The 72,089-nt window shown below is 35.9% G+C and overlaps 2 protein-coding genes across 4 annotated transcripts; both read left to right on the forward strand.

The window, feature by feature from the left end:
• The first annotated feature begins 18,000 nt into the window (after nt 1–18,000).
• On the forward strand, nt 18,001–20,925 carry LOC149844958 (CDT1-like protein a, chloroplastic). Its single transcript, XM_089986622.1, has 6 exons — nt 18,001–18,338; nt 18,707–18,826; nt 18,913–19,147; nt 19,677–20,474; nt 20,570–20,771; nt 20,843–20,925. Exons 1-6 carry the CDS (start codon nt 18,001–18,003, stop codon nt 20,923–20,925), a joined length of 1,776 nt encoding a protein of 591 aa, XP_089842748.1.
• A 12,233-nt stretch (nt 20,926–33,158) lies between these two features.
• Nucleotides 33,159–60,236, forward strand: LOC149844959 (autophagy-related protein 9-like). Of its 3 annotated transcripts, none has more exons than XM_089997399.1 (10): nt 33,159–33,379; nt 35,993–36,648; nt 36,731–37,051; nt 37,482–37,704; nt 39,429–39,608; nt 43,595–43,801; nt 58,089–58,166; nt 58,266–58,336; nt 58,443–58,553; nt 59,135–60,236. In XM_089997399.1, the coding sequence occupies exons 2-10, from the start codon at nt 36,071–36,073 to the stop codon at nt 59,979–59,981; spliced, it is 2,616 nt and encodes an 871-aa protein (XP_089853525.1). In that variant the 5' UTR covers nt 33,159–33,379; nt 35,993–36,070; the 3' UTR covers nt 59,982–60,236. The 3 variants fall into 3 exon arrangements, with proteins under 3 accessions (XP_089853525.1, XP_089853528.1, XP_089853527.1); XM_089997402.1 differs by having other exon boundaries at nt 33,159–33,376; XM_089997401.1 differs by having other exon boundaries at nt 33,159–33,372.
• Nucleotides 60,237–72,089: the final 11,853 nt, after the last annotated feature.

The following is a 72,089-nucleotide window of genomic DNA, read 5'->3' on the forward strand; positions in this document are numbered from 1 at the left end:
ATCTAAAGATTCAGAACCAGCTTCTGATGATATGACAAAATCCTATTGGTTGGAGATTTGAAGGACTCTTTTTGATAAGTTGAATCCTATTGGTTGGGGTTACCTAGCTTAGAGGCTAAGCAACCTAAAACTGACTAAGTTCAATGAATCTAAGGTAGAGCAAGCTGTAAGAGATTAAGAACACTTATCCCTAAGAGAAGGAGGGAAGCTTTTAGGTGTCTTATAGGATTTTTTAAGAAGATAAAAATCTAGGGCCATGGATGGGGATTTTAGAAGTTTCATATGGTTTGGATATACAAATTTAGAATCTTCAGTTTTAAATCAGGTCGTACTTTAGATCCATTATAATAGGTTAATTTGTTTTGGCCATAACTTCATATCTAGATGTCAGATCAAGGCAAAGTTTGGTACGTTAAAAATTTGACATCTTTTATTTTAATTCTTATTTAAAAAACAAATTTGATCATTTTTGTGATCAAAATTTTACTCAAAGTGGGCTCTATCTAAAAATTAAGATTTTTACTAAACAAGTCACTTTGTTTTGGTTATAATTTTCTCCTACAATGTTGTATTTACTTGATTTTTATTTTTTTTGAAAGCTAAGATCCCTTAAGGATGTCATTTTTAAAGCAAAAAATGAAGTTAAAATTAGAGTAACTCTGAAGTGAATTGAAAGTATTAGATTTTGGCATATGACTCCTAACATGAAATAGCTCAGTCAAATCTAGGGTGTATACAGATGCACCTCTTTATTGCCATATGTGAAAAGCTCAATCATAATAAAGAAGTAGACACATCAATTTTGAGAGACAAAATATTGACTCTGACACTAGGCTTTTCAAAAAAGTCTTGTGAAAAGGCAATGACATTATGGTAGATTGTGCGCTCTATAGCTTAAGGCATGTATATAGCTTCGCACAAGGGTTTCATTGTGATGTATGTTTATATAGGCAGAGATGTCTTACTGAGCAAAGTCGGACCAAAGACTAAGCTAGTACCTTATTTTATATGAGAGTTTTCCCTTGAACTCAGTATGATGAGCGGAAATTCTTTATTGAATGAGGTTAGGTGAAAGACAAAACAATTGTCTTGTTACATAAGGTTGCACAGAAGAGACTGATAAATGTTTTTTTTTAAGATAGAGACTTCTTTGAAAAGACAGACAAAGACAAACTTTTTGGAAAAAATATCAGAATATGACAAAGACATTGTCAAATGTGACAAACATATTTGGTCCAGACATTTTTGGAGTTAAATTGCTCCATCAATCTGTTAGACAACCTATGGACTTAATGTCCATCAATCTACATGATCCTAAGATAGGACTGGGTAAGTTTATCCAATGGAACAATTGGGTTCCTAAGAGCTATGTTAGCTGCAAGAAAATTGGTTAGTAACCTTTAGAAAAATGCATATGACATGACATGCTAATGCATGATGAAATGCTCTGATTTGACCCATTTTGATCAAGGTGATTAAGAAACAATTTCTTAGGATGAGTTTTTTAACTTATGAACTTGACCTTAACTTATTTAAAGTCATTTATGATAAAAAAAAGATTGCTAACAAAATGCATTGTCAAATGGTCATCACTCTTTAGCTTAATGAATAATCATTCAAGGTGAGAGGGTCTTGTTGATGACCAACCATTGGTCTCAAGATAAAGTAGAAACCTTGTTTCACACAAGGGTCTTTCCAACATAATAAGTAGTTGTGCAATTGCTAAAGCTATGACAATGATCTACTCATTACAAAAAACTCAATTTAGATAAAATCAACAAAAAATAACAAAAAAAATTTGTCAAAATTATTTTTGCTACAGAATCAACTTGTCGACCTCTGTAGGTCAAATGTGACAATATGAATTATTAGATGCAATATGAATACTACAGATAAGACAATCAAATTATGATGCTAAAGAACTCCATGACAAATAATGACAGGACAAATATGACATTTGTAACTGACAAGGGTGCATAACATAATGTTGAGTGCCACATTGGGACTTATGAAATGCAATGTAAGTGATGGTTTAAATATAAAAATGATGCTCCATTTTTTTTAAAGAAAAAAGAACTGCCCCTTGCTAAAAATTTCTAAAGTAAATGATGACCTAAGTATAAAAATAATGCTCTATTTTTTTTTAAAAGAAAAAGGAATTGCACCTTTCTAAAATTTTTGTAGGCCTTTACAGGTCAAATGAGACTACATGAATGATTCGATGCAATATGAATGCTGTACATGAGACAATCAAATCATAATGCTACAGAACATTATGACAAATAATGATAAAACAAAGATGACATTTATAACTGACAAGGGTGCTTGACATAATGTTGAGTTTCATAGTGGGACTTATGAAATGTAATGTAAATGATGACCTAAGTCTAAAAATGATGCTCCATTTTTTTTAAAGAAAAATGAACTACCCCTTGATAAAAAAATTGAAAGTGAATGTTGAGAATAAAAAATTTCATCACAGACTAGATGATTGCCTTAAAAAGTTTCACAAACATGAGAAGAATGACTGCAAAATGAGTGTGTGCAACTTGCATTACTCAACAATAATGTGATTCTTTGGCAATGTTGATTTGACTTCACTTTCTAGTTTTTTTCCTTAATTGAAGGCATCACAAAATAACAAATTAACTTTTTTTCACTAGAATGAATCCCTTGTTTGGCCTTTCAACTTTAAAACAACTAGTCATAAAAGTGCATGTATAAGTTCATGCTTAAATAGATGTCAATTTAATCTCATAAAAAATGAGAATTTAGAAACTTTCAAATGAGCAAGACTCATTGGTCATATAGGCCCAAAAATGAGAGCTCCAAGCACATAAAAGCCTAGGACTTTTCATTCTAATGCACTTTAACCTACTCACACAAAGGCTTGCATCAAACTTATCCATGTTGAATATTTCTAACTGACCAAGCATTTTTCAAAGACTTTGAAGAAAACAAATAAGACATGAGTTATTCAACTTTAGGAAATAAAGTGAATGGTAATGATGATGGTACCAGATGAGATGGTAATTTTTTTTTCTAAGGTAAAATAAATTTTTTCTTTCTTTAAACTTTTTGAATTTGTGGGTAACACGAGGCTTAAAATATGTAACAAAGAAGGTTGGACACAACATTTTTTAATGTAAAGCTCAAAGAAAAGCAGGCGGGTAAAGGATCCTAGGCATCTCTTGCGTGAAATCTTTAATTGTAGATGAAACATTAAAATTTTGGGAGCTTTCTCCCTTTTTCTTTCAATAATGCCTTTTTTATAATAATGTCTTTTTCTTTTTTTCTTTTGTCACCTCCACCATGACCTACGACCGGGTGATGACTTTTAGGAAAACCACCAAGTTTAAGGGATGAAATGACTCTTTTTCTTTTTTGGCACTTTTTTTTATTTTTTTTGCATTTTGACTTTTTTCACCTTTTTTCTTGTGAGAACTTTTTTTTATACTTCTCTTGTTAAAGTGAAAAGATGTTCCTCATGATAAGACTTGAATGGGTAGGTTTTTCTTTGTATAATGAGATGACCAACTTAATCCTTTTTAGGGATGTTGAGAACAAGACTTAAACCAGAAGGTACTAGAGCATAAGACATATAAGTCCACAATACTACAATGTCAAAGCGAAAGACAGTATTGTCATCTTTCAACTTTAAGAGTTTTCATCTAAATGGGTTATCATGGTCTTAAACCATAGAATATGAGACTATACATGCCCCTGCATGATTCATTATTTTCTATTTTCAATCTTCATAAAGAGATTTATCCTTTTATTTTATTGCAAGCTCATTCATTTTATTTTGACTTTTCATAAAGAGCTCTACTTTCAAGTTTCTTCTTTATAATAATGAAAAAGAAGTTGAGTATTGCTAATGATGCAAGAAGTGAACTTATTATGAAGGCAACAACTTCTTAGCAAAATCTATTTAAATGACAACACTCTTAAGAAAAAGGGAACCTTTTAACATTTTAAATTTTTATTTTAAAAAAAAATCTATTTTTTTATTTTTTTATTTTTTTTATTTTTTCATTTATTTTTTAGATTTTATAAATGATTATTTATAAAAGGTTATAAAAAAATCACTCACATTCTCAAAAGATGTGAGAATGATTAATGCACAACTTTGGACTATAAGATGAAAGTAAACCTGATATAAATGGTATAGTTTTGCTACTTGTGACTCAAACCCTATGTGAAGAACAAGATGTGTTTTATATTTTCCCTAGTAGTAAACTATTGATACTGTGAGGATAGGTCAATGATATTTTTCTCTTAAGGTTTAATGTGACTCATATTTTTTATTTTGTCATCTTCCTTTCTAACCCCGATCTTTTAAAATATTAGGATTTGAACTTTTGCTCTATTGTTGCCCCAAGTGTGGCTCTGTAAAATGGCATATGATGTTGATCTTCTCCATTATTATTATTATTTTGACCTTTTGACTCTCTTAACCCAACATAGATTTGCATTATATAGTATAAATTGCAGACTCCTTTACCATATTAAACAAAAGGCAAAAGCTTGGATTGAACTTGCGAATATGTTAGTTCTTCCTTAGATGCTCCCTATGGTCCAAGCTGGGATCACAAGATTGAAGACTACCAATAACATAAGCATGATGATGTTGCATCTTTCTTTGATAAATTTTGGGTTCTCCTAAGAAATCTCATCAGCAGAACTTTCTTCTTCCTCCAAAGAGTATGAGGAATTTCAACTTTTGAATTCTCTATTACATAATCTAGACAATTCATCTCTGTATCTGCCAAGTTGGATGAGTCAAGATCCTCTATTATGATAGCAAATTCAAGATTTTTCTCTTTAATGAGATTCTAAAACACCTATTCTTCTTTCAGAATGGGACCAACAGGGATTGACTCAAGTACAACAGAACCTTCTTTTTATGAAGTCTTGGTAGGATCATCCTTTTTTAGAGCCTTCATAAGGTCATCCTTTTTTTCCTTTATAATGATAGCCTCCGTGGATGACTCAAACACAATTTCTTTTTCTGAAACTTGGCTAAAAGCATTCTCTTCTTTCTCCTTGACTTAAGTCTTACATTGGTGGACCTAAGGGTGAGCTGACTATGATAATTCTAATTGTTGTGAGGCTTCTTTCTGATAAGAAAAGTCAATGTAAATTCTAAGAATTACTATAAATTTTTTAAATTGGTTCAACTTTGCTAATCATATGGACTTCCTCATTCTTAATGCAACTTGGTTTCTCCTAAGCTTCTTTATCTTTCATAAACAATTTACCTTTATTAGTGTGATCATGGATTATGTACCTAAGGGTAATGCACTCTTCAGTATCATGGCTAAGAGTCTAGTGATATCTACAAAACTATTGGGTCATTTCCTTTCATTTGGAGAGGAATTAACACTTTGGGCAATTCAAAATCCTCATTTTACAACAAAATATCAAGGACTTTAGATTGAGTCTATTGAATCTTAGTGAACTCTTTATCATTAGGTCATCTATGATTTTGAGTTTTCTAGATCTTTTTTAACTCTTTGTCATTAGGTCATCTATGATTTTGAGTTTGCCCCTAGTTTTGTCTGGAAGACTTAGATTTTTTTTTTGCTTTTCGAGAAGTATCCACATTGACTTGGATCTTGGGTGATTCTCCTTTCTCAAAATCATCTCTTTTAGCTCTATTACTAGTCAAGATTCCATTATATAGACCCCCTTTCAAGTTGGCCTCCATCCAAGTAGCAGTATCAATTAGATCCACAAAGGTCTCATATTTCTTAGTAGCTAAGGGGCCCTTAAGTGGTTGGTTAAAGTTGCCTAAGATCATGGTGAGTGCATAAGACTCACGTATTAGATCCTTCATCCTATGGTATACAACTCTTAATTTATTAATGGTCTTAAGCATCTTTATCTTTCTTTTGTTTGCGATCATACAATTGACTGATCATTGGCAGGGCATCGATCTTATGCTAAAACTACTCGATAAACAAATTCATTATGATATGAAACTCCCTGATCAGGTAAATATCCAAAGTAGAAAGCCAAGATAGGGCCTTCCCTTCTAAGCTAATGGGGAACCATTGAATCAAATCCCTATCATTTTCTAGCAATCTCCACAGACATATAAGAATACATGGGTTTTTGTATTCTCTATCCCATTAAACTTGACAAATTTTCTTAAAGTGAGATCCAAAGGTTCATTACTTTGGCCTAAAAAAAGCTTTAGATCTCATAGGGTCTTCTTTCACCCTTGGCAGTTCGCATATGTTGGCTCATATTTTTTATCTCCTCTTCCAAATTGCAAACGTGGTCTTCATATTCATTGGGTGAAAGAATTTGGATTTAGATTGTAGGAACCATGACCTCTGAAGGGTGGGCTACCTGGATCTGCCTGATAAGGATATTATGACTTCTTTGCCTTTGTAGTCGTTGCTCTTGTTGCTGCAAATTTTTGAACAAGATTTTATTTTTTGTGAACCTCTGTTGAATTTCTTTTATCATCAATTTCAAGGTGAAATTGGAGTTTTCTAACTCTTCGAGAGTAGATCTATCTGAAATTTCCTAGACTACTCCTTTTCCTCTATCTGTTACTTCATAATTGTACTAAACCCTATCTTTCTCATCTTCTGAATATGTTTCTTCCCCATCCATTTGTTCAAAAGGATTTTTTTGGTGTAGATGGGTCACGACAAATACCATATTAGAATTTTTCTTCAGTGGACTTTGTAGTTCTCTGGTATCTCTAGCTTTCTTACTGAGTTGTTTAAGTGGGTCTTGGGTTATGGACTCGGATTGACCACCAGTGATATACCTAAGATGATAACTTCTAGTACTAATGAGGGATTCAAAGATCCAAAAATATAGAACATAATGGGGGGTTTCAAAAATTCAAGCAAGAAAACATGTTCTCTATAATCAAAGTCCTAAGAAATGAGGATCAATCAAAATAGAAGCAAAGGTAATGCAAACAATGTCTCACACAAGATGAAAAGCTAACTTGTTGGATGTTGCTAATTTTTCCTATGAAATCTAAGTGTCAGGATTTTCTCCAACGAGTGCTTTTAATTAAACTTCATAATTTATAACTAGTGTTTCAACCTATGAAAGCAAGAAATAAACACCCAAAATATTTATTTTTAACCAAAAGTTTTGAAAAACTAAAAATTTGCTTTCACGAGGAGTGGCTTTCAGCAAAATCCAATTTATGGAAATATGAATCATGGGATCGAAAATTGGATCTAAAAAAACACTTACCTAAGGATTTATTTCAGGTCAAAATGCAACATAATAGCACCCAAATAACAATATTATAATGATATATTCTCATATGTGGTGGAATCACGTGATTTCATTACCTGAAAACAAAGTGTTACTAGAAAATTTTTGTAGTCCAAGATCCATACCAGACTTTGACATTGATTTTGGATACAGAAGATAGTGAATTTCACAAAATATCCAAAAACAATAGGAAAAGAGGACTTAGAGACCTTTCCAATGACACCTTAGTGGCTAAAAAATGATACGCGAGTGTTGAGATACAACCCCGACAACATGCCTATAATTGGAAAAAAATAGATTCTGAGACACCTATTCTGACTTTTTTAGGTACCAACACTAAAATCATGAAAAAATGAGGAAGTCAACTTTCTAACACCAATGAAATCACCCTAATCCAATGCACGGTTAGAGAGATATGGCTTCCAAAAGATAGACTGTCTGCCGACTACCGATTGTAGACCAGAATTTTGCCTTAGTTTTGCAACACTGAAATGATGACCCTAGAACGGTTTTGAGTTCTGACTCAAAATAGGGGAGTTTCAAACCGAGATCTCATCTTTCCAATAGCTATAAAAATATAGATTTTTTAGATTGAAGCATTGAGATACGGTTTGAAGAATAAAAGCAAGTTGGCAGAAAACAGTCAAATAACTTATTGTTTTCTCGATTTTTATGCATTTTCAGAGACCTTAGAAGTGGAATATGAATTCGTCCAAAAAATGAAAAATGTAGTTCTAGTCATCTATTTTTTAATGAATCCTATAACACTATAATACAACTTATGAACTATGACGATAATGGTCATGTTGGAACTTAGGCAACACTTCAGCTAAGTGCAGGGTCCAGGAGGCTAGGTGAGATAGGGGACCTTGATCTATAATAGGCTAGTGAGCTTATATGGGCTAGACTTAGGGGTGGCAAAATCTGACACGACCCGCCAACCCACTTCTTAGGCGGGTTCGGGTTTGGCTTAAATGGGTTTGTGTCATAAACGGGTCGACCCGCCTAACCCGTTTATTAAACGGGTCGGGTTCGTGTTAGGGGTATGCCAACCCTCCAACCCAGCTGACCCATTTAATAAACGGGTTAGGCGGGCGGGTCAACCCGTTTACCTGAACCCGTCAACCCGCAACCCGTTTATATATACGTTGCAAGGAAGATAACCCAGATGCGGTTTCCGAAAAGAATGTTTTTGCTTCTAAAGGTGCAGCAGAGCAACTCACCATCTGGTCTTGTCTATTTAATGGATAAGTTCTTGGCTCTCAGCTTTTAATGACATAATAACTTATGATATTTTGTGCATTGAATGGGTTTTCACATTTTCTTTCTTTTTCTCTGCATTAAGGGTACTTATGTAATTTAGTGAGTCTTGAAGGTTCAGACTTCTGAGTTTGGCACATAGGATCGACATCTTTTGACTGAAAGAACGTTTGACAGGGGATGAATGATGAATAGTTTGGGATTTAAATTTTGTTGGTCACAGTAATACCATTGTTTGATGCAAGAAAGACATAGGCTTTTTAGATTGGAAAGTTGGAGGCAAAAGACTGAATCACGAGGTTGTTCTTGTCATTGAGGTTGAGTGCAATGCCATCATTGCCTGAATCTCTGATTCTTTCTTGTCCTTCAGTCTCTAGCAGAAATAATAAACTCAAGCAGCTCTGAGCAGTTATGGCGACCATCTCTTGCATCATCAACCTATCTTGTTCACTATTTATTTTATTTTTTTATCTGAATGCTACTAACTTTTGCAGTGACAGAAAGGACCTACAATGTTTCATCATTACTAAAGCATTTTAACAGGCACCATTTCTTGAAAGAAGATAAAACAAAATACAGATGGAGGTGTAATCAGGTCGTGTCGACCCAACCCATTTATTAAACGGGTTAACCGTGTCGTGTCGGGTTACTCGTTTAATAAATGGGTCATGTTCGTGTTTGCCACATCCGACCCGTTTAATAAACGGGTCGTGTTCGTGTTGAGGTATGCTGACCCGCCAACCCGCTGACCCAACCTGCCAACCCGACCCGATTGCCACCCCTAGCTAGACTCATATGAGTAGAGTCTAGGTGTTGGACTCTAGGAAGCTAGGTTGGGTGGTAGGTGCGACCGAGTTCAGATACTTAGGTATTAGATGTTGAACTAGGGAGAGGGGTCTATTTATATATTTTGAGATGGGTATGGATCTTAATCCTATGAAACTGAGATCTAAAGATCTAGGCTTCTGATGATGCGGTGAGATCTTATTTGTTGGAGTTTTAAGGACTATTTCTGATTGGTTTTTGTTGCTAGCTTATATCCTATTTGTTGGAGTTACCTAGCGCAGGGGCTAAGCAACCTAAAATTGACCAAGTTTAATGAATCTAATATAAGAGCAACCCGTAAGAAATTTGGAACACTTATCTTTAAGAGACGGGGGAAAGCTTTTAGGTGGCTTATAAGATTTTTTAAGAAAATAGGAATCTAGGGGCATGGATGGGGATTCTAGAAGTTTCCTATGAATTGGATATAAGAATTTTAGATCTACAAGTTTCAAAATCAAGTCGTACTTCAAATCTATTATGATGGACTAACTTGTTATGGTCATAACTTCATAACTAGATGTCAGAACAATGCACGGTTTAGTGTGTCTGAATCTTCTACTCTAATTCATATTTTAAATGAAACACCAAATTTGATCATTTTTTTGGTAAAAAAAACACTCAAATTGGGTTATACCTGAAACACAGAATTTTTACTGAACAAGTTACCTTGTTTTCTGTCATAACTTTTGACTTTGATGTCGTATTGACTCGATTTTTTTTTCTTAAGCTAAGATCACCTGTTTTAATTCATTGTCTGAACTGAAACCTTGAAGATGTTATTTTGAAGGCTAAAAATGAAGTTGAAATCAAAATAATTCTAAAGTGAGCTAAAATACTAGATTTTTGCATATGACTCCTAACATAAAATAACTCTATCAAAATTGAGGTGTCTACAATATGGCAAAGGAAACATGGTACTTTCCTTCAAATGGCTACACAAACCTCAAAGTGAAAGAATGCAATGGCTGACCTCAACAACCTAGGGTTTGCGTGGTCTATGCACCTTCAAAATGGCTGCAATTCACCTTCAAATGGATGTAATGTGAAAGGGAAAGGAGGATGCGGTGGCCGTCTACTCTAGGGTTTGTGGGGTTCACATAAGAGGGAGTTAAGAGGCTAGCTAAGGAGTTTAACATGGTATGTGGGGAGGGAGTCAAAAAAGGAAAAAGCATCGTCTAGAGGGGATTTGACATGGGATTTGCCAATTAACACCTTTTGATGGTGGTAGCTGGATCTTGGAAGTGGCGTCAGCAACTGCCACGCCAGTCCCCTCATTTCCTATTTCTCCCTCCGTCCCAAGTAGTAGTGGGAGCTGGGGATTTTGTGTATCCTCTTTAACACCCTCGAACGTTGAGTTTCCAAACAAGGCCTCAAGTCCACCATGTTGACCACTTTCCTATGGACATATTTGTTTCACGTGCAAATCCCACAAAAAAGGAGCCATTCTCTGTGAAACAAATGGGCCCGAAAGCAAGTCAGAGTTCTTTTTCTCAGCCCATGAGGGTTCTGCTTATGTGAAAAGGGTGACTCATAAACATCACAAAATTAACAGAATGTCGCAAGTTCAAAACCAACGGTTACATATCCTTTGCTGCATTGATGAAGCTAGGTGCACTCCTTGGTGGGTAAAGGGGGCCTAAGGTTTTAAGCTGATGAAAGCAATGAACAAGGTGGGGTTTTTTTTTTTTCTCAAAAGTATGCAATAAGACATACATAAAATATGACATTAAAATGAAAAGTAAAAAAAATTATGTTGTGACTTTGGAGAATGAGAGAAACATGAAATCTTTAGAGGGAGAGATCCATTGGTAGTCATTTGGGGCAATATTTATTTTGATAGTTAAAACTTTGTTCCATGGTTTTTGGTTTAGCGCATATAATTTGAACACTTTGAATAAAGGGCATCTTCTCGTTTACATCACAGATAAACGTTCTATCATTTATGCCAGTTTTTATTCAAGCTTTTCTATTCCTTAACAAGGAACTTGAAAATATTATATAGTATAATACACAATCATTTCATAACTTGTGGTGAACAAAATCAACACCAAACCCCATTGTATTTGATAAAGACAATGAACTTTGAAATTAACAATTAACCTTCAAATTGATAAGTTTGGGTAACAAATATATAGGAAAATTGGTAGCTGCGAAATGCTTAATGCTTAAATACTAAATGGGGCCGTCCATCATGCGCGTTGATGAACGGTCACGTGTGCAAAAAAATAATGTCAAAATGATGAGTTTTTTCTTCAAAGGGGCCAGCGACAAAATTACCGCCGCTAATGATCAAATGAGCATTAGCGACGATAAAAATTACCGCTAAAGGTCATTAGTGGTGATTTTTGTCGTTGCTAATGCTTATTTTTTTGCCCATAGCATTAGCGGCGACAAAATGCTCCTTTGGTAAAAAAACTCATCAAAAATGTGATTTTTTGTTTTGTTTTGTGCTGGCCGTCCATCAACGCACGCAATGGACGTCGTGCGTTTGACCATGAATTTATTTCCTATGGATTTCACAGCTACCAATCGCCCATATATATATATATATATATATATATGGAGAGAGAGAGAGAGAGAGAGAGAGAGAGAGAGAGAGAGAGAAATGGGTAGGTGCTTAATGATTCATGCTTAATGGGTTTTTCTTCAGATGTTTTTTCCTATTTGAACAGTTGATTTTTTGAACCTTATGTCTCAGAATCAAACACTTCAAAAGCTAATCCCTATGAAATCAAGTACATAGATCACATCTGTACAGTCAAAATTTAAAAACAAAACCAAAAAAACCTGAAAAACTCATTAAGCATGTTTCATTGAGCACCTACCCATTACTCTCTCTCTCTCTCTCTCTCTCTCTCTCTCTCTATATATATATATATATATATATATATATATATATATATATAACCATTTTAAACATTATGACGGACAAAATGAGGACCATACTGACGTGCAATTCTCTTTAAATCAACGAGTATTTCCTAAAGTTTGTGTTGCGTAGAAAAGTATTTTGATTACTTATGAAATGGTATATTCAACGTTTAGGGGTTGTAAGAAAGGTAGCGATATTTAAGATGAACATACCTAAGACAAAATAAAATAGTTTGAGAAATTTTGTTGCATTATTTATTTTTATTTGAGTTCTTCATAACTAGATGGACAAGTTCATAATTTGTGTTAAAATAATTGGTTTCCTGGAACAACCTAATCATAATTTTTGAAGTATTGTGTCTTGTTACTTTTACAAAGAGACTAGAGCCATTCTGGTAATTTGGTTAAAGTCATATTTTATTTACAAATGATCCACTTTGTAGAAAGCGCTCTATCATCACCTTTAGGAACATTGTGACAATTAAAAGGCATGCTCATTAGTAAGAAAAAATCAACTCTTGTTCTTTTTAGTGCATCAAGTCATCAAAAAAATCATAGTCAAGGTTTATTCCAATAACATGATAAGAAACTTCTTGTCAAGTATTTGGTGTTATCCAATTTTTATGGAAAATTAAAATCTCCTTTACATGAGCCATTGTTAATAAAGTTGTGAAGTAAAATGTTTTACCCAAGGGCAGATTATCTCATCTAGCTACTACATCAATGTACATATCCATTTTAGTTAGTGATTTTGCATTACCCTCAATTAACACTTAATTCTATGGAGGCTACAATGTGAGAAATCTTTTAAGGAGCATAATATCCCCCTCAATGTTGTAGAAATCTTCTAAATCATTCATATAGAGTTCAACTACCATGTATTTGTCTAGGCTTTATCAACAAAAAAAAAATGTTAGGCTCAATCATAAGCTGGTTAGTATCAATGTAACAGTAGTGGTGACACACCAATTATATGGCACAATTTATTGGTTCCTAGTAAAAAAACTAAGGCTCTGTTTGAGAGCCCGTGTTAGAGAGGAAATGAGAGGGGTGTGGTGGGAATGAAGAAAAAAATGGGTGATGAGATTGGAGTTGTCAACTGCATCATTGTGAGGATATAATTGGAAATGACTCATCTTCACTCTCAACACCATTTTTATCTTTCAAATCAATGTTTTCAAACACACATTGGGATTCATTTATCAACAGATTTTTATCTTCTATTCAAACTTGTTTCTATAATCCTTTGAGTTTCCATTGTGGGAACAATTGCTATGGCTAGCCAGGAATAGATTCCGAGAATTGAAAATAGCAAACCAAATAAAAGAAAGCAAATAAGGTCTTCCTCTTGTTGGACCTTAGGGTTCTGATAAAATAAAATTCTTGGATAATACATCATAGGTAAAACCCAAAAAACTTAAGCAATGATACATGCAATCTGTAACAAAATCAGAAATACAGAATTAAGGAAATTAGCATGTACCTGATGTCCCTACCATTGCTCGATGATGAAGCTTGGGTGTCTGAATGTGTGGAACGAGAGAGCCTTCTCCTCTAGATTCTTCTCCGCCTTAGGTGAGTCACATCACAAAATGAGAAGAACCCTCTGATTACCGATTCTTAAAAGCCTTTTGAAAATCGGATGAACAACCCTCAACCATGCATGTTCATTTATAAGATTTTTTTCCGTAACTAATTAACAGTTACAAATAAGTCCACGTTCAATTGAGGGCTTATCTCTAATTCAAAACGTCGCATATTTAAAAGTCCATAACTGTTAGTTATGAAAAATGGATCTGGATCCAATCCGGATCCAAAGTACTAACAATCTCCTACTTGGACAAAAATATGCTATTACCAAATGATTTGAATTACAACTTGAATAAATTGACCTTAATTCTATTCGGGTCCAATTTATATTGCTCAACAAAATTCTATACACATAGAGAAACTTTATGCAATATAAATAAAAGAATCAACCTTTACAATATGTAATCACATATACAAAATGTGTATTTCATTACAACAAAATGGACAAACCCATCATCTTTACATGTTCAGCATATAATCTCGAAGCCAAACCCTTAGTAAGAGGATTTGCAACCATTTCTTTGGTACCAATATTATCAATACATACATGTCGATTCTCAGTCCTTTCCTTGACAACAAAATACTCTAGTTCTATATACTTGCATGATGTAGTACTCTTGTTGTTGTTAGAAAAAGACACAGAGGCTTCATTGTCACAAAATACCCTAAGTGATTTCTCAATGGATTCAACCACTTTAAGTCCAGATATGAAGTTCCGCAACCAGATAGCCTATGACATCGTCTCAAATAGTACAATGAATTCAACTTTCATGGTGTGGGCAACAGTAATAGACTGCTTTCCACTCCTTCAAGAGATAGCACCACCAGCAAGAAAGAAGATATATCCTATTGTAGACTTTCTACTATCAGGACATCCTCCTAGATCAGCATCTGAATAGCCAATCACTTCAAGGTGCTCCGATCTCCTGTAGGTCAATATATAATCTTTTGTTCCTTGCAAATACCGCATGACCTTCTTTGTAGTTGTCCAGTGGGCATACCCTGGATTCGACTGAAATCTGCCAAGAACCCCAACTGCATAGGATATGTCAGGTCGGGTGCAGGTCTATGCATATTACAAGCTACCAATGACTGAAGCATATGGTATTTGGTTCATGAGTGCCTTGTCTTCTTCAGTTTGAGGACAATCCTTGAGGCTCATTTTATCTCATTTAAGTATGGGTGTCGTAGTAGGAGAACAATTCTTCATCCCATACCTTTTGAGAATTTTATTTATATAAGTTCTTTGAGAGAGGCCTAAAACGCATTTTGCTCTGTCTTGATGGATCTCTATGCCGAGAACAAAAGCAGCCTCTCATATGTCCTTCATCTCAAAATGAAGGGAAAGAAACTCCTTGGTTTGTGTGAGCATGACCTTATGGTTTGATGCAAGTAATATGTCATTTACATATAAAACCATGATTATGAACTTACTCTCATTTGTTTTAAGGTATACACATCGATCAACGATATTTTCTGTAAATCTTAAAGTCAGGACGACTTTGGTAAATTTGATGTACCATTGGCGGAAGGCTTGTTTAAGTCCATATAATGACTTATTTAACTTGCAAACCAAACGTTCAAACTCACCTTTAGAGAAACCTTGAGGTTGATCCATATAAACTTTCTCGTCAAGTTCACCATTTAGGAAAGTTGTTTTTACATCCATTTGGTGTAGCTCTAAATCTAAATGAGCTACTAGGGCAACTACAATCCGTATTGACTCTTTAGTTGAGATAGGCGAAAATGTCTCACTATAGTCAATGCCCTCCATTTTGGTAAATGCTTTTGCAACAAGCCTTGTTTTATACTTGTCAACATTAATTTTGGAGTCCCTTTTGGTCTTAAAGATTCATTTACACCCAACGGGTTTGACTTCTCTAGGTAATGTAACAAGGTCCCCATACTTTGTTTTTGGCCATAGAGTTTAGCTCTTCTTTCATGGCTTCAATCCAAAGTGAGGATTGCTTATTTTCAATAGCTTCCATAAATGTTGTGGGTTTGGGTCTAATCTGGGTCTAAATTTGTACACTGTTTTGATATGCACTATCGGGCATGGTGTATTGAGGGACAATGCTCTCTTCCTTCAGAAATTGAGCTAATAGTCCTTCTTGTTGTCCCATATCAGTAAATCGCCTATAGTATTCTCCACCTCTATCGGATCTAATAATTTTGATTATTCTCCCTGTTTGTTTTTCTACATCTTTCTTGAAGTCTTTGAAAACTTGATAGACCTCAAATTTTTCAAATAGAATATACAAATATATAAACCAGGAATAATCGTCAATAAAGGTGACAAAATACTTTTGGCCCATAAAATATGGGGTAAACGGTCCACATATATCAGTATGAATGGTTTTCAATAATTTATCACTTCCTTTGGCATTTTTCTTATATGTGTTTGTCTGCTTAACCTTGATGCGGTCCAAACATGGTTCATTGTCTATGAAATCTAAGGATCTCAAGATCCCTTCTTTCATAAGCCGTTGGACTCTCTCTTTCGAGATGTGTCCTAAACAACGATGCCAAAGAAGATAGGATTGATCATTTATTAGGTTACACTTATTGTCAATTACTTGATTAGTATTAAGAGTTTTTTGGATATGGATTTGGGTTTTCAAACGATACAATCCATCACACAATAATGCATAACCAATCAAGACATTATCTTTATTGATATATACTTTGGACTGATCAAACTTCATACAATATCCAAATTTATCAAGTCTTGATACAGAAATAAGGTTCCTGCTATAGGATGAAACATAAAAAGTATCTACCAAATCTAAAATGAAACCACTGTCTAATACTATTCTGCAGGTCCTAACAACCTTCACATGATACTGCATCTTATTTTCGAAGAAGTTGCTGCTTTCATGACTTGTTTGTTCCCTCTTATTCAGAAATGCCTGCAAAGAATTGGCAATGCGCACAGTGGCACCTGAGTCAATCCACCAACTATTAATTTGAACATCAATCAAATTATATTCATGAGAAACAAATGACAAGTTACTTTTTTTTGCTCAACCAAAATTGGTACTTTACACACTCTGCCTTCTTATGTCCCTTCTTTTTTTAGAAGAAACACTTTACTGCAGAAACATCAGACTTAGCAGGTGCTTGGTTGGGCTGGGAGGCTGACTTTTTCTTGAGCTTCTTCTTAAAAGATTTCTTTTTTGATCCACAAATTTTCAATATAAAAAGGATAAAAAATCTAAATTTAGTGAGTATGGTCTGGGTCTAGTTCATGTAATCCTTATAGGATCTATGTATGGTTTCTCTAATGGTGAGTCTAAATAGACCCGAATCCAAACCTTTTACCGACATCTCAAATTAGGTTTGGGTCTGATTTCATTTCACCTGGGTTTCAACCAAACCGGACGGTTGACACCCCTAATGCCAATGCACAAATATGAAAAAATCATTACCGGGCCACTTAATGGATCAGACCCCAGCAAGACAAACCCTGGGTGAGGCCCACAACCACCCTAGCTTAGGCGGCCCACCTTTGAAAGCTGCGAACACATCATGCACCAGCAGGGTTTGATCGGGAGCCTTTATTTCAACACCTTCACAACCACCCCACTGGCCACGCAGGCAACCCCCATAGTGTTATGGGTATCTTGGATACTTATAGTTGTAGAACTTACCAAGTCTTAGCTTGATTTTCAACTCTTATTTCCAACATGTAGTGGACGTCTAAAGGGTCACCAGAGTGCTTTTCTCTCTCAGATTGAGCATACGAACGGCCTTGACTGCTCCCAAAGAGGTGCGGGTCCAATCCTAGGGACTCAATTGCATCATAACCGCTTCTTTGGTCTGAGTCCAATCAAGTTTTGATGAGTCTAGTAGGCCCAGTGTGGGGTGCCTGGTCACGCTGGACGTGGGCCATGAAACGGCCCTTTGGACAGCCTTAAGGCTTTAACCTTTAGCCCAGATGCAGTGGGCTGGCTCTACTGTTGACCAAGGGCATTTTCGTCATACAGCACATGGCGGGAAGCCCCCGGCCTCACCCATCTCCCGCCAAAAGTCTCCCGCCAAATTCCTTCATCGCTCCTCCCCCCCTCTTTATGTCAGCCAGCCACCAACGATCCGAGATCCCCCGTTTCTCTCTTCCCCCACCACAAAAGAACCCAAACCCTACTCGCTCTCTCTCTCTCTCTCTCTCTCTCTCTCTCTCTCTCTCTCTCTCTCTCTGCAATGGAGCTTCGTTCTCGGAAGAGTTTTGTAGGATCGGAAAAGCCTGTGGAAGAGATGGCCAACGCGACATTGCCGTTCAGCTCCAAGAAGAAGCTTTCGTACCCAGAAACGGGCACCGGCTCTTCCTGCGAGAAATCGCAGCCGTCCGACCCCTCCTTCAGCTTGCAGACTCCGCAGAAACCTGCTGGCCGGCAGGCGAATCGGCGGTACGTGCGATCTGTGGATGAGGTGAAGCGTGTGGCCAAGGAAATGTGCGCGAAGAACAAAGGTTCCGATTCCAAATGCAAATCCTCTGCGAAAGCCGCGAAGAGTAAACCGATTGCCAAGCTTCCAACAAAGTAATTCTTTTTTTTGGGGTTTTTTTCAGCATTTTTGGTGAATAGATTCGATTTATTCATGCAATTGTGAATCTCAATAAGTAGCATTGTTTCCATCATTGGTAGCTTTTTTATCTTATTTTGGATGAGGGTTGATGGGGTTTCTTTGCAATTTCGAGTGCATCAGTTTATTCAGCCTCAAAAGCCTATTGTGTTTTGAAGCTGCGTTTCTTATACATTAAAACCACCCAGCTTTCATGTGATTTTGAACTCCTGATGCCAGTTTTTATACATGCCATTTTGTTGAAATTGTTAAGTTTTGATTCATAATAACGAATGTAGATTGTTGGTCTTGGTCTGAAATCTGGTCTCCTTGTTTTGATGTTCAGATATGAGAGCTTGTGTGATCAATTTGATTCGATGGTCAGTTCAATCAGATTGCTTAAGCTAAAAGGTTACGCATCAACATTTGTCAATATTTGTTCTTCTGTCCAGTCATTGACTAATAGGTGAGTTCGATTTTCTTCATATGTGAATTGGCCACTGTTTTGAAATCTTGTATCGTGAATTGACACTTATTTGGCAATGTTTTCAGGGGGTTCTCTCACAATCATCTGGCAAAGTTGAAATATTTAATGCCAGAGGTGATAGACCTTAGGACCACCCTTTTACAAGACGAGAAAACCAGCTGTATGAAGCCAGAGCTTCTTGTTACATTGAGACCAGAGGCACTAAAGGATGGCACACTGAAGGTGAATAGGGACAGCTATTTAGTCTTGAGCAAGGTGCTCCGGTTTCGGTTATTGTCATTCATAGAAACGAAGCCAGAGGTATCCTATTTTTTCTTTTACAGATGATTTTGTTTATAAATTCATTTTAAGAATACCTGATAATGTGAAAGAGAAAATGAACCATGTTGTAGCATTCGGAACTACATGTACTTCTATTTAATTCTCTACATTTTCATTTGCTATGAATTGCGGTTTAGCATGCGAATGGAAACTTTAACAATTCAGAAGTTCTTGGAAGAACTCAAATTTTTTGTTTTATAGGGACTTGACTGACCTTGATTTGAAAAAAACTGCCAGACATAATCAGAATAAAATGTCGGCATGCAGTTGGAGTCTTTCACTTATTTATTGTATGACTCTAGGAAGCATCTTTAGAAATTCTAGATTTATTTGGTTAATCTTCATCTACTGGTTGAAAGCATAAACTGCCATGTGAAAAATTACAGTTTGGAACCTCTTCTTAATCGTTGCTCTTTTGCCATTGCCTTTTTTCTTTCAAATTGTTGTTCATAGCCCATTGATTCTTACTCGTAGGATCTGGTTATTAAAAATCGTTTCTGCATTTCAGGGCACTGAAATACCAGGGGAAACTTTGCCAGAACCGTTCAGTCAAAGAACACAACCAACATCTATTGATGCATTATTGCCAGAACCAAAGTTTAATATTCAAACTGAAAATAGCTTCATACCCTCAAGGGTTGACGAGGGCTCAACAGCTGAAACTATTTCCATGCAACCTTTAGGGTGTTTTACGAGAGGTTTCCAAAAGCGCTTCTCCCAGAGAACTCGCATTCCAGAATCTGAGAAAACCCAGCTGCTGTCTCCCCCCACACAATACAAATTCAATGTCGATGATACCTCTAGTCCTGTAGCTTCAGCTCCTGCTGTCAATTCCAGAGTTGGGAACTCACCCACCAAACATGTGAAAGTGTCCTCTTTGAGACCCCTTAGCGATAAAAGACTGTCAAGATTTTCCATTTCAATGGATTCAACACCATCAAAAACCACTGTCTTCTGCCAGGACCTCGACTCAACCCCAGTTGCTCCTTCAAAGGTGGACACAATGATCAAGGGCAATCTAAATTGTCCAGCAAAAGAGCTTGCTGGATCTGAGGCTGCTCTGTCAGAACTCCACTCCACTCCAGCAAGACTTATGTCTAACACACCAGATCTGTTCACTCCTAAGAGAGCCAGAATGACTCCAGATGACAATTTGACACCATACGCTAAAGCTCCGAGGCATATGATTAAGAAGTCACTGAATTTTCTTTCACCTGTAAACTCAAACGAGAAAGAAAGTGAAACAAGAAGGCCATCTGTGGATGAAGAGATTATTAGATCTCTTCCTCCAACTCTCTTGCAATCGGTAAGAACAAACTATTTAAGCTATTAGAGGGCATTACATGACAATTTCTGCTGCTTTTTTTATTTGAAAAATTTGACAGCTTCATATTCTGACAGTTGGAAACAAAAGAGAGGAAGATGAGGGAGGAAAATGAGGCAGGGATTCCTGAAGCAAAATTACGTCAGAAAATGATCTGCAGCCTTCCCAAGTTGTTTGACATGATTTACCTCATTCTTCAGTCTGCTAAATGCTCTGTTATCACAAAGCAGGAGCTTGTGTACAAGATAATGGCGCATCACCTTGAAATAGTTGACAGAAGTACGCATTCCAGCAACCATAAAAGTTATTATTCTACATTAAAAAGTCTTGGATATAGCTGCTTTGGGCAGGCTTCCTTGTCATAGTCAAACCATTGAATTTCGTGACAAACAATATATCAGATTTCAGGAAGGAGTCTATGATGTCCAAATGAAAATTGGTTTCTAGAATTGAGAAAAAATAATTGAGTAGAATGGGCCTTTGTGTAAGGACCCCATTGGTTCAGGTTGAATTGCTTGAATCTAGACTCTGCTCATCAGTTCTCTTTTCTTCAGTCTGTTTTCTGTTCAGTCTAGAAACAAAATAATTTGTATACTGCTGCAGGAGAAATTGAAGAACGGTTGAAGCTACTAGAAGAGTTGATTCCGGATTGGATTTGTGGGAAAAAGGCATCAACTGGGGATTTCATTTTTTGGTGAGATTCCTACTGCATGCCACTAGTTTACTTAAATTTTTATACCGATCATCAGTTTTATTGTTAGGCTGAAAGAACGGGATTAATCTTTAGTAAAAATTGCTATAGTTTTCAAAGATCCATTAGCTACTCTAGCTCTTCTTGTTGGGCGCCAGTTTTTTCTCAAAAAAAAAAAAACTGATTTCCTCTTAAAATACCACATTTGCCATTTGGATTCTGATCTCCGGACTTGTAACAAAAGGAAACAGCTGTGGTATTGTAGTTTCCAAAAAGTTAGCCTCAAGTCAATTAATACCCTTTTATATTAAGCAGCTATTCTACTCCCTACAGGATAGCATCTTATACCGTTTTACTATGCCAGAGCATTCTTGTTATGTATGAAACATATTGTTATGTTTTTATAGATAGACAACATCTAGGTATGACCTATAAAATGTAATTTCTCCTTTTTAAGCAAAATTTCAATTTTTAGCTACTTTGGTTTGACAAGGATTTGAAATTAGATGTTTAGTTATATACACCTTTTTATAGTGTTCGAGACTTTTGTATATCAGACCTTGTGGATGTGAACTACAGGGTTTTGGTTAGTACAAAACTAGTTTTGAATCATGTGATTGTGACATGTAAGCAGGTCTTTAGAGGGCTTCAAAAATCAATGGCCCACAATCCACTAAAATTTTAGTGCTCAAAAATCATGTCTTTAAAATTAAAAAACATAATGAAATGTTTGAACCTTGGCAAACAAACCATGCCCAACACATCTATGTGGTCAGGTTCAGTCGATAAAGCTTGAACGTACTATTTCCAGCTTAATAGTTCCGCCTTCAATAGCACCAAATATTAACCCATATATAGTCTTGACACAGATAATTAAGATTCCATTTAAGTTATAACATCCATCTTTCTTATGCAACTGGTCGTTTTCTTTTGCCACTTGGGCTCAAACCTTTTGTATGGGTATGTCTTGTATCCTGGTTTTGATAGATATTTTTTGTTTGGGTTTAACCTGTTCCTGATGCATGGTTTGTTGTGTATTTTCAGCATTAGCAAGATTGCAGATCCTGAATCTTTGAGAGCCAGGCTTGTTGAAGCTGGGAGAATAGATACTTGATCAATTCATCAATTTGTATAAATGGTCTCTGAATAATGAAAATCTGCTCATACATGTCATGGTGAGAGAGCTTTCCAAGGAGAAAATGATTAAACTTTTTCCTTTATTTGTTCGTTTCCTCTGATCGGATGGTGAAAATCAAATGATAAAACTTTTTCCTCTGATCAGATGGTGAAAATCAGTCCAATTCTCACTTGGGAATGTAACATATTGAATAAAATTCACAGGGGAAATGATTGGTTTCATACTATGTTATGCTCTTTGTCAGTGATCTGAGGCTGGAGTTATTTTGTTGAAAGTGAAATGAGGTTGTTGGTTTTAACATGAAACTATGTTGTCAGAATCAGTTTCTGAACCAAATAGTAAAAAAAAATCAGAAAGTCTGCCTGAATTGGCTGAATCCGAATCAGTTTATTTAAAAAACTTGTTTTAAAACAAATTTAGAAACTAAAAAATCAGAAAATTAAGAAAAAATGAGGAAAATATAGAAATGATTTAAATGAAGACTTGTAGGGTTCAATTAAATTCTATAATACCATCCGCGAGTTAAACCCCAGGTGGGATCACCAGCACTCATAGAACCCACGAACCCACCAGTTAAAGGCTCTTACATTTGGTGGGAGTCGAACTTGGGACGAAGGGGCCGACACCTTCTCTTCAGGCCCACTGTGACAGCATACAACCAAGGAGGGTCTATGATGCGCATTTGAAACAGTACAATAATGAACCTGGGCGGGTCTATGATCCACATTTGAACCAGCATAGTAATGAACGAATATCATAATAACACATTTAAAATAAGGAAAACTGATTCATGCTGATTTGCAATTAAATCAATGAGGTGCGATTTGAACTGATTCTGGTAACGATGTCCTAAGTATGAAATATTGTGGGAGATAAGCAAACATGGACGTTGCTCTTAGGGGTTGTTTGGTCAAGAAATGACCGCATTGACCTTGCAAAATAGCACAATCTTCGAAATGCTCACATCCAAAATCTTTGATTTTCAACTTTTTTAAGATATTTTTGCCCTTATGCAAATATGGTACAACCTTCGGGCAACAATGTCATAAGAAATGTATGAACTTCCTTTAATTAAACATTCCTTGCATGTTTGCGAATATGGTATGACATTCGCAAATCATTTTTTTGAATGTCACCTAAAATGTATGAACCTCTTTTAACTAAATACTCTTGATGTCACAGACCTATTTATTCAATAAGCCAGTGTGGCACGATAGTCCCTTTTTATTGTTGCAAGCATTCTAATCGCTTGCTTGCCGCTTGCGGAAGCTTAGATAACTCAAAGTGCAAGAGAGCGAAAGAGAAGAAAGGGAGACAAATTGCAATCACTTGAAAGTAATCACAATGAGGGTGAACAAAAGAAATCTCAACGCAATTGCATTCATTCACAATTTTGCCCTCATGCTCATTACAATTCAGATCTACAGGCTAACCCTTTAGGGTATTGATCAACCTAAACCAAAGTGTAAGGGTAGACTGGAAGGCTTGCGGTGATGAAGGACCGTCGCACCATACTGACCTATTGAAGAAATAGGTATGTGACACTTGAAGTACTTTCGCAAATACAATTTGACAATTTTTTAAAGGGCAGGTCGGGGTTAGGCTAACCCCTACCAATTATACAACTATACCATTTGGTTTTTTAACTTGCAATGTCCCAACACAAGGTTATATGCACTAGCTGCTCTTACCAAGCAAGTGAAGCCCCCATTGGTAAATACAATACGATATTCACAAACCACTTTTACAAATGTTTCGAAAATGTGTGAGGCTTCTTTAACTATATTTCTCAATGTACATTCACAAATATAGTATGACTTTTGCAAATCATGTTTGCAAATATTTTCAAAATATGTAAACCTCCTTTAACTAAATACTTCCAATGTATGTCTGCAAATATAATATGACCTCCACAAATCATTCTCAATGTTATTTTGTAAATGTTTTTACCTTCGTATGTTTTCTTATTCATATATAAAGTCATTGCAGTTCTTTTTTTTTGTTTATTTTTTGTTAGAATCTTAATCCTTTTTTTTTTAGAATTATAACCTTTTTTCTTCTTTTCTTTCTATTGATTTCTGTAAAATTCATCTTGCAGTATTTTGGTGAGTTTGCATCATCCTTTTAGTCAACTTCCCCATCTTTCAATCAACTCTAATAACTTAAGTCAAAATGTGAGTTCCATATGTTTTCTTGCATGATTAAGTTTATATATATATATATATATATATTAATAGCCTTGTAGTATTTGTGTTGGTTGTCATGGATGATTTATGTTTGTTTGCCAGTATTTTATTTAATACTTGGTACTTGATTGTACGTTTAGGGTTGATTGTATTTAGAGTTATTATATATATATTTGTTGGTCTTGTAATATTTATGTTTGGTTATAGATGATTTATGTTTGTTTGCTTTTCTTTTATTTAATATTTGGTTGTTTTGTTTTGAAATAATAGGGTTAGAGTTGACTCTGCAAAAGCATTCAATTAGTGTACTCGGGGTTGGCATTGACTGTCCACACGCATTCAATAAGGACAATGGGGTTATTGTTGAAGTGACTAGCTTTCAGTGTGATTGTTGCTAGCAATTGTGTTAATTAATATATAAAAGCTATATGGATGGCCTTTTCTTGTATGTTATTTTCATTTGATGAATAATACATTGTACAATTGGTGTAGAATATTAATGAGATCATAAAGGGTTAAAACATTGTTATCTCGTTGATTACCCTTGTTGGAGATCTATAATAGTGTCAAAAATAATAGCTTTAAGGAATTTATGACTTTGATATCTCATAAAACTGGATATGCAGAAGAGTTATTGAGCCTACAGTATAGTTATTCTCCAAACATAGGAAACAAACATATATATATAGAAGTTTTGAATGATAATGATGTGTACTCGATGTTATGTAGTAGTAATGTTTACTTAATTGCTTTCATCGTACAAGATGACAATGTTAAAAAAGAAACAATTTGAAGTGATTTACAAGAAGCAGTTGATGAATGAAATATCCATTGAATAAGCGATGATGAGAATCATGTAGAGAATGTGGATCTATCTCAGGCATTATCTGTTGGGTTTAATCTTGTGGTGAATATCTAACTCTCCCAAATAATTAACAATATTGATGTTTGTAACATGCATGCAGAAGGCATTCAGTTGTCTCAACTAATTGGGATATAGATGTATGTGCATGCAATGAACAACTTTCACCAACAATTAATGTTTTACATGATCAAAGGATGTTTTCAGAGGATGTGGAGTTACATTATCATACTTGTGCTATTGATGTTTATTACAACAATGTGGATAATATTCAGCCTTCTAGAGTGTATGACTTAACTAGGTACAAATTGTTGAATTTTGTAATTTATGTTTGATATGTAGGTGTGATGATGAATGCATTATTTTTATGGTTAATCATGAAATTTAAAAATGCATGAATGATTCATACATGAAAGCAAATAAAGAAATAAATATGATGACCTTTGATTTAGCTTGTACATTCGAATAATCAATTAGTGGTAGCAACGATCATGTATTTAGTGAAGAATCGAATGATGAAGACGTCTATGAAACGATGGGAGAGGACGAAGACATTGATGATATGAGACAAATAATGATGAATGAAAATGATGCATAATTGGTAATTGAAAGGTTGAACCCTTGGTATGTTATATGAGCTATATGAGCATTGATTAAGTAGTGAAACTATTTTTATACTAATGAGATGTGGTTGAATAGGTTCTCTTTTAATGGATTCTCATACAATAAATAACAATTGAAAATCATTGAAGTAGAGACATATCAAATAATTTATGAATTGTGTAACCAAAAACTTATGGATCAAAGATCTTTTCAGTGGCTAACTACAAGCTCAAATGATAGAGACATTGTTGTCAGTAAAAAATTAAATGATCTACAACATTGACATGAGTCTCTTAAAGATAGTATGATCAAGAATAATATAAGACAAAATTATTGAGGAACTGCAATAATAGAGTGACTATCGTATACATGAGAAAGAACCCACAAACTATGAGTGATTATTCATGAAATATCTATTGCACAAAGATATGCAGAACAATGTTCTTTTAAGTGAAGTATGAAAGAGAACATACATATGTGGTAGTTAATTAAGCAACCTTTGAGTGAAAAAAAAATCTTTCATGCAGATTGTAGGTGTTATTTGTGCATGCCTACATAATAACCCAACGACAACTCTAAGAGAAATCATCAATGACATCAATCGAAAGAAATGTGTGAAGATTAGTTATAAATAAGTATAGCATTGATAAAAATTTATGAAGGAAGAATTATATGATTCATATAAAGAGTCCTTCAATAGGCTTCCTATATATTTGGATCATTTGATAACGACAAACCCTAGAAAGTTATAAATTGTTGAGACTAATAAGAGAGATCAATTTAAGTATCAATTATTATCCTTTTGTCCATGCATTGATGGCTTTTTAAAAGAGTGCCCTCTAATTCTTATGATAGATGACATATTCTTAAAATTAATACATGTGCATATTGTTGTCGGCTCATAATATTGATCCTTGTAGTAAGATATTTTTTATAGTATTTGCAATTGTAGATAAGGAGTCTAAGGAGTTATAGGTGTGGTTTTTGGAGCGTCTAAAGCACAAACTTATATGCTTCAATGACTTTAGAGATAAAATAGAATTGACTGCTATGTCATATAGGTACCCAAGGTTGTCATATGTTATCCCTTACACCTTTCTTAGTAAGTGTCATGTTAAATATTGAATGAAGCATTTGACAAAGAACTTTGCTAGAAAATTTGGTTCGCCACTTAATGCACTTTGGTGGAGCACAACTTGAGTAGCCATGAAATAATTCTGCATATATTTTCTTGAAAAATCTGAGAGCAAGATCAAGCCTCATATGATTATAATGTCGCCAACATAAAACAGGAGTTTTGTGCTACATTTTACTTTCCAGAAAAAAATATATGGGTGTTTGACATCTAATATAATAGAGTGCTTCAATTTCTAGATTCTTCCTATATGTGACAAGCCCCTAGTGTCGCTTCTTGAGAGGCTTTATCTTATGCTAATGACATTGTTTGGAAAAAGAAAGAATATCAAGCAGAAACTGTTAGACGTTGTTGTGCCTGAAGTAAAAGAAAATATAGAGTCCTCCTCCTTTTGCCTTCGCTTCTCTTCATCTTTTTCCTTATTATTCCTTTGTTTTCCCCTATCCTCCACCTCCTCCTTCCTTTGTCGTGGTTTCCTTTGCTTTTTTTCATTATACTCCTCCTTCCTTTCATTTTGCTTGTCTTCGTCATCCTTCTTCTTCTTTTTCATCGTTGGATTATCATCTTCAATATCTGACAGATTAAGCTCTGATCTATACTTTACCAGCAATTTCCCCCTTTCTTTATCATTCTCAATCTTCATTATTTTGTAGTGCGCTTCTACTTGCTCATACAAAGCATACTCTTGGGTGATTACGTTAAGAGTTTTCCCCACTGACGATGAAGTGTTTCTTCTCTTAGGAATGTAAGCCATTGAAAACATGCACAATACAAAAACTTACCGAGATGACAAAGGGTGCTCCGGCGAAAGAAGATGAAGCGTTAGAATTTTTGTGGAACGATTAGGGGGAAATATTATGAAGAACTCCTTTTATAGCTGAGGAGTTTAATGCATATGGGACCCGCCAAATTTTTTTTGTCAGTTCACGTTTTTGGTGGTTCACGTCTTATAATAAAAGATTTTAAAATGACGTCGTTGTCGGCCACAAAGATTTGCCTTTGTTGCAAAAATATTGTCATAGTATAACGCAATCAGATTATCAAATATCATATAAATCAATATGGAAATTACTGTTGATAGCATATAAATCGATATATAGAATCAGGATAGAAATTAATATTTAGAATCAAGTCAATATCTTAAATCGATATTGAGAATCAAAACATCTTAAATCGATATGGAAATTCCTATTGATATCTTAAAAATTGATATTTAGAATCACAACAATGTCTTAAAACGATATTAGGAATCAAAACAATATCTTAAATTGATATTCAGAATCAACATAGAAATCGATATTAAGATTCAGAACAATATCTTAAATCGATTTGGAAATTCATGTTGATATCTTTAAAATCGATATTTAGATTCAGAACATCCTAAATCGATATGTAAATTCCTATTGATATCTTAACAATTGATATTTATAATCAAAACAATATCTTAAATCAATATTAAGAATGAAACAATATCTTAAATCCATATTAAAAATCAGCATAGAAATCAATATTAAGATTCAGAACAATATCATAAATCAATTTGAAAAATCATATTGATATCTTAAAAATCGATATTTAGAATCAAAACAATATCTTAAATCGATATTAATAATCAAAATAATATCTTAAATCGATATAAAGAATCATGATAGAAATCAATATTATGTTGAATTGTCGTATCTATGATTAATATATTATGCAATATGTATATCGATGTGTAAGATATTAGGTATTTTCTAGTATCGGTTTTTAAGATAATATACAAAATTTTGCTTGATACCGATTGTCCTTTCACGAATTAATTTTATGAGCTTTGTATAAGTGAACATGTCATACCACGATTTATACAATGACTAATTCATAAAAGGCCGAAAGGAAAATACAATAAACAAATCGACACGATGTTTAGGCATAGTAAACTTTAAATCGAGTTAACTTCAATGATACATTACAACCACATTCATTTACAAAATATATGAGTGTTGCACAGTTTTTGCTTCTCATGCAAATATCCTCAGCTGAACATTCTTTGCTTTCAGAGTGTTGCACATTCTTTGCTTTCAGAGATCCTCCAATGTTATCACTCCTGGCACAGAGTTCATATTCCGGCTAGCAAGAGCTCTAGAAAGGTATATATGCGAATATGCTTCACAAACATCAGCTCAGGCACTGTCCCCTTGAAGCAACTGATTCTATGTGCATATTTGTCATAAAGTATATCGAAGGTAGGCAAATATTTTTTCAACCACGAATTATGGTTTGCGAACAATAGAGGGTCCGACAGTAGGAATAGATCAAATAGATGAACATCAACATCACCCCTTGTCTATCATGTAGAATATTTGTACTTGCTCCCGTATGACGGCAATGATTGAAGATGATTATGGTCGTTATATTCTGCGTAAGCTTCGATATACTTCATGACAGATACGCCATAGTCGTATGTGTCATGAATATATCGATGTATACATAGAAGATAACAACCATAATCATCATCGAAGATTATACAAATCTTTCCTCATGGCGTGAAACAACTACGTTATCAGCATCAAAACCCATCTATCAAGCACAGGTAGAAAGAACACAGAAGAACAAAGAAGAAAAAAAAAATACAAGGAAGAAGAAGAAGAAGAACAAAGCGAAGGAGAAAAAAGAAGAAGAAGAAGAAGTTGCGTTGTCACAGAAAAGAGGAAGATAGGTTAAATAGATTAGGGTTTTAGACATGGACAATGGGTCGGGTAGGGTCAGGTCAGGTCGGGTAGGGTTTTACATAGAATAGGGTTTTACATAGATCTATATTAGGATTTTACATAAAATAGGGTTTTACGCACGTGTACACAAATCGATACGACATTTAGACTTAGTAAAGTACAAATTGATTTACAACTTGATAATTATTAAAAAGTTGTAAATTTACGCACGTGTACACAAATTGATACGACAGTTAGACTTAGTAAAGTACAAATTGATTTACAACTTGATAACTATTAAAAAGTTGTAAATCACTATCACTGTTATATGGAAGAAGTATTCTATCACGATCTATACAACAACAAACATTAAGTTAAAGTTGCAAATCGTTACCACTGTTTTATAGAAAAAGTGTTCTATTAAGATATGTACAACAACAGACCTAAATCGTTAACGATTTGTCCTATAGCGATTTTTGTTTACCAGCTTTGTCTATGTGAACGATATCCTATTGTGATTTACTTTTACAAGCATTTTCTACATGAACGATATGTCGTATCATGATTTACCTAATGACTGATTCATAAAAGGTGGAAAGAAAATAGCTTTAAACAAATCGACACAATATTTAGACTTACTAAAGAACAAATCGACACGATGTTTAGGGTTTATGATTTAGGGTTTAGGGTTTCGGGGTTCAGAGTTATGGTCTAGGTTTTAGGGTTTAAGGTTAAGGGTTTAGTAATTTATTAAGGGTTTAGGGTTTAAGGTTAAGGGTTTAGTAATTTATTAAGGGTTTAGGGTTTAGCATTAGGGTTTAGTAAGATATTAAGGGTTTAGGGTTTAGGTTTAGGGTTTAGGGTTTAGAGGTTTAGGGTTTAGGGTTTCAGGTTTAGGGGTTATGGTTTAGGGTTAGTGTTTAGGGTTTAGGGTTAGGGTTTAGGGTTTAGTAATGTATTAAGGGTTTAGTGTTTGCCGTTAGGGTTTAGTAAGATATTTAGGGTTTAGGGTTAGGGTTTAGGGTTTAGGGTTTAGGGGTTATGGTTTAGGGTCAGGGTTTAGGGTTTAAGGGTTATTGTTTAGGGTTAGGGTTTAAGGTTTATGGTTTATGATTTAGGGTTTAGGGAGAAGGGTTTAATGTTTAGGGTTTCAGGTTTAGGGATTATGGTTTAAGGTTTAGGGTTAGATACTTATAGTATGTAATTGAAACCTGTGCGTGAGGAATAACAATTGTAGGGACATGAGGTGGCTATTTGCGTGTTCAAATCGTTGCTCCTTTAGCGATTTCTATGAAAATCACTTTAAAGTGTCATACCGGTAATTAAATAGTTGTCACGTGAATTGCTATCATCAACAATTAGAAATCACTATTGCATCAAATGTATAAATCATTTTTAATTTAAACGTACAAATCACTGCTTCAAACTTACAAGTCGACGTATAAATCACACCCTTCATAAGTACATATCGTTGTAATGTTTGGGCTTCAACAGTAAACCTCGTTGTACGATTTAGCAAACTTGAGTACAAATCTTGGTAACTTTATATATCATAAATCGCTACTATGTTAAATGTATAAATCGTTGCTGCTTTAAACGTATAAATCATAACTCATAAATCATAAATCATAAATTGTGTCAATTTGGCTTTGTTACCAAAATATGTGGCATTCAATATCTGATGGATCAGGCTTTGGGATTTGTATTTATGATTTATGAAGTTACTACGATTGCTGTTGTCTAGGGTTTGTGAGTCATCACAATACATACATTTATCGTATAAATTTGTAATATGAATAAGCGATTATGCTGAATTATCGTATCAATTTGTAGTATATTATGCAATATGTATATCGATGTGTGTGTTTAAATTGTTGCTCATTTAGCGATTTTTATTAAACTCGCTCCATATTATTTGAAGTATGAATTGTTGTAAATAGATATTATGTGTTTGCTAGTGTCAATTATTACGATATTTGTCGTATGAATCACTTTCAAACATGCTAATACTATAAATCGTTACTTTTATTGGCATGATAAATAATAACTCGAACATCATTACAAATAACTGAATCACCATTCCTTTGGCAGGGTCAACCCATTCTTTGTAAAGATCTTCAATTATTTCTCTTCGATGAGTATGTACAACTACCAATTGAAACAATATTGAACATAACAAACATATGAGAAACTGTATCGATTTGAATGGTGCAGTGGTCTGCCATTACGAATAAGCTCATTTGCTTGCAAAGGATATGTGAGATATGACCCCTGATACAGAGTTGTTGTCCGAACTTCTGCAGAAGAACATGGAGCTATCAGCTGCAAAGTATACTTTTGAATCTGCTCTTGTTGATTTAATATCTGATAGATCCTCAGCTGCACGACAAATGGTGGTCTGACAACAGACGGCGATAAAAGGTGGTCCGGCAGCAGACGACGGCAAAGGGTGCTCCCACGATAGCAGACGATGCAAAGGGTGCTCCTTCGGAGGTGTAAGGGTGATCCAGAGCGGAGATGGCGACATATTTCAAGGTTGAGACTCTTCAAGTAGAGGTGTTGCTTAGGGCAAAAACAAAAGGTTATCCTCCATTTTCTGGCTGGAGGAGATTTTGATATATTACTCGAAATGTCGTTTCATAACGCTAATGGCGGAAAATGATACTTTAGTCTTTGTAAATGCACCAGACTTCGATGCTAAGTGATGCAGACACATATGGGGAAACAAGCTCTCACGTGCTTACATACGTGGTGCTCATTCAGACCCGAGAACACGCACCCCTCTTAGGGGGGGCATATAACCTGCAAAGCATGATTCATTTGGAAAAGGCTCTATTCATACCGTTGGAGAGAGAGTGGGTTCACTTCTCTCTTCAATGCGTGAGATACTTCCTGAAATATGGCTACGGTGGTCACCAACAGATTCTAAGTGGACTTCCTTTGTTATCGCCAAACCTTGACCCCGTCAGTTTTTTTTTTGGAAAGAAGGGTCCTATAACAGTACGGTATGGTCTGGCTTTTAGCTTTTTTATATCTCTCAGGTCAGTTTATACCGTATGGACCTTCTATCTTCTCTAAAAAGATTTTTTTTAAGTACGACCAAAGATGTAAGAGAGTCCGATTCAGTATTTTTGACCCCAAGCGATTCGGATTTAAAGACCCCAGTCCACGACTCGGAACAGTAAAAAACAAGTGAGAGAGTCTCTCTCTACCACCATCCTGCGCTTCTTAGAATTCTTGTTTGTCTGTGCTATTATACGTGTTGCCTTCCTCCTCTTAGTAAAAGAATCCACGTCTCCCTACGAATCCAAGAGAGAGAGAGAGGAAATATAAAAAAGTGAATAGACTCCCTTTTACGCCTTTTCATCTCATATTTTCGTTACCCAACTTTTTGTGTTCGGTTTTTTTCTCGGCCCATCTTCTCTATGATTGCCAAACCCCTCTTCTCCCACAATTTGTCTTTCTAGCTGTCTTGCGTCTGAAGGAATCAGATTTTGCTCTTCTTGGGCACCGCAGGAGGTCCGTCCTTTGGACGGCTTCTCGTGGTTTCTGTGACTGACCGGAGGAATTCGTTCGTGGGTAGTCCGTAAAATCCCTTTTTTCGTCTCCTTGATTGTTATTTTTCTTTTTTTTTTTCTGTGATGATGGGTGTCGTATTTATCTGGTTTTTGTTCGTCCTTTGAACGGAATTTATTTGTTAGTCGTTGTTTTAGACATGGGCGAGGATTAGTGTGTTTCAGTGTTTCACTTACGTCGTTGTAGAGAAGGTGTACTCTTATTCAAGAATCTGAAAATAAATAAAAAGAATCCGTGTACGTTTTTATGAGTTTTTTGCGGTGTAAAAGCAACGGTTGTTTCACAGGCCGAACGGTTCTTTCGTAGGAGTTTTTCTTTGCTTTATTTCGTTTTCTGCATTAGTTTGTTCGCCTCTGATATGCAAAATATGTGTATGATAGTGAAATTTGAGAGTAATCTAAAATGGTGGCTTCTTTCTTTCTTTCTTTTTCTTTTCGTTGCTCAGTTGAGGTCTATTAGTCTATCTACGAATGACGTGCAACGTGGTGCTGATACGGGCTTCATTGAATGTCGTCGTTGTTTTTTCTTCTTATATAATTCTATTTAATTCTCTCTCTCTCTCGGTTTCTGTTCCCAAACCACTCAACTTTCGGATGATCTAACTTGAAATTTGACCTATCCGGATTTTGATTCTTCCCCCCATTGTGTCTTTTTTTGAGCTTCCCTTTTCTTTTCTTGGCCAGCTGTTTACTGAACGATAAAACAGGTATATCGACTTTGTAGTGTAAAGTTATCAGGAGATCACTATTCTTGTTTAAGTGGCCGGAATCCCTGGGCTTACATATTGCAACACTTACCGATCCTAATTCAACTCCTCGAACCTTCTTTGTTTTGCTATTTAGTGCAATTTCCCGTATTGATCGTTCAACAAATGCAGTCTCACTTAAGGCAGATTTGGTCTTCACCTGAGTCACCAACTTTGGCTTTTTCATTTAGAGACTAACTTGGATATTTTCCAATCTTGATAAGAGATCAAAAGGCTAGACTTCCTTCCCCCCTGATATCCTCTATAGGTTCTCCTAGGTATAGTTGAATATCTCTTATCCATTAGGTCATACCAGCTTAAGTACTTAGATTACTATGTGCAAAACATGGACATAACAACTTCAACGATTCTTGATTACCATAAACTGTTGTTTTTGCCAACGGCTGGTATGATGTGTGCTTTTCAAAAACCTCTCTCTCTCTCTCTCTCTTTGTGGCTTCGTCAAAATAAAAAAATACAAAAAATAACACGTACATGATCTATTATATCTATGAAAAATATGTAGTATATTTGTGGAAGCACCCAGCACCAGCATTGTGAAGTACCAGTGTCAACATGGGTAAGCTGTGCACTTGAGGTATACAAATAGTCATATCCAAATTTACGTATGTGCTCTGTTGCGGTGATACAAAGTTGTTGTGGAACATCAAAATATGGTAAGACATTTTTATGTTGTATATATGATTTTTGGCAAAAAAGTAAAAATGCTTTGTCTAATCTCCTTTGGTAGCTTCATGGATGAAACAAACCATGGCATTCACTTTGAGTTTGTAATGTTTAATGGATTGCAAAAATTACTTCTCCCATTTGCTGGTATTTGGATATCTCTTGGGTCTACATGAAAAGGCTTTCAATCATGCAATGGTCTTTAGGCTGTATTTGATGTATGTTGGTGCCCCGATATGCCAACCTGTTGGAGGATACAGAGCTATGAGATGCTGCTGAATTATTTTTTTGATGCTTTGTTAGTAGCCTAATTTTAAAAATAAGGGTGCACCACTAAGAAAAACACTCAAAGATCGTAAACTTAAGCTTTCCCTCTGGGGTACAGTACTATTATTATTTACAAGGAAGACCACGTTGGATTCACATTTGTTTGTTCATTGGAAAAGAGAAAAGGGGATATGAAGAGAAAATTGAGAAGCAGAAAGTGACCAGTCTTAAAACTAGCCTGTTAAAGGTCCATTCTATGAATTTTACCCCAACTCTCTACTTGAGGTTCATTCTGACCGCATATCATCAAATTCTTCTATGGCATAGACTACAGGAAAGCAAATAGAAGGTTCAGGTCAATCACTCTATAATTGTTTTAGATATTCAAATTTTTATTAGTGATTGGGCTTTCCCTGTTCCTGAGAAACTTTCATGTTATTCTAGTTCTTCTACTGAATCATAGTTATGAAGGAGATAGTCTATAATTCCTTTCCAATTATCTGAGAAGCCTTTGATGAAGGACGTTGGTCTACAATTCCTTTCCGTTTAGCCGTGAAAGCCTTTGATGAAGGACATCAGTCTGTGATTCCTTTCCACTTATCCAAGAAGCCTTTGATGAACATCAAGTTTCATGTACTGACCGATTTATTTATGCTATTGGATTCAATGAATTAACCTTCTATTTCTATCAAATAGCATTGATTATTTCTAAATTTGAGTTTCAATTCAGCTGTGTATAATTCAAATCTGTAGCTTTGTATTGTCTTGATCTATGGTAGCAGCGGAACTAACTGATCGCAGGATTTGTTTTGGTTTGTGTGCTTTTGTACCATGCCTGCATTTTGTTCCTGCAAGAAAATTCTTTCTACTTTCTTATATTTTTTCTACTTTCACAAACTATTTTTTTCCTTGTTTTACAGCTTATTGCAGAATCAATTGAATTATGAACTTTGGTGGATTAAAGCACCACATTAACGTGGTATGAGCTCCTAGGGAAAATGTTTGGTGGCCAGAAGGGTCTCAATGCTCTTAGCAGATTAAAGTTGAAATGGTCACGTGGTGAATCATCTTTATACACTGGGTTGCTTAGTGATGTGCCCCCTGAAATTGAATTGTCTGGTTACCAGACACTATCTAGTGTTGCAAGTGAGAGCCTGTCTGGTCTTCTGGATTGTGAGAGCTTAAAGTCCGAACCAATTGCCGATCTTGATCTCTTCTTTGGAAGGATATATAATTATTATTGTGAGAAGGGGCTGTGGTGCATTATCACAAAATGGATCATTGAGCTCCTATGTCTTGCATTCACCATCTCCTTTTCAGGGTTTATGCTGTTGTTTGTTGACTGGGATGGTTTACGGAATGTCAAGTGTGGAATAGAAGCTGTTGAATCTGGGATCAGGCCTTGTAATCTTTTTCAGGAAGCTCTTTATAAGAATCCTTTAGTGCCCTTCACATTTTTCAAAGGAATAGTCCTTGTGTATTTGGGATTATTTACTATCTACTGGATATTTTGCTTCTTGCGTTTTTTCACACAGTTGAAAGAAACTCTTAAAATCCGTGATTTCTATTACAATAGGTAACTGCAAAGCACCCTGGTTGCTGTAGTTGAATTAGATTTGTTATTTCCTTGAAAGTCTTATACATTTTTTTTCCTGTAGACTCAACATTACAGACAATGAATTCCAAACTACACCATGGCCTGCAATTTTGGAGAAGGTTGTTCAGTTTCAAGCCTCACAACAACTTTGTGTTGTGAAGGATCTTTCTGCACATGATGTAATTATGTGCATCATGCGTAAGGATAATTACTTGATTGCCATGATCAACAAAGGAGTCCTTGCTCTGCCGATACCTAAGTGGGTCCCTGGAGCTGGCCCTGCTGTAAACTGTGGAGCAGGTCGAAGAAAGAATCATTTAATACTGACAACTAGTCTTGAGTGGACTTTGAATTGGTGCATTCTACACTGCATGTTTGATAGGTATTGTTACTTGTAATAAGAGGAAACTTAGGTTTAGTAGATTTCCCATGCTTCTTTCATGCCATGGATTCTTTGAACTTCTTGATAGCAGGTTCCTGTATTATGTTAAACTCTGAGTATAAAAGCATTGCCTTTATTTTTGCTACCATCTTATTGTTATCTTTTTCTGTCCATGTGTGGGTCAAAACCTAAATATATGGATTTACTTTGTGAATGGTTTCTTGGTACTTAGTTAATGTCTTTTTGGTGTTTTTTTGCCATAGCTGATGTCATGCAGTAGCGTGTTCTCCATCTATGGTGCTCTGCAGAACCCTCCCTTATGTTCTTTGTTTGCTGTTTGCATTACGCTGTTTCAGTTGTGACTTGTCTTAATGGACTGTATTTAATTTATAGCTTTGGTGCTAAAACAGAAGGCTATCTGTTTTTCCAGGAACTTTTCTATTCGAAGGGACTTCATTTGTAATCCTTCTTTGTTGAAAAGGCGTCTTATGGCTGTTGGGCTTGGGATGCTTCTGATGTCCCCATTCCTTGTTATTTTTGTTTTGGTGTATTTCTTTCTGAGGCACGCTGAGCAGTTCTATAAACATCCAAGCATGGCATCATCTAGAAAATGGTCGAACTTGTCAAAGTGGATATTCAAAGAATATAATGAGGTAGTGTTTAATCCTATTGTGAATAAACTTTGAATTTTAATTTAACCTTTTTTATCTTATTGATAAGTTATCAATATGGAATATTTTTGTCAAAAAAAAGGAAATTCTGTTATATTGATAACTTGATATCAATGATATGCACTTTTTGTGGTTCTGTTGTTTTTATTTGTTTTTGTACTTTCTTACCCTCTAAAAGATGGATAATTGTTAGAAACCTAAAGTACAAGGTAGGTAATCCTCTTTCAGATAGCATTAGTTATCAGTTGTGTATTTACAATAATTACAATGAAGCAGTAAAGACTAAAAACATATGTTCTTCGGATCAGGGCAGCTGCTGCCTATGAACTTTAAGTTTCATGGGAATCAGCAGTGTATCTCATCTATCTTTTTCTTTTCAAAGTCAAGATGGGGATAGGCCCCAAGGGGATTTGAATTGAATGCCCGTTGGTGATTTTATAAAGAGATTTTATGCTTCTTGTGGTACAATGGACTGAGTGATTTGTTAGGATAATATAGAGGTGAAGTGTCAATCAATATTGCTACTTTAGCCAACATTAGTATAAGCAACCAAGTGTGGGCAATGTGATGATAAAGAGTTTGAGGTGTGAAAGGCTCAAAAACAAGTGATAGTGAATTGTGAAATTCAAGATTTTTATGAAGCTCATAAGAGCATTTTATACTATTTCAAGATGTATAACGTATAATGTCTAATAAACAATGTGTTTTTACCTACTATATAAAATCACAAGCTGACATTGTGATATTGCATCCAAGAAGGCAAAAAACCATGCATATATCAGGAATTCAAACTTTACATCTTTAACATATATCCAGAATTCCATATATTCATAAACCAATCTGAATTCAATGTTGAGTGTAAATAGAATTGAAGATGTCAAATTCAACATTTAAAAAAGGTGATAAGAGCAAATCTCAATATGGTGACTGTTGTGGACTATGCTATCATCCTTTTCCTTATGAACTTGTCTTTTCCCCCCTCCCTAAAAGTCAACTTTACACAAAAGTACCCAGATGAGATTCTTACAGGTGTTCCTTTAGTTGCTCAGTCCCTCCTGAGTGCTTACCTGGTACATGGGCCTTGGTGTAGCCTTCACCTAGGTGCTGGTTTGGCACCTAACCCATCTAAGCACACCATTGAGTACATAATTAAAAGCGTCACATATATTGATCTTGACCATATCTGGGTGAGACATTTTCTCAGGATATTATAGGATTTTCCTGTACAATCTCAGGAAAATCTAAACATTTTAAGAACAAAAAAGGTTAAAAATTATGCAAATACGAAAGAAAAAATAGATTTTAAATTCTTTTAGATCTAAAGAAAAGGTAAAAAGTGTAAAATACAAAAAAACATGGATTAAGAAAAGACATCATGTTTAAAATATAGGAAGTTATTAAAAAGTATTTAAGGGTAAAATATCTTGATATGTTCAAAATAAGGATGATATGTGAGAATGGTTTAAAGCATAATTAATTGGGTATTGTTGTGGATATCATTGATATTTTGAAATAGAGCGATATTATTGTCATGCAATGGAGAAAATGATTTAAAGGGGAAAATATTGCCATATTTCAAAAAGTTTGCAGTTTTAAAATAATGCGATATTGTTGAGATATATTTTATAATAGTTGTAGTGTCATAATTTATTGGTGCAAATTTCTCATCTGAATGATCCAGACCATGTTCATTCTGTGTATTTCAGGTTGACCATTTGTTCAATCAGAGGATAAATGCCAGTGTGATACATGCAGCAGATTACTTGAAGCAGTTTCCCTCGCCTATTGTATCTTTGATTGCCAAATTTGTAGCTTATGTGGCCAGTGGCTTTACTTCTACTTTGATCTTCATTGCCTTTTTGGAGGAGTCTCTGCTAGAAGCTCATGTATGTACACGTGTTTTGTTTCATTCTTTTGCATTATTTGTGCACTTTCTCTTCAGTAGTGTGGACCTACCTGACGAATGGGGAATTTCATAGGGATCAACAAGATTGTTTCAAATGAGGAAATAAGTAATTGAATAAAGTCAAATGTTAAAAATAGATTATTGTTCAACTGCTCCAAAATTAAATATTAAAAAATGTTTAAAGCTTACTTTGCATTGCCTTATATGTAAAAGCAGAAGATTACATTTATTTAAATGAAAAATTACCTTTTTGGTGAACACATAAACTAGTTTCAAAGCATTGTTCACAAGTATGAAGCCTACAAAAATTTTTCATGGATAAATATTTGGGACAATGTGTTTGTTTAATATAACCTTATCACATGTTTGATGGTAGTGACTGCTGTAAATGATTGTCCTCTTGTGTTGTTGTGGACATTGCTTCTCTCTCTCTCTCTCTCTCTATATATATATATATATATATATATATATATATATGCTAACCACTTTTCTAGCTAACCGGATTTTTGAAGGGTTTTCCCCGTGTATTACTTAAATCTGACCCAGAAGATGTGTTCTGCATGGTCGATTTACTAGGAAATGAAACTTGGAGCATTTTTTTCTGATGAAAAACAATGATTTTTTAAGCCTTGAATATTTAGGAAAATCTTAGACCATCAATTTCTTAAACCTTATAAAAAACTACCTGCGTATCGGAATCAGATGATCCAAGAGTCAATTCCTATAAAATCACTCATGTAGAACACATTTGTACGGTCATATTTAAGGAAAACATGAAAAACCCTTCAAAACCCTGGTTAGCACGGCAGTTAGCTAGAAAAGTGGTTAGCAGCTACCACATTCTCATTATTATATATATATATATATATATATATATATATAGTAAGGAACCCCTAGCTGAAACCTATGTCACATGGGTGCGGGTGCGGGGGTGCGGCACTTTAAAAAAACTTGGGTGCGGGGGTACGGAAAAATAAATAAATAAATATATATATATATATATATATATAATTTTTAAGGTTTAATAGTTAACAACAGTAACACTAATCAATGTTCATCTTGGGCATGACCGAGTCGAGCTAGGTCAATTCGGGTTGGGTCAGGCTCAGGTCTACCCAACCCCACTTTCATCCCTACACTGCAGTGGCGTAAAACATAAATGGACATGATATTTTACCGGTCAAAGCAATTAACTTTTCTAATGCATTTATTGATTACTTATAGCGAGAGAGTAATTAACCACCTTGGAACTTTTTTTTTGTTAGATAGTACAAGCCCTCCTCCCCTCACCGATTGCACATTGGTTGGCCTCCAGTTGGTAAAACCCTTGAGGTCCCCTCTGCCCACCTGAGGAGTACCACCTTTGAACTTTAAAGTGATTCTACCAGACTACCATAAGACCCTTTTTAGAATCTGTAGTTGGGATGGGCGTTTATTAAGTTTATGTATTTGAAGAAGTGGCAGCTGCTAAATTCATGATTTAGCCTAAATACAAAAGAGAAAGGGATTCACTTCTCATCCCAATGCATAAACGCCAATCCCAGTGCCGAGATTCCAAACAGGCCGTAAATTCCATTGGTGGTGGCCACCTCCAAGGTATATATCCATAGCATTTCTCATCATGAATTTATCCTAGAAATTGGAATCCCGTGGAATCAAGAAATTAATGGGAACTGAGCAGTCCGTTCCTTTGGTAAATCTCCACCCCTCGGCCGTTACGTCTTTGCTAGCCTCTAAGAAGTTTCTTCCCAAGATAAAGTAACTAAAAATCATGTAGAATTAATTCTTCTTTCATTTTCCATGAAACCCCTTTAAGTAACCATTAGTGGTAACGTCCTTATTTTTTCCATAATGACGAGGAACATGTATCAGCTAGTATTTACCTACCAAACACAAGTTACATGAAGCAAACAAATACTCCATCAAGCAACCATTTCTGTTTTTTTTTTGTCCAAAAAATGGACACAAATGACCCTGGGTGTGTTGACCGCACCCAGGATCCGGTTGACCGCACCGGGTGCCGCACCCACGTCGCGTCGCATAACATCGACGCAGGTGAGGCACCCGGTTGGCCGAATCCCTGTGACTTAGGCTGAAACTCATAGGGGGCGGTTGCTTTTTGTAAATCTAACCCCATGGATGTGTTCAGCTGCACTTCAGCATAATCAAAATAGTAGGAATGGACCCTTGGATCTTTTTTTTTACGTAAAAATATGATTTTTTGAGGGTTGAAAATATGGAACAGTGTAGGCCATTGATCCCCCCAAAATTCTCACGTTGCAAAAACATGATTTCTACTAAACCCAATATGCAGACCACATCTGGAGGGTCAGATGTGCAAAAAAAATAGAAAAATGAAAATATTATAGTTTTTCACTAGGAGGTTCCTTACCCACGAGGGTAGCAAACATAATCCCTATATATTTATTTGTTGGAATAATATTTAGTCATGTAGACCTGGCCATCCTAATGAGCTAGAAATCATAGGTGTGGGTTGTGATTTAGCATGGTCCAAATGCTAAGAGCCAGTGTTTGGATCATGTTTTTTATAAAAAAAACACGAATCTATGAGCTGAAAAAATGTCGCACATTGAAGGCTATTGATATCTCAAGACTCATAAAATCATGCCTACCTGTCATAATCGGATGATCCAAGAACCCATTTCCACTAGCCAAACCATATATATATATATATAGAGAGAGAGAGAGAGAGAGTAAATGCTACGGTGCTCTGGGAGCACCTGCACCCACCTAGTAGAAATCATAGATGCAGGTTGTATCTTCTCAATTAGGCTTCATAGATGTGTTCAGCATAGTTTAGTTGATAGGAATCATGTTTTGGATAATGTTTTTTGGACATAAAATAAGATTTTTTAAATCATGAAACTTTGGTACAATGTAGGCCATTGATTTTTTAAGGTCTTAAGAAACCTATACAAACATTACAACCACATGATTCAAAACTTATTTTCTACTTAAAAAGGCATGTACATCATATCTATAAGGTCTGATCAACCAAAAACTCAAGAATTTTGAAAAATCAAAGCTTTTACTAGGTGGGTAGGTGCTCACAAATCACTCTGTCATATACACACACACACATACAGCACAGGTGTTTTTCAAAATAGTGACATGGTCATGTGTATATTTGCAATCACACATCTAAGTGTATCAGAATGCAACTAGGCTACTTCATTAATCACTCACTGCACAGAAGATAATGTAAGAAAATATAAAATATATGTCCATACTATTAGCTTACACTGTCTTATATGTAAGACCCAGCACTAACACTCAGAAGTACCAGCTTCGACATGAGCATACCAGGTACTAACAAGTACCTTTTTTACATGGCTTGTAGGTTTTTTTTTCTTTCTTTTCTTTTTTGCATATATGCTTCAAACAAAATTAGTAGCATATCAACTGCAAATGTTGTAGCTAGAATGCCTATAGGAATGACTGTATGAATGTGTAGTTATTATGTGCGAACTCTTCTATCTGAGGCTTTTATTCCCTTCAACTTGGACACATTCCTAGGCAAGGACCCACGGAAATCATGGGTCATTAATTTAGGGAGTGGACCAGTAATTTCATTCCTAACTATTTGGCTATGTCACATAGGCGCAGGTGCGGCGATTCGGCACTTTAAAAAAACTTGGGTGCGTAGGTGCAGGGAGGGTATATATACAATTTTTAACAGTTTTAAGTTAACACTATGTGTATGTGTGTGCATTTATGTATTTATATACATAATATAGATATAACTGGACTTGGTTAGGGTTAACTGAATCTACTTTTGGACAAAAAATGGACCTCAGTGTGGTTGACTTCACCTGACACAAAGGAAGGGTGCGACGCGGGTGCGGTGCCTTGTTAGAAGAGTCTGTGTTACATAGCTATTTGGCTTCAAGTTACTTTTGTTTCTTTTGTTCTTTGACATTTTGAATTTATCATACATCATTGCAGATATTTGGACGAAATTTGTTTTGGTATGCTGCTATATTTGGTACTGTGACAGCTATTAGTCGGGCGGCTGTGACAAATGATTACCAGGCCCATGATCCTGAGGGGGCAATGTCTCGAGTTGTTCAACATACCCACTACATGCCGAAGAAGTGGCGTGGTAAAGAGAACACTGATGGTGTCCGGATTGAGTTTGAAACCCTCTTTCAGGTAACACTTATTGGCTTCTTCACTTTGTTGTAGTTGATATTCTCTCAATGTTTCATTTTTTTTTGTTACGGATAAGTATCAATCTTCTTCTCCAGGTTTTCATTGCTATATGTTTTAAAAATTTGGGAGATTGCTACTTGGTATGGGTAGAAATGAACTTGATTAGAATCAGCCTCCTAGGGGTGCTGCCACATTTTGCAAAATTTTATATCGATATCTTTGGGATTATGATGACTATTTCAAAAAGCCTATTTTTAAGGAATCTCATCTCATATTTTGTATGAGGAATCTGTCTTCATTTTTAATCTCTACTGATTGTTGTCTTGCATTTTTTATTAGATATACAAGATAGCAATCATGTTTACTGTACTCTCAACTAAGAAAGAGCAAATCTTGTTAATAAAGAAAAGGGAGACTAGAGATTGCCAAAAAGCTGACATAAATAAGATAAATGCTACAGTGTCTCTATTCCTTTTCTTAAAATCTGCCATTTTACCTGCAATAATGGTTAGAAGGAACTAAGAAAGTATAGAGGGAAGAGGGAGAATAGAAGAAGACAAAAGAGAGACGACAATGAAGAAGAGAGAGTAGGGCCATCTATCAGGCCCCTTCTTTCCCTTATACTTTATTTCACCATCTTTTGGCTCATCAAAAAGGTGGACAAGTATGACCCTCATAAAAGGGTCCTCATGTACAAGTATAAAGTCAAAAGGTCAAACTAACTAAAAACATAGTCAATTACATGTGGACATCAAAATGAACCCTTTTGAACACCTTTCCAAAATGACAAGTACAAATCCAAGAAATATCCTCACTAGTCCAAGCAACTGAGGTGCAAATTCTCACCCACATGCATATGCATAGGATGAATCAGGTGAGTTAAATCAGAAATTTATATCATTCCTTGCACGCAAGAGTTTCATCATTTTCACCCGTTGCAATCTTGTCCATTTATCTCTCTAGAACAAACATGCATAACCATGAAAAGACTGTTCAACGCCCATTTGGAGTTCTGTTGATTTCAATTATGCGGAATTTAGAGAGGTGGGAGAGAACTGCTAAAATACATGTAATTCATATATATATGTAATTGTCTAAAATACCCGATAGGGGTATTTTAGTCATTTCACAAGTACCCGATAGGGGTACTTGTTTTTCTTCATTTATTTTCCCCTTTAATTTTTGTAATTTATATTTTTTATTTTTATGTTTTTTGCTCACACAAAAGGGGCCCCACCATGAAGTCGATGGGGCCCCCAACGGTCACATTTGTGACCGTTGGGGGCTCCCAACGACTACATGGGGAGCCCCTAGGTGGCTCTCCTTAAGGCCTTATGGCCATCCCCCCTCTCCTTCATTTGTGTATATATAGGGGTGAACCCCTCTTGTATTCTTCACACTTGAGAGCTCTCTCTCTTTTTCAACAAGAGATTTTTATATTTTTATGTTGTGTTGTCTCTTGTGGGTTTGGGTGTTAGCCCTTTTGTTTGTTCATTAGTGAATGTTGTAAGTGCTAAATGCACTCTTAGTTTTTCCGCATATTTCATTACATGGTATCAGAGCCTTGTGTATGCTCTTCTTCTTAATATAGCTAGTTGAGTAGTTATATTATTGTTTCTTGTATCTGTCTTCGTTTGTTCTCTTGTGAGTGATTAAATGGAAGGGGAACAAAAGATTGATCTCTCCTTCAAGCTCAATGGCTCCAACTACATGATGTGGGCCGCCGCCATGGAGAACAACTTCAAAGGTAAAAAACTTTGGGGATATGTTATGGGCACCATTTCGGAACCACAACTCCAACTCACTGAGATGGATGGTGATCAAGAGAAAGCTCTTGAAGGAAATGCTCGCATGAAGGCCATTGAAGATCACCAATCTAAAGTGGAAGATTGAGAAAGTAAGCATGCGAAGATTCTTGCTTGGTTCATGAACAATGTGGAGCTCAAGATTTGCGCTAACATTGCTAAGTTTCGGATGGCCAATGAAGCATGGTTCTTTATGAATGGTATGTTTACTCAAAAAGACCTTGTTCGTCAATTCTTTCTTCAAGAAAAAATCCGGACTATCAAGCAAGGAGAAATGAGTGTAAGAGACTACTATAGCACTCTTGGACCCTTATGGGATGAGTTATCTTTACTAGAACCAAAGTGGGTTTCTAGTGTGGATGTGGAAGTAAGAAGAGAACAAATGGAAAAAGAACACTTTTTCCAATTTCTACACGGGCTTAGGCCCGAATATGAACAAGTTAGATCTTCCCTTCTTCATAGATCTAAGCCTCTTCCCTTGGAAGTTGCCATAGCCGAAATATGTCAAGAAGAAACTCGTCTTGGCATGATTAAAGGAGGAGATGATGTTTTTGTTAAAATATATGTAATATATATATTTTTATATATATATATATATATATATATATATATATATAAATATATTTGTCATTCACTACCCGATAAGGGGTAGTTCTGTAAACTCGCCCAATAGGGGCATTTTAGTCTTTTTCTTTTTCTATTTTTTCCTTTTACCTTTTTCTATTTTTTCCATTTCTTTTTGTCTTTTTTTATTTTTCTTTTTGTGCATTTAATGCACAGCCATTGGGGGCCCCAACAAAGAGTCGTTGGGCCCCCAACGGTCACAATTGTGACCGTTGGGAGCCCAACGACTCCTTGTTGGGACTCCCAATGGTCCCTCTCTCTTGCTTTTCTCTAACTATCCCTCACTCCTCTCTTGCCTATAAATAAGTGGGGTCTCCCCCTTTGTAATGTGTGGCTTCTTCAAGCCCTTTAGTGCATTTATAAGATTTTATGCTTTCTAGCCATTATTGGCTTTTGTGTATGTCCTCTTTTGGACTTGTTCTTTGATTTCTATGTGTGAATGTCCATTGTAGGACATACATTTCTTTTCCGCATATTTCATTACATGGTATCAGAGCCTTGGTTGTGCTCTTGATTCATATAGCTAGTTGTCTAGCTTTCTCTCTCTCTTTGTTTGTCCTCCATTCTTGACTATATAATGGAAGGAGAACAAAAGATTGATCTCTCCTTCAAGCTTAATGGTACGAACTACATGATGTGGGCCGTCGCCATGGAAAACAACCTCAAAGGTAAAAAGCTTTGGGGATATGTGATGGGAACCATTAGGGAACCTCAACTTCAACTTACGAAAATTGATGGTGATCAAGAAAAGGCTCTAGAAGGAAGTGCTCGCATGAAGGCTATTGAAGATCACCAATCCAAGGTAGAAGATTGGGAAAGTAAGCATGCAAAAATTCTTGCATGGTTCATGAACAACGTGGAGCTAAAGATTTGCGCCAACATTGCTAAATTCCGCCTAGCAAATGAAGCATGGTTCTTTATGAAAGGTATGTATACCCAAAAAGACCTTGCTCGTCAATTCTTTATCCAAGAAAAAATCCGTACCATTAAGCAAGGTGAGATGAGTGTAAGAGATTACTATAGCACTCTTGGACCTTTATGGGATGAGCTATCCCTTCTTGAACCCAAATGGGTATCAAGTGAAGATGTTGAAATGAGAAGAGAACAAATGGAGAAAGAACATTTTTTCCAATTTTTACATGGGCTTAGGCCCGAATATGAGCAAGTTAGGTCCTCCCTCCTTCATAGATCAAAACCACTTCCATTGGAAGATGCCATAGCCGAAATATGCCAAGAAGAAACACGTCTTGGCATGATTAAAGGAGGAGATGAAGTTCTTGCCGTGTCTAGACCCGGCAATCATATGAAAGCATATAAGCCTCCACACTTTGGGAGGCAAAATAACTATAATGGCAATTATAGGAAAGCTATTTGCCATCATTGTCAAGAACCGGGTCATATAAGACCTAATTGTCCAAAGATAAATGAGCCTCCAAAAGGTAAAGTTGCTACTATTGAAGAAGTTCCCCAAAAGAAGGAGGAGCCAATGAAAGGGAAAGAGTCCTTCTCCCTTGCTCAACTATCTGAAGCACTTCAAATTCTACTCAAATCGCCGTCAACTTCGGGAGCCGCCATTGCCTCTTCTTCTCCTCCAGGTACGCCTTCTTGGATTCTTGATTCTGGAGCATCTTTTCATATGACCCCTATCGAAAATGAACTATCCAATGTATGTAGCAACTCCAAAAACTCTTTTGTCTCCACCGCCGATGGTACCTCTTTACAAGTTAAAAGTTTTGGAACCTTAGATTTTTCGAAAGATTTTTTTGTGCCAAATGTAAGATTAGTACCTCAACTTAATTTAAATCTTTTATCTGTCTCTCAAATATGTGATCATGGATGTGAAATCTCCTTCTCAACCAAGGATTGCTTTATACAGGATCTCCAGTCCGGGAAGCGGATTGGGCAAGGCCATAGGAGGGGAGATCTCTACTACATGACCAAATTGAAACTTCCCACTAACTCTTTTTGTAATCATGTCCAAGATAAAAATATAGAAACTTGGCATCAAAGACTTGGACATCCAAGCTTCTAAAAAATGTACTCCTTTCCCTTTGGAAAGAAATTTTGTAATGAGAAACATTTTGTTTGCAAGAGTTGTATTTTTGGAAAAATGAAATCCACCCCCTTTTCAAAGAGAACATTTGTGTCAAAAAGACCCTTTGAATTAATTCATTCGGATGTTTGGGGTCCTTCTCCGGTCATATCAAAAGGAGGATACTCATATTATGTTACTTTCATTGATGATTTCACTCGATATGTGTGGATCTATTTTCTCAACTTAAAATCCGAAGTTTTTAACTTTTTAAAAAAATTTCATATGATTGTCAAAAATCAATTTTCAACTAATATCTTCATTCTTCGATCCGATTCCGGTGGAGAATATCTATCAAATGAATTTCAAGAATATTTGGAAATCAATGGAATTTGTCATCAAAGGTCATGTCCTAGGACTCCCCAACAAAACGGTCTAGCCGAAAGAAAGCATAGACACATTTTGGAAACCACTAGGACTCTTCTCATTTCCAAAGAAATTCCTAAATGCTATTGGGCCGAAGCCGCCTTAACCTCCACTTATTTGATAAATAGAATGATATCCTCATCCCTTCAAAATATATCTCCATATGAAAAACTTTTTGAAAGAACACCCAATTTTAATAGGTTAAGAATTTTTGGGTGTAAGTGTTTTGTCCTTACACATAAAAGAGATAAGTTATCTCCTAAAGCTATTGAATGTGTATTCTTAGGATACGGAGAAAATAAAAAAGGTTTTAGGTGCTTCGATCCCAAAAGCAACAAACTATATGTATCCAAAGATGTTACCTTTTTGGAAAATGAAAACGGCTTTGAGAAAAATAAAGATATTGATGAAAGCGAATACAACAACAACAACAACTACGCCTTCATCCCAAAACAATTGGGGTCAGCGATATGAACCAAAAAAGAAATTCATTTTGGGTCTTCCACATGAATCCTTTTCCTCCAATCATTTCTATCCAACGCCATGTCCTCGGTGAGGTTCAAAGCATTCATATCCTTTCCTATCATCTCCATCCAAGTCTTCCTAGGCCTACCCCGACCTCTTTTAACTAATATATTTTCCCATTTCTCCAACCTTCTAACTGGAGCATCATTAGGCCTTCGCCGAATATGTCCAAACCATCGTAAACGATTCTCTCGCATCTTATTTTCAATGGGTGCAACACCTACCTTCTTACGTATCTCTTCGTTCCGAATCTTATCTTTTATTGTATTTCCACACATCCATCTAAGCATCCGCATCTCAGCTACACTCATTTTTTGAATATGATGTCTCTTGGCAGCCCAACATTCCGTACCATATAGTAAAGCGGGTCTAATAGTCGTCCTATAAAACTTTCCCTTCAACCGCAATGGCATTCTACGATCGCACAGCACTCCAGTAGCACTTTTCCATTTCATCCACCCAACCTTTATCCTATGATTTACATCTCCATCAATTTCTCCATACTTTTGAATGATGGATCCCAAATATTTGAAATAATCATTCACCGGTATATCTTGCTCACCAAGCTTCACTACACTCCCATCACTACTTCGTTGCTTACTAAACCGACATTCCATATATTCAGTCTTACTCTTACTCAACTTAAAACCTCTAGCTTCCAATGTCTGTCTCCATAATTCTAACTTAGCATTAACCCCAGCTCTAGACTCATCAATCAAAACAATATCATCAGCAAACAACATACACCACGGTACATTTTCTTGAATTGATCTCGTAAGCTCATCCATCACTATCACAAATAGGAAAGGGCTTAAAGCAGATCATTGATGAAAGCGAATATGCTTTCTTATTTGATCTTCTCTCTCAAGAAGATGTGACTCCTCACCTAGAGGATGTTCCCAATGATTTAGAGGATACTCCTCTTAGTAATGATGAAATTAAAAGTAATGATGTTGAAAATAGGTCAATTCAAACCTATGCTAGGCGTGGTCAAGAAATTCTCATAAGTGCCTTAGAAAAATATTCTCAAAATTCCAACATAGAATAAACCTCTTTAAGGAGATCTAGCCGAATCTCCAACCCTCCTAATAGGTTTGTTTCCTATGAATCCCTAACACCTAAATATAGGGCATGTCTAATTGCATTACACTCTTATCATGAACCATCACACTATAATGAAGCCAAAAACATTCCTCAATGGGTTGAAGCCATGAAACTAGAACTTAGTGCCCTTGAAAAAGCTAAAACTTGGGAAATAACTTCATTACCCACTGGAAAGAAGTCTATTGGATGTAGATGGGTCTTTAAAATTAAAACTAAAAGTGATGGGTCATTAGAACGTTATAAAGCTAGGTTGGTAGCCAAAGGATATGCTCAAGAGTACGGAATAGACTATGAGGAAACCTTTGCTCCCGTAGCTAGAATGACTAGTGTTAGGACTCTTATTGCGGTTGCATCCATTAAAAAATGGCCTATCTATCAATTGGATGTTAAGAACGCATTTCTTAATGGCGAACTAAGTGAAGAGGTCTATATGGATCCTCCACCAAGAGTATCCATTGGTGAAAACAAAGTTCTTAAACTAAAAAAGGCACTATATGGGTTAAAACAAGCTCCAAAAGCTTGGCATGACAGATTTAGCAATGTGATGACTAGCTTAAATTTTCGTTCATGTTATACTGACACTGCGTTATTTGTGAAAAGTGCAGGGTCCTCTGTAGTTATTTTACTACTATATGTTGATGATATGATCATCACTGGAAGTGATGAGCAAGGAATCCATGATATTAATAAAATTTTAAAAGAAAATTTTGACATGTCTGACCTTGGTTTCTTAAGATATTTTCTAGGTATTGAAGTTGCATATTCACCCCGAGGGTATATTCTCTCTCAGATGAAACTTGGTGCTGACATTTGTGCCAAGTCTGGAATTTCGGATGATAAAAAGACAGAAACCCCTGAGGTTATCAATGCAAAGCTAAGGCTGGAAGATGAGACACTTCTTGAGAATCCTACTCCCTACCGTCAACTCATTGGGTCTCTGACATACTTATCCATCACTCGGCCAGACATAGCTCATGCAGTTCATTCCGTCAGTCAATTTCAACATGCACCTACAACTGTGCACATGAGTGCAGTCTTAAGGATTGTCAAATATATTAAGAACACCATAACTAAGGGAGTTTTTCTTTCCTCTTCATCATCACTTGATTTAATTGCCTATACAGATGCTGATTGGGGAGGAAATCCCAATAATAGAGTCTCAACCACTGGTTTTTGTGTTTTCTTAGGTGACTATGATTTCTTGGAGATGCAAGAAGCAGCATAAAGTATCATTGTCCTCAACTGAAGCGGAATATCGTGCAATGGCCACTACAACCATGAAGCTTGTGTGGCTTAGGAGTCTCCTCTGTGATATGGGCATCGTCATCTCAACTCCTTCGAAGATGTGTTGCGATAACAAGAGTGCTATCTATATTGCAAGCAACCACACCTTCCATGAGCGTACTAAACATATTGAGATGGATTGCCATTATGTTCGAGATGAATACCTAAAAGGAACCATTACACTGCCCTACGTCACATCCGAGTACCAGTTGACGGACTTCTTCACCAAAGCTCTTGCTGCTCCTCGCTTCATGTTTCTTCTCAACAAGCTTTTCGTTGTATCCCCGTAAAGCTTGAGGAAGGGTGTTAAAATATATGTAATATATATTTATATATATATATATATATATATATTTGTCATTCACTACCCGATAAGGGGTAGTTCTGTAAACTCGCCCAATAGGGGCATTTTAGTCTTTTTCTTTTTCTATTTTTTCCTTTTACCTTTTTCTATTTTTTCCATTTCTTTTTGTCTTTTTTTAATTTTCTTTTTGTGCATTTAATGCACAGCCATTGGGGGCCCCAACAAAGAGTCGTTGGGCCCCCAACGGTCACAATTGTGACCGTTGGGAGCCCAACGACTCCTTGTTGGGACTCCCAATGGTCCCTCTCTCTTGCTTTTCTCTAACTCTCCCTCACTCCTCTCTTGCCTATAAATAAGTGGGGTCTCCCCCTTTGTAATGTGTGGCTTCTTCAAGCCCTTTAGTGCATTTATAAGATTTTATGCTTTCTAGCCATTATTGGCTTTTGTGTATGTCCTCTTTTGGACTTGTTCTTTGATTTCTATGTATGAATGTCCATTGTAGGACATACATTTCTTTTCCGCATATTTCATTACAGTTTTGGCCCTATCTAAACCCGACAATCATGTAAAAACCTATAAGCCTCCACACTTTGGAAGGCAAAATAATTATAATGGCAACTATAGAAAAGCCATTTGCCATCATTGCGAAGAACCGGGTCACATAAGACCTAATTTCCCTAAGTTGAATGAAGCACCTAAAAACAAGGTTGCCTCCGTTGAAGAAGCTACTCAAAAGAAGGAGAAAACTATCAAAGGGAAGGAGTCTTTTTCTCTTGCCCAACTATCGGAAGCACTACAAACTCTACTCAAGATTCCATCAACCTCGGGTGCCGCCATAGCTTCTTCCTCTCCTCCAGGTATGTCTTCTTGGATCCTTGATTCTGGAGCTTCCTTTCATATGACTCCTCTTGAAAATGAGCTTTCCGATTTGTGTAATAACTCTAAAAACTCCTATGTTTCAACCGCCGATGGTACATCTTTACAAGTAAAAAGTTTTGGAACCTTAAATTTTTTTAAAGATTTCTTTGTGCCAAACGTGAGAGTGGTACCTCAACTTAATCTAAATCTCCTCTCTGTTGCTCAAATATGTGATCATGGATGTGAAATCTCCTTCTCAACTACGGATTGCTCTATACAAGATCTCCGGTCGGGGAAGCAGATTGGGCAAGGCCATAGGAGGGGAGATCTCTATTACATGAGCAACTTGAAACTTCCCACCAACTCTTTTTGTAACCATGTCCAAGATAAAAATATTGAAATTTGGCATCAAAGACTTGGACATCCAAGCTTCTTAAAAATGTACTCCTTTCCATTTGGAAAGAAATTTTGTAATGAGAAACATTTTGTTTGCAAGAGTTGTATTTTTGGCAAAATGAAATCCACCCCGTTTCCAAATCGAACCTTTGTGTCCAAAAGACCTTTTGAGTTAGTCCATTCCGACGTTTGGGGTCCTTCCCCGGTCATGTCTAAAGGAGGATACTCCTCTTACGTTACTTTCATTGATGACTACACTAGATATGTGTGGATCTACTTTCTCAATTTAAAATCCGAAGTCTTTGACTTCTTCAAAAAATTTCATATGATAGTCAAAAATCAATTTTCAAGTAATATCTCTACTTTTAGATCTGATTCAGGTGGAGAATATCTATCAAATGAATTTCAAAATTATTTAAAAATAAATGGAATTTGTCATCAAAGATCGTGTCCTAGGACTCCTCAACAAAATAGTTTAGCCGAAAGAAAGCATAGATACATCATGGAAACCACTAGGACACTCCTTATTTCCAAAGAAATTCCAAAGAGTTTTTGGGCCGAAGCGACCTTAACTTCAACTTACTTGATAAATAGAATGATATCTTCATCCTTACAAAATACATCTCCATATGAAAAACTATTTGAAAGAACACCCGATTTCAATATATTAAGAATTTTCGGGTGTAAATGTTTTGTCGTTACTCATAAAAGAGACAAATTATCTCCTAAAGCTATTGAATGTGTTTTTTTAGGATATGGAGAAAATCAGAAGGGTTTTAGATGTTTTGACTTGAAAAATAACAAACTCTATGTATCCAAAGATGTAACCTTTTTGGAAAATGAAAATGGTTTTATGAAAACTAAAGATATTGACGAAAGTGAATATGCTTTATTATTTGATCTTCTTTCCCAAGAAGATGAGACTCCTCAAGAAGAAGAAATCTCTAATGAGTCGTTGAATGACCTAGAGGATGTTCCTCTTGACAATATTGAAGATGAAAGTGATAGACCAATCCAAACCTATGTTAGGCGTGGTCAACAAGCTCAAATGAGCGCCTTAGAAAAAAACTCTCAAGGGTCCAACATAGAAGAAACTTCTTTAAGGAGATCCAGCCGAATCTCCAATCCTCCTAATAGGTTTGTTTCCTATGAGTCTCTAACTCCTAGATATAGAGCATGTCTAATTGCATTACACTCATTTCCTGAACCTTCACATTATAATGAAGCCAAAAACATTCCCCAATGGGTTGAAGCCATGAACTTAGAACTTAGTTCCCTTGAAAAGGCAAAAACTTGGAAAATAACTTCATTACCCACTGGAAAGAGATCGATTGGATGTAGATGGGTCTTCAAAATTAAAACTAAAAGTGATGGTTCATTAGAACGCTATAAAGCCCGATTAGTAGCAAAAGGATATGCTCAGGAATACGGTATAGATTACGAAAAAACTTTTGCACCCGTAGCTAGGATGACCAGTGTTAGGACTCTTATCGCCGTGGCATCAGTCAAAAAATGGCCCATCTATCAACTAGATGTTAAGAATGCTTTCCTAAATGGCGAATTAAATGAAGAAGTTTATATGGATCCTCCTCCAGGAGTGTGTATTGGTAAAGATAAAATTCTCAAACTTAAGAAGGCATTATATGGTTTAAAACAAGCCCCAAAGGCTTGGCATGATAGATTTAGTAATGTAATGATAAGTTTGAATTTTCGTTCATGTTATACTGACATTGCTTTGTTTGTGAAAAATGCAGGGTCTTTAGTAGTTATTTTACTACTTTATGTTGATGATATGATCATCACTGGAAGTGATGAGCAAGGCATTAATGATATTAAGAAGGTTTTGAAAGAAAATTTTGACATGTCTGACCTTGGTTTCTTAAGATATTTTTTTGGGATTGAAGTAGCGTACTCCCCTCGAGGGTACATTCTCTCTCAGATGAAACTTGCTGTTGACATCTGTTCCAAATCTGGTATCTCCGATGATAAGAAGACAGAAACCCCATAAGTCATCAATGCAAAATTAAGGTTGGAAGATGAAACACCTCTCGAGGATCCTACTCCCTACCGGCAACTTGTTGGGTCTCTAACCTACTTATCCATCACTCGGCCAGACATAGCGCATGTCGTCCACTCTATCAGTCAGTTTCAACATGCTCCTACAACCGTGCACATGAGTGCGGTCTTAAAGATCGTCAGATATATCAAAAACACCATAACTAAGGGAGTCTTTCTTTCCTCTTCCTCGTCACTTGATTTAATTGCTTATACTGATGCTGATTGGGGAGGAAATCCCAATGACCGAGTCTCAACTACGGGATTTTGTGTTTTCTTAGGTGACTCTATGATTTCTTGGCGATGCAAGAAGCAGCACAAAGTATCATTGTCCTCAACGGAAGCGGAATATCGTGCTATGGCCACTACAACCATGGAGCTTGTGTGGCTAAGAAGTCTCCTCAATGATATGGGCATCGTCATCTCCACTCTTTCGAAGATGTGTTGTGACAACAAAAGCGCAATCTATATTGCAAGCAATCACACATTCCATGAGCGTACTAAGCATATTGAGATGGACTGTCATTACGTACGTGATGAATACCTAAGCGAAACCATAGCACTACCTTACGTCACATCTGAGTATCAGTTGGCGGACTTCTTCACTAAGGCCCTTGCTGCTCCTCGTTTTTTGTTTCTCCTTAACAAGCTTTCGGTTATATCTCCGTAAAGCTTGAGGGAGGGTGTTAAAATACATGTAATTCATATATATATATATATGTTTATATATATATATATATATGTATTTGTCTAAAATACCCGATAGGGGTATTTTAGTCATTTCACAAGTACCCGATAGGGGTGCTTGTTTTTCTTCATTTATTTTCCCCTTTAATTTTTGTAATTTATATTTTTTATTTTTATGTTTTTTGCTCACACAAAAGGGGCCCCACCATGAAGTCGATGGGGCCCCCAACGACTACATGGGGAGCCCCTAGGTGGCTCTCCTTTTAAGGCCTTATGGCCATCCCCCCTCTCCTTCATTTGTGTATATATAGGGGTGAAACCCCTCTTGTATTCTTCACACTTGAGAGCTCTCTCTCTTTTTCAATAAGAGACTTTTATATTTTTATGTTGTGTTGTCTCTTGTGGGTTTGGGTGTTAGCCCTTTTGTTTGTTCATTAGTGAATGTTGTAAGTGCTTAATGCACTCTTAGTTTTTCCGCATATTTCATTACAAGAACAGCCACAGCCATCCATTTTGGACTGTTTCTTTGTGTTCTCAGAGCAGCAAATTTTTGTATGCAATTATCATCTCCATACATCAAGTTCATCCACTTTACTCTTCCCTGCCTACATGAATTTACTTGATTTCTACTTCTGACATCAAAGACAAAGCATGATGATGTGATTCAGTTGTCAAATATGCTAAATCTGATTTTCTTATTTTGTGTTGGTCATTGGAAGTATTCTACATTGATGCCACCATACTGGAAGGAGTTGAGGAGACCTGTACCATACTTTGGCTTGCCACTTTTGGATTGAAGACCCTTATTTCTCTACCGGAATTAAATACAGACCAAATAATCAAATCTTGGATGACTAGGTACTACTTGGTGGGCTGCCCTGACAACCTATATTTTTCTTGTCCATGTTCTTTTCCAGTTGTGGATCTCAAGAATCAGCAAGCTTGTTAAACCCTTGTTGTTTGCAAAGGTGCTAAGATGGAGAAGGGCACTGACTGCCCACTGCCACAGGTGAAATTTGGCATTTGCTTGATGGAACTTGTGATTTGAGCTATGGTTATGAAATGGGACTGGCTCTTAACCAAATATTAAGGTGGTTAGAGTGGTCAAAACACATATGGGCACTTGGGTTCCTCACAGATTTGCAAAGAGCATGTTAATGGATAGAGAGGATTTTATTTGTGGAATGATTGGGTTGCACTATCTGATACATTCTTAGAAGACTTTCATTTCCACATATGGAATGGCTTGAAAAAAAAATATTTTGGTTTTTGTAAGGATCTTAGTTGGTAATTCAACTGCCTTATAACTGAGGGTTTCAGCAACTTGGTATCATGTGCTCAAGCTGTGTTTTGCATTCTACATATGACTTCGAATTCATACGGATAGAGTATTCCTTGATTGAGACTCATGGTGGATTATTTTTAGAATAGGAATTTGGCAATTGTGGAAGTCTATGAGCAGATTGAGAAGAATCACTGCCTAGTCATTCATGTAAAAATCCGAATGGAAATGGATAGAGAGGGGCTGACATGCTTTGACCGGCGTGGGCTCTTTTGTATTGGTTCTTGCCATATTTGAATGGGGTTGGATCTTCATCAATACAAATGAATCATGTCCTTTAGTATCCATCCATCTCAGAATGAGTGACCAATGCCCTCAAAGGCTTATTTGGTTAATCTTCTTGTCTAATTACTTGCATCTTTGAGGGTAAAATGCATGTGTTCCCTTCACTTGTAAAAAGGAAAAATCTCTTGCAATCTGGATCTTCATCAATATAAACTCATCATGCCCTTGGTATCATCCATCTCAGAAGATGACCTCAAAGGCTTAATTCTCTTAGCTTATTTTTCTGCTGAGGGCACAAGTCCTCCACATTCCTGTCTTTTTTACTGTCAGCTGTAATGATACCATGCATTCTTGTTGAGGTGTTCTTTTCATAACCCTTGTAATAATTCTTACAGAATTTCTTTTTACAAAATAGAGCTATTCTTTTCAGCAGGGGGTAGAACCAAACTAAAGCTGGTGCAACACTCTATGTTGCCCTTGCAGAAATCAACTTTAATGTCATAAAATGATCTATATCTGTAGCATATACAGGCATGCACATACACAAGCACTTCTACATGTTACACATACATGCAGATGATATTTGTGGGCTTATGATATGTTTTTCCTTGATACTGCAGTGCACCCTGATGATGTTACTGGAGGAGATGGTCTCAATTTTCCTGACTCCATGCTTGCTTTTCTTCTTTGTTCCCAAGGTTAGTTTGTAATGCGCCTTGTATATTTTGCATGGACTCTTTCTTTAGAGTTTAATCCAGCCATTGCAATGATTGTTTATTGTTTGTCTCTCTTTTCAGCGTGTGGATGATATTCTGAAGTTTATTTCTGATTTCACTGTTCATGTTGAGGGTGTCGGCCACGTCTGTAGGTTGGTTTTCCATAGCTTTTTCCGGCGTGGCTTATAAAGCCTGTCAGTTAGATTCATCTTTACTGTCAAGACTTGAGACAGTTTCTCTTTTTTTTGTTTGTTTCAGTTTTAGCATCTTTGACTGTGAAAGACATGGAAATACTAATTATGGATCACCATTCAATGCACCACAAGAGAAAAGGAGCTCTCAAGGGAAAATGGAGAAGTCTTTTTTAAGGTATGTCATTGGATCTTCTAAGGTTTTGTTTTACTCGTAGACTGATTAATTTTAGTTGTTGGATATTTATCAGTTCATTCTTCTGGCATCCAGATTTTTTCTTCATTCTTTGAATTTTCCAAATATATGTCTTTTAAAGAATGTAGTTCCAGAAGTCCAATGTCACTTGTGTAAACAATAATTAAATTTGGATGGCAAATGCTGCATTTTCAGGAAATCCAGTGGTATGTAATTTCAATGAACCATCCTCATTATTCTAGATGATGAGACATGATATTTCCGTGCATATTTTTAAAATTGTTTGCACTATCTGTTACAGGGATATGCTTGTTTTATGAATTGTTGGATGTGACAGATTCTAGTTTTCAGGATTTGTCCTCTATATCTTGATCATGAATAAGTCGTCTTTCATGACCTGCCTTGAATTTTAAAGGCACAGAAAATACTTTCTGCATTTTTTGCCAAAGGCTTTACGTGAATTGCTTATTATTGCTGTTTGCTTACTAATTGGTTCCAAGTTCTTTAGTTTTGTTTTCTGTTTATCTATAATTCAGTTCTTTCTACCCATTTTATGTCAACAGCTTTAAGACATGTTATCCTAGCTGGGAACCGAATCCTGTGGGAATGCAATTTTTGTCAACTCTTCAAGATTTTTGGCTACAAGTTCACAGCCAGGAAATGTACCCAACATATTCACTGGCTCAGGCTTGGCAAGGGAACCAAAATTTGGATGGTCGAGATTATGGATACGGCGTTCGTTATAGAGAGGGGCTGCATGGGCAATGCTTACAAAGACCAACCTCTCCTTTTCCATGGGTGCAGCAGCATTCACCCTGGTTGGTTAATGTCAATCATCCCAGACATCCATACCTGCTTGATTGTTATTATACAGCGAGACCTGTACATGATGTAGATTTAGAAGCTGGAAAATCCACAGCTTCAGATTCATGTAACGAGCCTAGACGAGATTATTGGGCATGTAACGATATGGATTATGAGCCGAGGTTGCAGGAAAGATGGGGAATCTTTGCAGATGACCTGCAGAGAAGTCACTTGCAAGCATCTACTTCAAGCACAGTCTTCCGGGACACCTTGATTCAGCATCACGACATTGGTCATCTTGGACGGACCATGGAAAGCCACTGGTGGGCACGGTCAGGACCTAGGACAAATGGGGTGCAGAACAGCTTTCTAGAACCCCCGTGGTTCTGTGATCACAATTTCAATCATGCTAGGTACAGCTTCTCTGATAGGAGTTTGGAGGAGCATGATGGAAGTTCGAATGTGCGAAACTCCTGCAATTTGTTTTCGAATTATGGTGGTGATGATCATGATAGAGATGCAGCATTCAGTCTCCCATTTGATGATATTTACACTAGAACTTCTCGGACAATACTTGAACATACTGGCAGCGATGAATTGTCTTAGCATCTTCAATCATCCTGTTGGCATGTATGGATTTGATGGTTCTTGTGTCACGGTACCTCGAGAGTTTTTGCAATGACCAGCATGTAGCACTGGTCTGATTGTGAGCTTCCTCCCATGCCATTACTAGGGGCTCAAAGCTCTTTAAATCAAAGGGAGATTGGTGGTGCGGGATTTATTTTTTCTTTTGTACATAAATTCTATTACAACATTGAATGCCTGGTGTAGATTATATTATAGGTAATCATTCGTCAATCATGAAAATTTAATTAAAGCATCCACTCATGCGTTATGTCAATTGTGAAGATTGACAGATCTCTCTAACACAAGGGAATCCTCTGACTGGGTACCCCTTTTCTCTCACTAATTTAAGGATGAGGTTTTTGGTTGTCCCTGAGATTATCTTGATGGAAATTCAAAAAGTGATGGGCCACAAGAGATTGGTCTAAGACAGGTCCATATCTGTGATCCTAAGCAATATAAAAATTAGAGGGCTTGGTTTAGGCTTTTGGGGCTGAAGCCTGTTTATCTATCTAACCAAACCAAAATTTTCAATTTTTAATTCAATGGCCCTGTCCCGAATCCCGGACCCTTTCAGTGGTAAAGGGGTTTTTTTACTGTGGGGCCCACACCAATGACGTTCGGTGCACATAAACATGGGAGTTAAATTTTGCTTAGAAAACCCTTCACCTGCCAAAGGTTTCCACTCTCCACCCCTTTTTAAAGCAGAAACAAAGTCCCAAGTCCCATGTTGGACTTTGTTTCCGCCAAAACGCTTTCTATGTTTTTGTATGCACATCGGGCTTTGTTTCTGCTAAAACACTTTCCATGCTTTTTTATGCATGGAGAGTTGTTACAGCTACACACAAACACACACTAAGGGTGAGTTTGGATTCAAGTGAATTTTAGGAAATGTGACTTCAAACTACCTACCTACTCAAATGCTTGTGTTTGGAACCACTTTGACATATGGTAGTTGGAATTCTTATACCCTTGAAATTCTCCATTTAGAATTCCCACCTCTAGGTGGGAACTCTAATTCAGGTTACTCATCGAGATCCTTGTTCCTCTCTCTATTTCTTCTCATCCTTCCCCTTCTTATCCTCATCTCTACTCCTCTTCTGACTCATTTTCCTCCTCCTACTACTATCCTCCACCAGCTCCTTTGCCTCTGCCTCATCTGCTCCTCTCCTCTGCCTACTCCTCCACCTCTTTCTCCTCTGCTGCCTCCTCTCCTCTTTGCCCTCCTCCACCTCCTACCCTCTCTTCCACCTCCTCCTATCCCACTTCTCCTCTGCCTCATCTCCTGTGAGAGTTGCTGATGGGTAGGATGTGGTTCAGATCAATGGTGGATAGGGGGTTGAAGAGGTTGTGCCCCTCCTAAAGTTTTGAAAATTTCAACATAGGAGATCAACACAAAATAAAAATGAAAAAAATAAAATAAATATTTCATTATAACTAATTTAAGCAAAACAAACCCAAAACACATCTCTTACATTTAGCTACAACAAATTGGCATAAAAAAAGTGCATTATTCCTAATTTGATCAAATCCAAACAAAACTCAAACCAAGATTAAAAGTTCTTGACTACATGAAATGCTAGGAGAATTGCATGCACTATCCCCAATTCAAGTAACAAACACAATTAAAACTGAGATTCGGTCCGATCCTCCACATTTCTCCCCAAAACACTAACCCTAAAACTACAAAATTGCCCCAAAAAATAAATTGTGCAATTAGAAATTTTTATTTTGCATTGTCTCCTTCTTCTTCTTTCCGAACTTCTTTTTTTAAAAGGCTTGATAGAGTTTTGATTTCTAGGTTTTGTTTTAATTTGACTAATGTATTGTTAGCGTTTACCCTTTTTATATAGTTTTTTTTTTAATTACTATGAATGTTTAGTTAGGGTTTCTTGTGTTTTATTTTTTCAATTAGCATTAGGCATGAGTAATGAACACTTGATTTTAGTTAGAATATTAGATTTTTTTTTCAATTAGCTTAAATCTATAAATTTTTTTGGACTTTGGGTATTGATTAGGGTTTTTCCAAATGACTTGAATATGTATGTAATTAGTCTTTTAGGGTATTTTTGTACTATTTTCTTTTCAATTATCATTAGGCATGATTTCATTAATGAAGGCTTAATTTTGGTTATCAAATCCCTAAACCATTGATTTTTTTTTAAGAATTTAATTTTTTTAATTTTGGTTTATCAAATGACACAAATATTTAATTTGGTGTTTTGCTTTTTTTTTTTTAATTTGCATATTTATGAATGATGTTTGATAGGATTTAGGGTTTTGATTTAGTGTTTTTATATTGACATAAACAAATAGTTTATGGTTCTAGGGTTTTTGTCTATTTTTTAATTATGATTAGGCATGAATGGATCAATATTGTGTGATTTGATTTTGGTTAGAATATTAGGCTTTTTTTATTAATTAACAAAAATCATAATTTTTGATGTTTGTTGGAATTGAGGTTTTAATTTGTTTTTTTAAAATGACATAATATTTGGCTATGGTTTTAATTTATGAAGCTTGTAGGATTAGAGTTTTGATTTATTTTTTTTAAATATCATGAATTAGTATAGTTTATTAGTAATTATTATTATTATTATTTTTATTTTTTACTTTACATTTGTGCCCACCCTAGGTTAGAATCCTGGCTTCGCCACTAGTTTAGATCATGTTTAATCTGAACCCAAATCTGAATGCATGTAATTAAAGCTAGATCCAAATCTGGATCTGAATGATATCTGATGAGATGGGTTAATAAGGGATCCAAAATACAAATACATATTGGATAAAAAAAACAAAAAATAAGCTTTTTAGATGTGAAGATGTAAATGAATAAGATCTGATTTGAAACCAAACATAGATACAACAAAAAATATGATTTGAATCAAAAGCATATTTTGAAATCCAAATCTAATTAGGCAAGATTTACCTCATTTTTTGCTACCCTAATTCAAAAGAATGAGAATTTTCATATCAATTGATAAAACCAAATAAGAATGCAAGAATTCTCAAGGAAAAGAAATAGTGCATCAAAGTTATCCAAACAGTAGAAATCTAGAGATTAAGAATTTTGTTCATATTGTTTTTGGATTGAGAATTCAGTTTTCCATAAGAATTCTCCTCCAAGGTATCCAAACGCACCCGGTGTCAAGGTTAAGCCTAAGTGATAAGCTAGCTTGGGTCATCTTTTCAAGACTTTCACACTTGTAGGCTTTTCTTGAACCAGATCCTCATGCCACAATGTGTAATCTTACTGAAAAATGTTTGTACTATACAAAAAAATGATGCATTTCTCAAAAAACTCTATAATTTTTTAAAATCTGCTTGATATCCAAAATCACAAATATTCGGCTTTAAAAAAAACCATTTTAACCTTCATATAGCAAACCTCCTAAGGTTCATGCGATATATCGATACATTCCTCGGGTATCACACCCTCTCACTTAAAGGTAGATTTGCACAAATTTTTTTGTAGACCTCACAAAGTTCGCATAACCAAATTTGCAAACCACCTGTTAAACTGAAACCTCAAAATATTGCAAATATGGTACTAAATTCACATATATAACATGAAATTCATGAGATATAGTGCAAACATTATGTTAATATTTCATAACTTTACGAAAAATTTGATAAATTCACATATATATTTCAAAGTCTATGTAACTATATATGCAATTTTTTTTGTCAAAACATCATAAACTAACTTCACATATATAGTACGAAGTTCACATAGAAACATATGGATCTCAATTAAGCAACTCAAAGAGATCCACAAATAAGGGGCGATTTACATAAATTTTTGACATGTGAATTTTCTTACATTCGCATGCTTGTTGAATCATGTATAAAGTCATTTTTGTTGATTTTGTTTCTTTTTTCTCATTTGTTTTTGGAAGAATCTTAACCTTTTTTCCTCTAGAACCCTTAACATCTTTCTTCTCCCTTTGTAGTGATTTTTGTAAAATTGTGATGATTTTTGTAAATTTTTTTTGCTGCATTTGAATGAAGTTTTAGTATCCTTCACATCAACTTCTCATGTTAGGTCAAAAGGTGAACATTTAATAGCCTCATGTGTATTTGTATTTGTTTGCTTGTCCTTTAGTTAATATTCAGTGTTTTTGTATTGGTGTAATAGAGCTAGGGTTTACTGTGCACATGCATTAGGGGTTTTCAAAGTGGTTGTTGTAGGTAGTTATGTTATTTGAATGCATGAAGTGTATATGAATGGTCTTTTATCACATGCTATTTCTATTAGATAAATGATATGTTGTGTGGTTAATATTGACAGTTAATGATGACCTCTGAAAGAGTTAGAGTACACTACCATAGCAATGATTACCCTATTTGGAGATCTATAATGGTCTAAACAAATATAGCCATAAAGAAATTATGGCTTTGATGTCTCATAAAATCAGCTATACAAAAGAGTAAATGGTCCTCTGGTATAGTTTTTCTTTGAACCTAGATAACCAACATATATGAATGGATATGTTGGACGATCATGATATAGAATTATATTATTTAGTAGTGATATTTACTTAGTTATTCTCAAAATTAAAGAAGTTGTTGCTTGCGAATGAAATAATGAAAATCTTATAGAGAATGTCTATCTATTTTGGGCATCATATATCAAACTCAATCCTTTGACAAACATTCAATTGTCCCAAATAGTGAACAATATCGATGTCGCAAGCAGTTGGGTAAACCGATTAGGGATATGGACTTTTAATGTACAGGCAATGAAAAACTTTCATGAATAATTAATGTTAAACCATATGGACAAATCACTACCAGTGATATTGGTTACAGTAATATGGATGACATCCAGCCTTCTAGGGCAGATGATAAAGCATAAATTATAATGGTTAATCTTGAAAGTTGAAAATTCAAGATTGTTGCATGCATGGAAGAAAAAAATTTATTAGATTTACATTGAATTTTGATTTAGTTTGTGCAACATAATAGTCAATTAGTGATAGCAATGATGACGTAGATAGTGGAGAATCGAACGATATCAATGATGAAATTATAGGAGATGACTAAGACATTGATGATATTGGACAAATAATGACGATTGAAAATACTGCACAAATGACAATTGGAAAGTAGAATCCGTGGTATGATTATATAAGCTATATGAGCATTTGTTGGACAGTAGATTTGTTTTATGTTTTTACACTAATGAGACATGGTTTAACAAATTATTATTCAATGGATTCTCATACAATGAAGAGCAATTGAAAATCATCAAATCAAAGGTATCTTAATTGTACAATGAATTGCATAACAAAAACTTATTGGTTGTGAACATTTTTAATGGCTAATGGCTAGATCAAATGATCGAGAAATTTCTTTCAGCAAAAGATTTAATGATTTTCAACTCAGTCATGAGTTTTTGAAGGATCATGTGATTAGAAATACTTTCAAAGTAAAATATGTGAAGAGCTGCAATAATAAAGTCAATATCGTATGCACGAAAAAGAACTTGTAAACTATGATTGATTTTTCCTATAAGATTCATTGCATAAAAGTGCGCAAAGCGACATTCTTTCTAATGAAGAATTATGAAAGCGAATATACATGTGTTGTATCACTGGTCAACCTTATAGTAAAAAAAATATCTTCAAAGTGGATTTCAAGTGTTATTCACAAGCGCAGGCACGATGATTGCAAGAAAAATCATGAATGACATCAATCATGAGGAAGGTATAGAGATACAAGCATGGTGTGGACTAGAACGAATAAAAAAGATACTATATGGTTCATTCGAAGAGTCCTCAGGATGCTTCACACCTATTTAGATCATTTGATTAAGGCTAATTGAAGATTTCTAGGGTACATTCAGATCAATAAAAAAGATCAATTTAAGTACCTATTCTTATTCTTTTGTCAATGCATCGCTGAAATTTTAAAAGGATAACCTCCGATTCTTATGGTAGATGGCACATTCCTAAAAAAAATGATACGTGAGTATATTATTGTTGGCCCATAGTATTAGTCTTTATGGTGAGATATTTTTAGTAGCATTTGCAGTTGCAGATAAGGAGTCAAATCATTTATGAGCATGTGAAGAAAGAGTTCATTGTCTTTGACGAATATAAAGAGATATTACAATTTACAGTTATCTCAGATATGTATGGCCTAAAGTATGTTGTCCCTCACACATGACCTACATGTCATGTTAGATATTGTATGAAGCATTTGATGAAGAACTTTTATAAAAAAATTTGGTTCACCACTAAGTGCACTTTGGTGAAGTGCAATCCCAGCAACCACGAGACAACATTCCTATTATTTTCTTTAAAAAGTGCAAAAGCAATATAACATTATATTGCTATTATCGTGAATCCAAAACATTGAGCTTACAATCACTTTTTGGTAAGAATATATGGATGCTTAATGTCTAATATAGCATAGAGCTTCAATGCCATACGTGACAAACCCTTAATTCCTCTTATTGAGAAGCTTTGTCTCATGACGATGATTTTTTTTTTTAGAAAATAAAAAAAAAGTAATGAGCAAATAACAAGAGTTGTGGTGACTAAGGTAAAAACCAAGGTTGTTAAATGCGATGAGGCGAAGCGAGGCGTTGAGCCTGCGCTTCACCTCTGAGGCGTACGCCTCTCACAACTGGTATGAAAGTGAAGCGGTGGGAGGGGAGGCAGGGAGCGGCGGTGGAGCAGCTGGCCGGCACGTGGCGGTGGATCCACCGGCACTTGGGGTTAGCACAACCGACGAATCGGGCGGAGGAGGAAGACTTGGGGATGAAGGAGGGGGTTCTGGAGGTTGATGAGGGGCAATTTGCGAATCACAGCACGCCTCAGTACCTTGAGCGTGCGCCTCGCCTCTGAGGCGTACGCTTCAAGTACTGAGGCGTACGCCTCTCACAACACTGGTAAAAACAACACCTCCAAGATTGGAAAGCCCAATTTTTGTCTTATTACAGGTAGGCTCACTCCAATCAAAACATGTTTTATGGGCGATGCCGATCTATTGGTTGCAAACATTTAGAATTCCTAAAGCCATCATCCGAGCTCTTGGGAAGTGCTTCACCAACCTTTTGTGGGGTTGTCATGAGGAGGAATTCCATCCTCCCCACATTAAGTGGACGAAGCTGTGTAGTCCGCGTCGTCGGGTGGTTCCTTAGCTCCCGCTTGCACCTCGTTGGTTTTGTATCACTGTTTCTGTTTTTTTACCTTCATTCTGTCTTTACTTTGAGAAGCTCCCATTTGCTTCTCTTTGCTGTACTGTTCTGACAATCAAATGCTATCACATCGTTTGGTTGCCTTTTACTGTTTCAATAATATTATTCTTTAAAAAAAAGAAAGGATCTGTGTAGTCCGCACTTGCAAGGTGTTGACATCAGGTCTCTTGAGAAAGCCAACTAAGCCTACTTTGCTCACCTTGGCATCATGGTCTTTAACATCGCTTTGGGCGACTATGGTTAGAGCTAATTAAGTACCAATCGTATAATACAGCTAGTGGACTGCTAGGACCTCTTCCAAATGTTCATAGGATTGGAAGGGGATCCGATGGACTTTGGAACCATGGAGGAGCAGATGGGGAGTTTAGTTAGGCAGCTCCTGCCCCTTGTGATTGCACTGCATGTCTCTAGTGGATTTGGCCCTAGTGCAGAGGATAAGACCTTCGGGGGGCAGTCATATGAGCCAGACAAGCTGGTTTGAATTAGCTAGGGATCTTCAGACTTCTCTAGAAGGAAGATTTGGAGGGAGATTCATGGCCAATGACACTCGATATCGCTGATTAATCTAGAATGCTAACAGCAAACCCAGAGCAAAGTGGCTGTTGTACTTATCATGTGAAGATCGCATTCTCACTCAAGCACGAGTTCAGAAGTTTGAGCTTTCTTTGGCTAATAGATGTTACCTGTGTAATAATAGAGAAACAGAGAATGCCCACCACCTTTTCCTAACGTGCTTTGCTAGAAAAGGGCCACCCCAACGGTTGCACCCTCCCAAACAAGAATAGTCTTATTCTAAGGGATGCAACCCTTGACTTGAAGGAATATTTCTCCCTTGAGCACACCTCATCCAACAGTCTTTGATGGATACAGATATAGAGGCCAGTTTTGATATACAAATGAATAAAAGAAAAATCTGTAAGAGTAGTAGAAATCATACAGTTAAAGGAAGTTGCAATTTATTGTGTAACTACTTACGCCCTTCTATTCGGGTTCACCCTCCTTCCACAATACTAAAAGTGGTATCATAGCACAATTTGGTAGAACCTGTCAGTGCTCAAAATGTTTGGGTGTGTGTGTATTGACGCAGGAATCCAACACAATCGATTTCCACAAAAAAAAAACCAACAAAGAAACAAAATTTAGTGAAAAAGGTTAGTGAATTTTAATTTCTATTTTGGCAAATGGTGAACCAGAGATTCCCGTTGTGGGAAACCCTATTTTGCTTTAAGGGTACGAAAAAATTAATTAATTAATTATGTACTCAGGTTTTTCGGTGACCGACGACCATCCAGGTCCATCGCCGGAAGTTGTTGGAGCCATGTCTGGCGACTCAAAATCCACCGTATACAGATTTCTGTGAAAACACAACAAAAATCACAGGGGTGAGATCAAAAAGAAAGAAAAGATTTTTTTTTCCTTTGGGTCACCGAAAATCGTCGAACACCAGAAAAGTTTGAGAGGTTCCACTGCCCCAAGAGAGAAAGAGGGAAAACCCTTTGAGAGAGATAGATCGAAAATAAGGTCTGGTGCAGCACCAAAATCTAGCGAGTTAGGGGTGGTCAGATCCCTCGACAAAGACACCGCCCGACCAAAGTTGCCAGCGATTTCTTCTCTCATCGAAAGCCCCCAAATCAAAGTGTGTTCTCAACCCTAACACTGGAAAGGGATTAATCACCCTCTTCTTTGTTGTCGGAGAGGATCGTCCCTGCCACCAGAGGCTGAGCACTACCGTCGAACAGGGTGCTCTGGCAGGAAACTCGTCGCCAAAAGAGAGAGAGTTGTGTGAACGGGGGTTTAGGGTTTCGATGGAGGAGGAGAAGGATCGAGAACCCTAGCTTGTACACGAACTCAATGATAGTGACACCTACTTTAAAGGCTGAAAAAGAAACCGAGAATCGTTGGATGGTGTAGGCTTCACCACTGATGCATATTTGTTTGGCTTGATGAGAATATTTAAGTTGAATTTAGATATGAATTGAAACAAATAAACTTGTTAGTAGATTTATATATGGATTTAAAGGTTTACATGTTCATTTGATTTGATATGTTAAGAGTTTTAAAAATGAGTTTATAGCCTTTCACATATCATTGTGATGAAATAAAAAAAAATCTTCGATCGAGTTTAGATATAATTCATCTCAAATTGATTTTGATTAAAAGGCTTATATTTTATTTAAAAAAATAATACGTGTTTGACATGTGATACTTTGCATGATAAAGTGATATGCATGAAAAAAATGAAAGCACAATTAAGTTTTGCTTTTCTACGTGAATAATGATGATAAATAATCATTATAGATTAAGATCCTTAAATGGTTTATGAAAAGTAAGTTTAAGGCTAATGCTTGATGCGCAATATGGATTAGATAGTCCAATTCATAATGATTTGAATATGGATATTATCATTTTAAAATGATTATAGAACATATTTTGCAAATATGTGATAAATAAAAGGCGCATACACAAAATATTGATTTTCTTTGTTGTTTTGAATGATGCACATGGATAAAGAGAGTTTAATTTACCTGGTATGTGTATTTGTCATGGATCCATGCAAGTGATGAATATTTTTCACTAATATGTATATAACTACTATTTGAAAGTCAGGATATGTTATACTGATTTAGTAACAACTATTTGTAATATTGGCACAAGATGTCTAAAAGTCATGAAAAGTCATAAGAGACCCTAGTTGACCAATTTATATATAAGCTCATAAAAATTTTATTATAAAAAATAAAACAACGTTATTGATATCTGACGTATGAACAAAAACATAATAAAACTTCTCAATGGTGGTACTTTAGATAAGAGTATATGTTTGTTTGCTAAAAATGCATAAGATTAATACATTATTTGCACTAAGGGTTATGATAAAAGGATGATTGAAAAGTTACGTATATCTATGTGAGATAGACGTGACTTAAATCATGATGGTAAAATCTTGCAAAAAGGACCTCATGATGTCATGAAAAATCTATAATAAATGTGAATAAGTCTCAATCCTTAATGTACATATTAACATAAAAACTCATATATCTTAAAAATAGTTATTCTCAAGATATTATGAAAAATCTATTTTATGCATAGTACGACAAGTTTGGGATGAGTACAAAATTTTACATATCCATGGGAGGTACATTAATGATGATTAGTGTAATAACTAATATCACAATTCTATGGCATGTGAGTTATGTTACATAATTTAAAAATTAATCATATGTTTTTTACATGATATAAAGATAAAAAATAGACAACAAGTAGATTGTTTACCTCTATATGATATGGGTAAAATTGAAAGTAAATGGTCTTTAAGGCATGTGAGTCAGAGAATACTTAATTATCTATAAATAAAAGCCTTACAAGAAACATATAAAAAATATGCAAAACGTGTGACTAACATACGAGTAATAAAAGTCTTATGAGGTATGTATGAAAAATCTGCAGAATGCATGATTAACATATAAAGTCTACCAAAGTAAAACCCACGAGTGGGAGTAAGCTTGATGATACAATTATCCCTTATGGCCAAGTGAGCGACGTAAGATTGTGACAATAAGACAACCGTTGGAAGGGCCATCCCAATGGTTGCACCCTCCAAAACAAGAACAATCTTATGTCAAGAGATGCAATCCATGAGTTGAAAGGATATTTCTCCTTTGAGCACACCCCATCCAACATCCTTTGATGGATACAGATATGACCCTAGAGGCTGGTTTTGATATACAAATGAATACAAAACATATGTAAGAGACAATAGTAGAAATCATACACTCAAAGGAATATGTTATTAAAAGCCAATGCTCTTGGCAATTTATTGTATAAGTGTGTATGCCCTTCAATTCGAGTACACCCTCATTTTACAGTTCTAACATAAGGTCAAAGCTCCATGCAACTAAATGAAACTGTATTGAAATTAGGTGTTTCATACCATGATATGGAAGCTATGAAGCATACGTAACACTATTGTGCATGGGATAGAAGGTTACATAGAGGGAAAGGTAACGAAAGAGGTCAGGCGACATGCACAAGCCAATTCTAGAGATGCTCGTGGAGGAGGATCAATGAAGGGCTATCAAACTTTGGGCTTTTATTGGGATTTATTCAGAGCCCTGCCACCCTCCCTTCCTATTGGGCTTTTATTGGGATTTATTCTGGCTTCTATTGGTCTATCAAACTTTGGGCTTCTAGAGATGCTCGTGCATATTTAGATTGTGACCAGAGCAGTTGGCACACAAATAAAGGTGGTATACAATATTAGACAAACAGATGTGTACTTTGAAGCCTGTCTATTGGAGGAATTTGTGAAACACTTGGAGATAGTCCCCAGTTGTTTCCAATGAGGCTGGCTGCTTATAGTTACCCAACAAAGGATATGGGTTAATCTTTTAAAGTATAAATTAGATCCACTATAAATGAATGTGTTTGTTTTAATGCAACTTCTATTATGATTTTTAACCTTTTAGATGTTACCTGTGTAATAATAGAGAAACTGAGGATGCCCACCACCTTTTCCTAACGTGCTTTGCTAGAAAAGGGCCACCCCAACAGTTGCACCCTCCCAAACAAGAATAGTCTTATTCTAAGGGATGCAACCCTTGAGTTAAGGAATATTTCTCCTTCTAGCGCACCTCATCCTACAGTCTTTGATGGATACAGATATAGAGGCCAGTTTTCATATACAAATGAATAAAAAAAAAATCTGTAAGAAATCATACAGTTAAAGGAAGGTCTGATTAAAAGCCAGTGCTCGTGTAACTACTTACGCCCTTCTATTTGGGTTCACCCGCCTTCCACAATACTAAAAGTGGTATCATAGCACAATTTGGTAGAACCTGTCAGTGCTCAAAATGTTTGTGTGTGTGTGTATTGACGCAGGAATC

This window comes from Nuphar pumila, chromosome 2 (genome assembly GCF_984573655.1).
Source record: "Nuphar pumila chromosome 2, dmNupPumi1.hap1.1, whole genome shotgun sequence".
In the NCBI taxonomy this organism is placed as follows: Eukaryota; Viridiplantae; Streptophyta; class Magnoliopsida; order Nymphaeales; family Nymphaeaceae; genus Nuphar; species Nuphar pumila.

What these genes read in the sequence shown, in the direction of transcription:
- LOC149844959 (XM_089997399.1), top strand. Translation starts at nt 36,071, where the DNA reads ATGTTTGGTGGCCAGAAGGGTCTCAATGCTCTTAGCAGATTAAAGTTG. An exon ending in AGTTTGAAACCCTCTTTCAG is followed by an intron (nt 43,802 to 58,088) that starts GTAACACTTATT and finishes TTGATACTGCAG; the next exon opens with TGCACCCTGATGATGTTACT. An exon ending in ATGGAGAAGTCTTTTTTAAG is followed by an intron (nt 58,554 to 59,134) that starts GTATGTCATTGG and finishes TTATGTCAACAG; the next exon opens with CTTTAAGACATGTTATCCTA.
- LOC149844958 (XM_089986622.1), top strand. Translation starts at nt 18,001, where the DNA reads ATGGAGCTTCGTTCTCGGAAGAGTTTTGTAGGATCGGAAAAGCCTGTG. An exon ending in ATTGCCAAGCTTCCAACAAA is followed by an intron (nt 18,339 to 18,706) that starts GTAATTCTTTTT and finishes TTTGATGTTCAG; the next exon opens with ATATGAGAGCTTGTGTGATC. An exon ending in CCTTGAAATAGTTGACAGAA is followed by an intron (nt 20,772 to 20,842) that starts GTACGCATTCCA and finishes TGCTTTGGGCAG; the next exon opens with GCTTCCTTGTCATAGTCAAA.